The 72,089-nt window shown below is 37.4% G+C and overlaps 2 protein-coding genes across 2 annotated transcripts; both read left to right on the forward strand.

Moving 5' to 3' along the window:
• The first annotated feature begins 26,372 nt into the window (after window positions 1–26,372).
• On the forward strand, window positions 26,373–30,316 carry LOC113341710. Its single transcript, XM_026586472.1, has 5 exons — window positions 26,373–26,595; window positions 26,676–27,198; window positions 27,301–27,588; window positions 28,914–29,265; window positions 30,192–30,316. Exons 2-5 carry the CDS (start codon window positions 26,700–26,702, stop codon window positions 30,196–30,198), a joined length of 1,146 nt encoding a protein of 381 aa, XP_026442257.1. The 5' UTR covers window positions 26,373–26,595; window positions 26,676–26,699; the 3' UTR covers window positions 30,199–30,316.
• Window positions 30,317–30,372: 56 nt separating this feature from the next.
• Window positions 30,373–34,132, forward strand: LOC113341709. The gene is made up of 8 exons (XM_026586471.1): window positions 30,373–30,491; window positions 30,955–31,137; window positions 31,207–31,293; window positions 31,431–31,904; window positions 32,053–32,205; window positions 32,376–32,423; window positions 32,798–33,228; window positions 33,339–34,132. The coding sequence occupies exons 1-8, from the start codon at window positions 30,404–30,406 to the stop codon at window positions 34,095–34,097; spliced, it is 2,223 nt and encodes a 740-aa protein (XP_026442256.1). The 5' UTR covers window positions 30,373–30,403; the 3' UTR covers window positions 34,098–34,132.
• Window positions 34,133–72,089: the final 37,957 nt, after the last annotated feature.

Raw genomic sequence — 72,089 nt, forward strand, 5'->3', positions numbered from 1 at the left:
TGGTAGATACGAGTTTTGCGTCAGATGCTAAGTTTTCTGCTTTATCTAGAAGGATAGAAGCATTGGAAATGAGTCAATCTAAAAATAAGTCCCTTGTTGAACCTAATAGAGTCTCTCAAGTCTCTAGTTGTGGAATAGAGCCCGATAACTCATTCTGGGAAGGTCAGGGTAGTGAAGAGCAAGCTCATGTTGTCTATAACAATGCTAGGTTTGAAAAACGTCAGAAGTTTGACCCCTACTCAGAGACCTACAACCCTGGTTGGAGAAACCATCCTAATTTCTCTTGGTCTAAGGGCCAGAATCAAGGCCAGTCTAGTAATTCTCAGCCTCCCCCAGGTTTTGGTTATACTAAGAACTCTTCAGGTCAGACCCAAAACCCATCTGAGAATAAAATAACTAGCTTAGAGGAAACAAAACAGAATTTTAAGAATAGTGCCCAGTCTTTTGCTAAATTAGAGCTTCAAGTCGGCCAAATAGCTAAGTTTATCAATGAGAGAGAAAAAGGAAGGTTCCCTAGTCATACTGATCCTAACCCTAGAGGAGAGAAATCGTACAATCATGTGAACTCTGTTACAACTCTTAGGAGTGGAAAGAAAGTTGATAATAAGGTCGACATACCTGAAAGTGAACATGCTGTAGTTCACCCTTATGAGCCAGAAAATGAGGAGACTGATAGAGTCTCCAAAGAGACCAGTGAGGGTCCTGATGAGCCCGACTTTGTTCCCAGAGCCCCGTTCCCCCAGCTGCTAGTTCCGACTAAGAGGGAGTCCAACTTTAATGATATATTGGAGGTTTTTAAGCAAGTTAATATCAACCTTCCATTATTATATGCAATTAGGCAGATTCCCTCTTATGCCAAGTTCCTTAAGGACGTGTACACGAAAGCGTAAGCTCAGTGTCCAGAAGAAATCCGTCATAGCTAGTCATGTGAGTTCTATTATTTAGAATACCACTACTCCTAAGTATAAATACCCAGGGTCCCCTACCATTGCTTGTACAATAGGTAAGTACCGTGTTGAGAAAGCGTTGCTTGACTTAGGAGCCAGTGTGAACTTACTGCCATACCATGTGTACCTTAAGCTAGGACTTGGTGAGATGAAACCTACACAGATGACACTTCAGTTAGCTGATAGGTCCGTTAAAATTTCTCGTGATGTGATCGAGGATGTTCTCATAGAGGTCGACAAGTTTATATATCCGGTGGATTTTGTTATCCTAGATACCCAACATGTCCCTGACCCAGAGAACCAAATACCAGTGATTTTAGGTCGCCCGTTTTTAGCTACATCCAATGCGATCATTAACTGTCGAAATGGTATTATGAATTTTTCTTTTGGTAATATGACTATTGAGCTGAATATTTTTAATATTAGTAAGCTACCCTCTGAACTAGATGACTCAAATATAGAAGAGGTGAACATGATAGGAACATTAGTCGAGGAGTCATTACCAAATACTTTGTTAGAAGATCAATTAGAGAAATGCCTAGCTCACTTTGGGATTGATTTTGATGATGATAAGGTGATTAATGAGGTGAATGCTTTGTTAGATTCAACCCCTTTGTTAGATACTAGTAATGGATGGAAACCTAAGTTTGAACCACTACCAGTTTCTAAGTCTACCCTAGTTCCTTCTTTAGAATAGCCTCCTAAGTTGGATCTAAAACCATTGCCAGATACCCTGAAGTATGTGTTTTTAGGCCCGTCTGAGACTTTACCTGCGATTGTTTCTTCCAACTTGGATAGAGATCAGGAAAGTAGGCTAGTAACCGTCCTTCAAAACAACAAGAAAGCTTTAGGGTGGACCATAGCAGACATTAAGGGTATAAGTCCTACTTTTGTATGCATCAGATCTATTTAGAGGAAGACACCAAACCTTCTAGGGAGATGCAACGTCGACTAAACCCCAATATGAAAGAAGTAGTTCGAACTGAGGTTCTTAAGCTATTAGATGCAGGCATTATCTACCCTATTTCAGACAGTAAGTGGGTCAGCCCCGTTCAGGTTGTTCCCAAGAAATCTGGTATTACTGTAGTCCAGAATGATAACAATGAGTTAATCCCGACCCGAGTGACCACGGGTTGGCGTGTTTGTATTGACTATAGGAAATTGAACAAGGTCACTAGGAAGGACCACTTTCCCCTTCCCTTCATCGACCAGATGCTAGAGAGATTAGCTGGACATAGTCACTACTGCTTTTTAGATGGCTACTCTGGATATAATCAGATCGTTATTGCCCCAGAAGACCAGGAGAAAACCACTTTTACCTGTCCCTTTGGTACCTTTGCGTATAGACGCATGCCTTTCGGGCTATGTAATGCCCCTGCGACTTTTCAGCGTTGCATGATGAGCATATTTTCTGACATGGTAGAACGGTTCTTAGAGGTCTTTATGGATGATTTTTCAGTGTTTGGTTCGTCTTTCGATGAGTGCTTGCATCATTTGTCATTAGTTTTGACTAGGTGTAAGGAAAAGAATTTAGTGCTTAATTGGGAGAAATGTCACTTTATGGTTCGTTCAGGAATTGTTCTAGGGCATATTGTATCTTCAAAGGGTATAGAGGTAGATAGAGCCAAAGTTGACCTTATTAAAACTTTACCGGTCCCAAAAACCGTAAGAGATATTAGGTCATTCTTAGGGCATGCTGGTTTTTATCGTCGTTTCATTAAGGATTTTAGCTTGATGTCTAGACCTCTTTGCAATTTCTTGCAAAAGATGTTAAGTTTGTCTTTGATGATGCTTGTTTAGAGGCTTTTGAGAAGCTTAAGTCATTACTCACTACCCCCCCATAGTCCAGGCACCCAACTGGAACCTACCCTTTGAGATCATGTGTGATGCTTCAGATTATGCTATTGGTGTTGTGCTAGGTCATCGAGAAAATAAGTTACTTCATGTGATTTACTATGCTAGCAAAACTCTGAATGATGCCCAGTTGAACTATACCACTACCGAGACGGAACTATTAGCCATTGTGTTTGCCTTAGAAAAGTTTAGACCCTATCTCTTAGGTTCTAAGATCATCATATATACTGATCATGCTGCTTTAAAATATCTTTTGTCTAAGAAGGATACTAAACCTAGATTGATTAGGTGGATTCTGTTGTTGCAAGAGTTTTATCCATACATTAGAGACAAAAAGGGTGCCGAAAATGTTGTAGCAGCTCACTTGTCTAGGCTAGTTGTTAGTTCCCTTGATGATTCCCTTCCTATAATGGATAGCTTTCCTGATGAACAATTGTTCTTTGTTACCCAATTACCTTGGTATGCGAATATAGTGAACTATCTTGTTACTGGTCGAATGCCCTAACATTGGGGTAAACAAGATCGTTCTAGGTTTTTAGCTGAGGTTAAGCACTTCTTTTGGGATGATCCTTATTTGTTTAAGTATTGTCCAGACCAGATTATTAGGAGATGTATACCTGAGAGTGACCAGTACAGTATTATTTCCTTTTGTCATGATCATGCTTGTGGGGGTCACTTTAGTGCTAAGAAAACTGCTGCTAAGATATTGCACTGTGGATTCTATTGTCCTTCGTTGTTTAAAGACTCCCACAGTTACTGCGTTACTTGTGAACGATGCCAGAAATTAGGAACCATTTCCCGTAGGAACATGATGCCCTTGAACCCTATTTTAATTGTTGAGGTCTTTGATGTGTGGGGTATTGACTTTATGGGTCCATTTCCTAATTATTTTTGTAACCTATACATCCTTGTCGCCGTAGACTATCTCTCTAAGTGGATTGAGGCGGTTGCGTGTAAAACCAATGACCATAGGGTTGTGATTGAGTTCTTGAAAAATAATATACTTACACATTTTGGTACACCACGAGCTATAATTAGTGATGGAGGGTCGCACTTTTGTAATGGGCCTTTTAAGCTTCTGATGAAGAAATATGGTATTACACATAAGATATCTACCCCGTATCATCCACAGACTAGTGGTCAGGTAGAGGTTTCCAATAGGGAGATAAAAGTATATTAGAGAAAACAGTTAATCCTAATCGGAAAGACTGGTCGTTTAGGCTTACTGATGCCTTATGGGCTTACCGTACTGTGTTTAAGATCCCCATTGGAATGTCGCCTTATCGACTTTTTTATGGAAAGGCATGTCACTTACATGTTGAGTTAGAACATAGAGCTTATTGGGCTGTTAAGCAGCTAAATTTTTCACTTGACGAGGCAGGAGCCCATAGGAAACTCCAGCTCAATGAGTTGTACGAGATTCGTATAGATGCTTATGATTGTGCGAAGGAGTATAAGAACAAAATGAAACTAGTGAATGATAGAAAAATTTTACGGAAGTCATTTTCTCCAGGTCAAAAAGTTCTTCTGTATGATACCCGCTTGCATCTTTTCCCTGGGAAGTTACGTTCTCGGTGGACTGGTCCTTTTATTGTTGGCACTGTTTTTCCTCATGGAGCTGTTGAGATCGAGACACCGGATGGTAGTAGTTATTCTAAGGTTAACGGTCAGAGATTGAAACCCTTTTTAGAGCCCTTTCCTACAGGTGATGTTGAGGAGGTCCCTCTGGAGGACCCTTTTTACCCTTGATTGACCATCGAGGCAGTTGTATGTTGTATATTAGTTTTTGATTTTCTTCACCAGGTACTATCTTTTCAACTTCTCCTCGTGTTATTTTACTTATGGTACTGCTCTTTAATTAGAAACATTGAGGACAATGTTAGATTTAAGTTTGGGGGTGGGGAAGAAACTTTTTGTTAGCTTTTAGTTGCAATAAATAAACTCCAGAGCCTAGAAATTATGCGTATTCAGGATGGCACTAACTAATCTAAGTGGATGGAAGCATATTGGTTGTAGGAGTTGAGGAACCAATCTGATTAGATGGAAACATCTATAAAGTATATTCATAAAAGCACATAGCTCAGGTGTTAGTAATAACATGATAGTTTCACCATATCTCGTTGAGTCCTTTTCATTTTATTTTTTTTCATTTTAAACTATGTTTCTCTAAGTGATTAGGTGGGGCACACGATTCAAGTTGTTACCACTGTTAGAATGAATTAGAGTGACTGAGTTACTAAAATAAAAATAAAAATAAAAAAAGAGAGACCGGACCAGTTAGACCAATCGGAATAAGTATTAACACTTGGATAGAAATATGCGTGTGTTCTCCCTGTTTCCGTCGCCTAAGCAAGCGTGGAATGCAGGACCCGTGGGAACTATCGTGTAATCTGCTGACAAGAAGCATGCGCTTGGATCAAAAAGATCTATTCATGCCTTTAAGTTAAAAAAAAATGGTTATTGTTCTGTGTAGTCAACTGCTGGTTCCCTTGTATTTGCCAGTTTGTTGATATAGATTTAAGTTATTGATCAATGGTTCCCTTGTATATGCCAGTTGTTGATATTAGTCAGACCAGTATCTCAGTCCATTAGGATAGGTTCATTCTGGCAGTGGCCTTCAAACAGGTATGTGAAACATCGATCATTTGGTTAACATCAAAACCATCTACATTTTTCTATTTCCATCTCTTTTTTCTATCCATATGATTAGTTTGACTCCGAATATGATGTCCATAGTGCAACTATCTGAGTAGAACTCTGTCATTTTATATGAATTTTAGTATGCTTGAGTGTAAACTCGTGTACAACAATTGGAATTTTGCATCAGGGTACTTCCTCCTGTAGTCAGTGATTGTAAGCCAACCAAGGAGATTCTTTAGTGCCTTCCAAGGTTCGACATAGATAGCTAGGGTCTGGAGTAATGGTTTTGTGGTTACACCTCTGGTAAACCCTCCCTAGATTAACTCGGTTTTATTTTTTATTTTTGCTCGAGGACTAGCAAATAATAAGTTTGGGGGTATTTGATAGACGCGTTTATGTGTCTAATTTGTCCTCAATGTTTCGTATTGTTAGTACTTGTTTTCGTCCTTATTATGGAGTTTTGTGTGTTTGTAGGTATTTTTGGAAAATAATTATTGTTGGAAAATTCGACTCGAAAAGTTGCGCGGAGCACCCCCAGGACACCCCCAAGGAAGCTGATATTCGCACCCCAATTCTGGTTAGGGGGGAGGACATCTTCTTCCCAAATTCAAAAACCAAAAATTGGCGGGAAAAAAATACTATCAACTGGCAGATATTTTGTTGGAATTTTTGAACGTGTTCTAGGGCGATTCAATGGCTGATTTTTGGTATGAAGTTGTGATATGTCCTATCAAACACGTTTTGGGCTTTTGGTTCGATCAAATTTGGCCAGAATTAGCTGGATAATTCATGGAATGCAAAACAGGGAAACACGGGTTGGACACGGGATTGGAGAAGATTTGAGCGTGTTCTTCTCATGCATGAGGGATCTAGCAACATTATGGGTCGTGTGTAAACATTTCTAGAGTGACCAGGATGGAAATCTACGCGTGAGAAGCTAAATCAGGGAAGAAAATATTCCCAGAATATTTTTTCATCAAATCGAGTTAAGAGAGAATTATCTCTAGTTATAGCGAGACTTCTTGATCCTGTGGAGTATATATAGAGTGATAGGGACTCATAGAAGAGGAGAGAGAGAATTGGGAGAGGTTTAGAGCACCACAGAGCAAGAAAATTGAAGTTGCAGAGATTCTGGTTCTGCTGCTGTTGCTGCTCGAGGAGGAAGAAGAAGAGGAAGAACAGACTACCAAAGGAAGTCGTTTTCCAACTAAGACAACGACTGTCGTCTGTGGGTCATAGTTTTCCAACGACAACAACACTTCATCTCTATCGTTGATTCTTGACGCCTTCTGTGGGTCGCAGAATCCTGTTTTATATTATTTTCTTGTCTTTCTCTTCATTGTAAAACACTTTTGAGAATCAATGAAATATTTTGAGAGGTTTTTCATCATGAGTAGCTAAACCTAATCCCAGGGGTGACAGAGGAAGCCATTCTCACAACAATTATGTGGTAATCTCTATTTTTTTATGCAATATTTTTATGTGATTAATTTCATTGATAAAAAATGAATTAAATGATTTTTATTAATCAACTGTGTTTTTCCTTGATAATTCATGCTTAGTTTTAGACTCTTGATGCATTATACTTGTGATTAACATCTGATATTTTGGAAATCTGCTTTTGGCAATATTTTGAATCAAACCAATTATTTAAATGGGATAGTAAAAAAGAATATTAGATCATATAAGTATTGTTGAATGGTGGAATCTTAAACCCCTATTTGTCCATAAAATTTCACATCACTTTGATATTTAATTTTGCTACATTCTTAAGTTTTAAAAAAAAAATCTAAAATTTTTATTCCCTTCACAAATCTGAAAAGATCCCATTTTTACCACTATCACTACAACCATTTGAAAATACATCACCATGTCCCGATTGAGGTATCTCATCATTGGTGTTTTCAACCAATCGAAGTGTATTAGGTCTTGCCTAGGTTCTATAGCCCGAATATCCTGGGTGCCATCAAACGACTATCCCATATCAAGTGAGTTACTAAGTACTCATGCCTTAATAATCGATCCCACTTGCAATGGGAGCAATGTTGTATGCTTGACTATCAAGTACTCATGCCTTGATAATCGGTTGCTGGTTTCCAACCATCAGAACCCTTAGTCTACCTCGGCACTTGCACTCTTCCACCGCCCCGAGTATCGAATATCCAGTCGACTGTAAGTCACCTCGGCACTTGCACACCGCCACTGCCCCGAGTACGAATGACCATTCGAGTGTAAGTCACCTCGGCACTTCCACACTGGCGTTTCCCCGAGTACGAATGACCATTCAAGTGTAAGTCACCTCGGTACTTCCACACTGGCATCAACCCGAGTACGAATGACCATTACGATTATCTCCTGACTCGTTCAGGACTCTTAGAACACCTCGGATCATTCCGTTTGATGACCCGAGTACGAATGATCCGTGTGTTACAACACGCTAACAACCCAAGGCTTCCCCCAGGTTATTAGTCATCAAAATCTCGTGTATTGGTGACCTCGACTCGATAGTTTTGTTCGGGCCCAAAACTTTTCGAAATTCACGGGCCATTCCATTTTATGACCTGAGTACGAATAATCTGTCGCTGCATTTGCCACATCACCTTCTTAACGTTGTACGTTTGATCCAACACATATTGTGTTCTTCATATATTCAGTTTCAGTATCACTTGGCTGCCACAATTTTCAAGTTCTTTTCTATATGTTAGAGTTACCGATTATCTCGTGACTCACTGCAGACTTGTGACTTTACAAGTTGGCACAAATTTACTGTCAACCTCCGAACTCTGCCCCGTAGTGATTTCTATTCGAAGAATTTGTTCTTTCCACTGTTTGTCCTGGTTTCTTCCGTTTCAGGTTTCACCCCCGGCGATACGCTTCGACAAGGTGAGATAGCGTCTCACTGGTAATCATGCTTAGTGTCTTCGAAAGATTTCGATAAGCAGATAGTTTTGTTATTTCCCGAATTTGCAGTCGGCCGTTGCAGCGAGGTAATCGATTCCGTACTGATGATGCCCGAGATGATTTACTTTCCACTGATCGAGGGTATGCCCAAGTTGTTTCATGTTGGACCGGAATTACCTGCTCCCGATTTGTTAAAACGGAAAGGAAGTAGTCATGAGTTGGTTCTCTAGAGTAGCATTTGCTCCTTGTTCGTTCAGCGTCACACACTAGAGGGATGTCTCAGTCACACGTTGCTCCAAGTATCGCCGAATCTCCCACGCCTGTAGACTAATTGGGAAGAGAAGTTATTGCTGCTATTTCGGTTCATGACCATTCCAAGATCGATGCTCGCCATCATGTCACCGTCGTATCTCTCCCAATTAACCTCAAAGGTCCCTTTTATTCTTTCTATAAGAAAACCGATCGCGACATTCAGAAATAGAATTCTCAACTGAAGCTCTTTGCTGGACTCGTCATGTGGTTTCAATCAGCGCCTTCTCAAGAGTTTTTGCAGATGTTACTCAAACTATCAGCAATTAAAGATCTAGAGACAAGAGGAAAAGGATTCTCCCCTTTCTTAGGTGTCATTCGTAAGTTGATGAGCCTTGCAAGCTGGAATCGACAATATGATCAGTTCGAGTTGGCTGCTATCTCGATGATCATTCGCAACAAAGAAGTGTTCACTGCTAGGACCCGAAATATATTGGATATTCCCCGACACGAGTAGGCGCATCATCTTGGTATATTGTTTTATCCTGAGATGACTGATTGTTGTTCATAGTCCGACTGGCATATCCTAATGAACTTCGCAGACTTAAGCAAATTGAATCATCTGTCGTGCCTTCATTGTGCAGATTCTCTAAGCAATCAGGATCTCCATGTTTGGACTTTCGAGCTTCTGAGTTTCTTGCAGAATTCTTGAGTTCATTTTAATGAATTCCTATGGCCCGATGATGTTCCTTAGAGTATTCCATGTAAGTAATAAGCAAAGGGAGTCAACATATAAGAGAAGTAAAGTGTGATGTCCAATTTGTTGTTTCGAGACGAGCTTATCTGGGTAATCCTTGACTTGTCATATCTGGAGCTATCCTGAATTTTACTTCTGCATTGCGGAAAGCTTTTGTGTCTTGGGATGCAGCAGTTAGGAAAAGAGTTCTCAGTTGTCGCCCGAAGAGGATGATTGCCCGATACAGGCTGGTCACAGACGTTTCGGGTTCGAGATACTGGAGTCCGAGTGGATTGTATGTGCCCGACTGACCTGGCGTGAGTGGGTGCATCTTGAGATGCCTCGAGATACTGGAGGCCTCGGTTAATTACTATTGTCACAAGCGAGCTTATTGACCATCATCTTGTTGATTGGTGGTGCACAGTCTGATTTGTCTGATCTATGTAGAACACATCTTGACCAAAACTTTCCCTAAAATTTCGACAGCAGACACTGTACGTTAAGAATGATAACCACTAATATTAGGGAAAAATAAATGAGATTCTTGAATTCATAGCAGATAAGCATGGATCGATGTTCAAGGTTTATTTCCAAATTTATGGTGAGATTGAGACACCATCCTCGTCCTATGCCAACACATGTCCTGTAGTTATTATTTAGTGTCATTTTATCGTTGCTAGGCATTAAATCAAGCTTCAAAACTCAAAGCTGAGGGAGGTACAAGCAATTCATGTCTTACACATTAAACAAGAAGAATTTATTTTTTCAAATCTCAGATAAGTGCAGAAGTTTGTCATGTTTCCTATCGTTGGCCTAGTCTCGTTCGACTAAGCTAAATGCTATTTCTACCGAGGTGTGAGATAAATGTTTTTATTAAAGGTAACGACTATCAAAGATCAGAGTCGAGAGTATAAGAATCCTTCCCTTTTTATGAGTTGCTCGCAGTCTGTCTGGAATAATGATTCGGGATGAAGTGAACTGGATCATTTTGTTGTGCATTCATCGTACATATTCCTTAAGCGATCAGTCTTCTTGTTTGGATTTTCGAACTTCTTGTTGTCCCGGGAGGAGCTATCTAAAGCCGAGACCGCAGTTTAGAGAAGTGATCGAGGGTTTGATCCAAGGTGGTCAGATATGAGTAGAGTATGCGAGTCCGAGTTGATCGTGTGGGCAGTTCTCCTCCATATATTGAGTTGATCGGTTTGATCCAAGTTATCATTCTCGGGTTGTCACTTCTCGATCTGATATTTTTCGAGTTAAATTTTCCTTTGTGTTAAAGTTCTTACATCACCATGTATTTCTTTCATGGCCCAAGATATTAGTGACCATTTATAGTATACGAACATCTATATCGTCGGAACTTTTTTTTCAAAAAATCAAGTGATTTTTCTGTCATGTTTGGAGATATTTGTATGTATATCCATAGTGATTGGTGATAAACTCCAATTCACTATCTCATTATCACAGTGGAACTCTGTTCAGTCACCACATTGATCATTATTATGGTCCCAAATAATGGGTCTTATTTTTCTGATTATCACGACGGTAAGACATGCGAATGAGATTTGCTCCTTATCATAACGTGATTGTGTAGTCCTTTATGATCTCTAAAGAGTGGTTTCCTCTTCGTCCGTCATGGTTGAACGTGTACTCATTATAAACATTGGCTTAGATGGCACGAAATGACATACTCTGAGGTTGGGCGGATCCGAGATGGTTGATCAAAAGAGATCGTCTATAACAACATTCCTCTGAGATAGTTTCGTCGAAGGTTCAATAGATTCCATCCCCATCATCACTTTTATGCAACAAAAAGCTATTTTAAGTGAGCATCCACAAAAGAACTTTGCCCAGATTGTACATTCGACATCCCAATAATAATAGTACCACTAACGACATCGCCCGCTTTCCCGAAAGCCTGGCCAAAGACTTGGTAGTTAAAGTTTTCAAAATAACATGATCTACTTTAACAATTGCATGTGAAATCAGATTTGGGTTATTCAGTAGGATTTGAATGTTATAAACAAACAAATATTATTGTTACAAGCGATGTATTGAGTGGAGTAAGTGCTAGAGAAAGTTGGAACTTAGCTTTTATTTCCGATGGTTGATTCCATGGCCTGCGCTTTGGTAAGCGACACCCCTTGACACAAGACTTCAGCTGCGATCCTTACTCCTACTTCAGAGATACACTTGATGTCACCGTGAAACGTCCTTATGTTAGAATTCTACACCCTATGTTGTGTGGCTGTCCCATTTCGTCACATGATTCGAGCAGGTTCTACCAGTACAACTTCAAAGTTGAGTTGTCACGTCGGTTGTATTGGGCAAAATTATCACATCCGATATGGTGATTCAAGGTGATCAAATGTAGGAAGGATATGTCAGTCGTAGTTGATCGTCTATTCAGTTCTTCTCCTGGCGATGGGTAGTGACCGGAAGTTGGTGAGACAAGAGCTAAAGATTGCATTGAGGTGGCCAGAGGTTATTCTACTCCGAGTTAGTCCGATGTAGTCTGAGGTGACTGGGAACAATCCCCATCCGAGATGATCTTACACGATGCTACGAGGCTGATACTTCACGAATTCAGTGGGTAAGGTATGGTGGCTTGGTCATAGAGGATCATTTCATCACCCCTTGCAAATCTACCCATCCTTTGGAGTTTACGTCATTGCCTGCAGCTCATGTGTGCACTTCCTTCTCAATTGATACTCGGGATTGAATTTATGCACCTGCGACTTTCAATTCGGATAAGTGACAGTTGTAAATATTAAATGATCCCAATAAATTCATCGAATAATTAAGCCCGGTGACAATTTAAATGGTAAATGATTAAGGTGACAATTAAAGCAATCGGGTTGATGTGCCATTAAGAAGTCCAATGCAATTTCAAGTTCGATGGAGTGATAATGAGATTACTCAATTGAAAGGCTGGAATTCATAGCGAATATACTTGGATCGACAGTGGTATTTCACGATGACAAGATAGTAATCCAAGGTAGTAAAACTAATTCATATTTGCATGCCAAACGTCTCGGATTTACTTTCTCAAATATTGAAACCAAACTATTCGTGCTTTCCTAGGTGGGTTGAATTTGACTAAGACGATCTCTCTTGCACCAGGCTTATATGAAGAAGATTTTAAATAGCAATCATCAAAATAACTAGCATAACGAGGATTGAGGAGTTAAGAATGTTTCCCTGTTATAGATGAATGGCCCGATGAAAGTATGCTATTCTGGAACGAACCGACTTGATTCTCCCGAACTAAGTCCCGAAGCGAGTTAATTGCAATCTTCCCAAGTTAATCAGCCCGGGTCGATATGAAGTGACTTCCTTGTATGATATGATTCATCTCTCCGTATGTAAAATGACCTGACCCGAGCTAGGCGTTGCAGATGAAAAGGGAATGGCCGACATGGGTAGCTCCGATTTGTTACTTGGGTATCTGCTCGATTTGACCTGGGTATCTGAGTAAGTTAAGTGATTCGTCCGGTATGGAATCACGCTGATCCGAATTGGTTAACTGTGTTGTTGTAATTCTCATTGATACTACGAACAGATTTGGACGATTTGGTTATTGATTGGAGCTGCGCCGATTAACCCAGAGATGGCCAGACCCGAGATTGGTGAAATGAGTTGACATGGTAAGTTTGGTTGAGCTGTGACGTTTGGTCCCGATGATGATCTACCCCGAAGCTGAGTGCTGAGACCCGACTAACTTGATGCTGAATTCAAAGGTTTTCAGTCACTTGAAGATCAGTATTCGATGGTGCCCTGAATTTGACCCTTGCAAAGTTGCAAGCACTCCCATGATATATTCCACTTAAGCAACCGACCTGACACTGATTGCAGTTCACAATCTTCAATTTCCCCGACGTGGAAGTTAGATGAGATGACGATGATCCGAGCAAGTTAGTCAAAGCTTTGTTCAACTGTGGCAGTTTGTCCCGTGACTAGTTGATGTGGCCCGATTAAATTGATAGTGTTTTCATGAATTTCATCATCAACTCCTGATGATGCAGACAAGAGCTGATTCCCATCGCGTCTAATAAAATTAACTGTGAGGTTGTCCCTTTATTGTTACACCATTTCAATCATCACTGCAGCAATAAATAGATTGAGTGAATAGACAAGAAGAGTAATTATATCATTCAACATAGAAAAACCCTAGATGAAACAAATAGATAAATCCCCAAGTCAGCTGAAAACTTCGTCATTCAATATTTTCAAAATACCTTAATTGGGTTTGTAAAACAAGATATTTTGTTAGCGCATCTCCGATCAAAACTGAAATCGAGTTACGATTTCGAGAAAACATTCAATTTTTCCACCAGGAAAAAACCCCAATTTTCATAAGAAAGCGTTTTGGAAAATCTTTTAACATAAAACTTCCAAATCTCAATGTTTAAAACAAGATAGAAGAGAATATCAGGAAGAAGATTGGTCCTCTTTAGATTTGTTATTCGCCGAGCTTCAAAGTTGTTGAAGTTTTCTTCATGCTCGTATCTGTTTTTGCACACAGAACCTCCAACAGTTTCTCTCCTCAGTTTTGTCGCCTGTTTGTTGAAGATAACTCTCTCTGAATGAAGTCCCATATTTACCCTTTACACTTCAGTCTCCACAGCTGATAGATCAGTACTCACTTCACTAGAACTACTTCAAAACCAAAAGCTGTAAAAGAAATCCAGCTACTATCCGTTCCCTATTCTCCGATCTACTGCTCAGTTTGGAGTTGATCTGTCGAAACGGGTTTTGTGAAGTCTAAAATATTCAAGATATCGACACAAAACTTCAAGTGACTACAACCTAACATCAAATATCTTACTTGGGAGTTTTTAGAAGTTCACAAACTGCTCGAATCTAAAGGTGCAAATAAGTAAAGAAGACGAAAACCAACACTTAATATATCATAACTTTACTCGCTACTTCATGCAGCCAAGCGATTTGTTGACAGAGTTTCGCGGCGGCTACTACCAAACGCCGATGGACTTATTTGGGAGCTCTTAGAAATCTTCCTGTTAACTTGACTAACCAGACACAACCAGACTGAGAATCTTTCTTTCTATAAAAACGTTATAAATGAAGACCTAACTTTCTTAACTAAAGGCGGAAAAAAAACAATAATGGAAAGAGTCACACCAATAGAGTTTATCTCTTAGCATCGACCAGCACTCAAGGTATTCTTAGGAGTTTTAGATTATCTCATTTGGTGGACGAAATCAAGGTATCCGAAGATGTTAGACGGTTCCCTTAGTCGGCGCCAGAATGTAGTAGCATAAAATCGCACACTACATCCAAGGGTGAAACTAATAAACTAAACCAAAGTGAAGATGCATGAAAAAACATGAACACAAAGGTATATGTGGTTCGGCATGATTATCTACGTCCACGGGGTGAAAGGAATGATTAATATTACTTAAAATTTGGTTACAAGTGATGGTCTCTCCCAATAATGACTTCTTTTCTATCTAAGTGTGAACTTTCTCTCACTTACAACCTGCCTTTTACTCTCTTAAAGCCCTTATATTTATAGGCTAAGACTGGGATACAACGAAGTTATAATGTAAGTCACGGTGTATCTATCTTGTTGTTCCTCCTCGGGCCTACCTTGATGCTCCTCCGACTTATTGGTGGGTCGATGTGGTTCAGGTTCCTGATGGCGTTATACCCAAGGCCGATCCCTTGATGTTACTTGGTCCGATGTCTCCCTCTCCTTTCTCGTCCCTTTGTTTTGACTCGCTTCCTTTGCTTGACCGAGTACCTTCTGATCTTCTGTCAGTCTTGTCAGATGATTGGAGACTTGTCACATCCGACAGCTAGGTGGTTGTCACAGTCGGCTCACGTGATTTCTCTTTCTTTGTGCATGCTCGAGTTATTCGGTGCTTCTTTTCCTTTGTTTCCTGGTGAAACTTAGCTTAGGATCTTGCCACCTAGACCTGTGGATTATTTACACCTACAACTTGGATTTTATGCATATAGGATTCTAAGAATAACTCTGACAAGTGGGAAAATAACTTGACCGATTCCTTAAGGAGGTTATTGAACCAAATTAGGGCTTGTTCTTTTAAGCTGTCTGGGAAAAAATTTCACATCACGACGTCGTGTTGCCTCCATTGTGTTAACATCATACGATAGGATCAGAGATGTTCAATTGCATCGCCTGTGCCATTAAAAGGAGTTGTAAAGTTCTGGAGTGAACATTCCCTTGGAAATGATTTAGCAGGAAAACTTGCCGCTAAGGGAGATTTTCCTGCCTCCTGCGTAACTTCTTCCAACTTCTGTCCTCCTTGTATTCCTGTGGATTCTTTTTACAATGACTCGAGTTGGCATAGCCTCATTTGTAGTTGGTCGTCGATATTCCTCGTCCGAGCCTTCTTTTTTCGCCCGGAATCTCTCACAGGTGAGAAAGAAACCTATGAATAGAGATACCTTGATCATCATGAATCCTTATTGGATTGTTCTTCATGTGATGTATATTTTGTACGGGCCTACTTATCTTTGGAAGTTTCCCCTCGTCTAGAATTTCGACCCAATGGGTTCTTGGATATGTTATTTGTTCTAGTATCGCCCTCATTGTTCTTCCCTTCTTGTTTGTGCCTGGGGTTGATATCGGATGACTCCTCCGAGTGACCGTCAATGTCGTCTCAGACCGTCCTACTTCCTCATGGGAACTTGTCTTCCGTATCCTCGTTGGAGGTGTCTGGTATGTCAATATGAGCATCATCATGCAATAACTCAAAGGGATTCTCCTCCTCGGGGATCTCCTTCGTGGAGGTAAGTGTCATCTAGTCCTTTTCTCCTCTTATCCAATCTTTTGTTACATCGTTCTAATTTTTTGATTCGGTCTTCCTGTACTTTTTGTGCTTTTAGGATGGATGCTAAGACAAAATCATTATTTGCATGGCTAGAGGAGTCCTCTTTTCTCGTAGTGACATTCACTACTGAGTTCAGTAGTCCTCCGGGTTAAGTTAAATGAATATCTTCTCGCCCTTCATAGGGATTTCCCTCCTCATCGGAGTCAGAGTTATCGGTCAACCCTTATTTATACTGAATATCAGTTTGACCTTCTCATGTGATAACATCATTGTGGAGAATTTATCCAGGATCCATTGCATCAAGTCCTCCTGACGTTGCGCCACTAATTTATCCTAGTTTCGTACGAGAGGATCTTCACACCACCATCGTTTTACCTGCGAGATGTGCAATAATACTTAATTTTTCTTTTATTCTAGAAGTTGGGACCCTAATTTTCATGTCATGTGCAGTCTCTAATTCATAGTTCAGACAACAGTTTTTAGTTCAGAAAGATTTTTCAGTGAGTTTTGTAGACATGTGATGAAGTTAAAACATTCCCCAACTGGATTAAGTTTTGGTGTTAGGAAAAGGTGTTTTTCTTTTCTCTATTTTCGAGTAAACAACCTCTTCCTACACATCATGCTTTTAATCGGTAGAAAACAAAATTATGACGATTGAGCACATTTTCCTTGTTTCGAAGTGTTTCCTAATGCCATGAACTTTTGACAAATGAATGCCTGATGATGATTATGTACTCTTTAACCTCTCTTCCTTTCTTAGATTTGGGTTTCTAATAGAAAGATTTTAGGCTAGATGGAGTTTTAAGAGGTGAGAAATACGTCAAACTGCATTCGTCTTTGAGTTTTTTCAACTATTTTAGTGTACTTTGTCTCTACGAAGCTTACTTTCTTAGATTTCTTTTAAACTCGTCCATACATGAGGTTGTCTGAACTGTTACAAGAAGTTTATGACTCCTCTGATGTTCTAACCTTTTACTGTCCTGAGTTTCTTTTAGAAAGGTGATGAATCAATCATTGAAGGCATAAAACAAGAAGAATATATGGTAAAGATTTAAATTTGTTGCTTTTTGAGGATCTTCATGACTTTTACAACTGTGAACCCATGTACATCTGGTTGTGTCTGAGATCGACTCGCTAAGTCTTGAAAAAATCTTTTCAGTGAAGAAGGAAATACATTATTTCAGTGGGATTTTTTTTTCTGAAATTTTTTTTGACAGATCTTAGCACCCAAGTAAACCTAACGATTGAAAGACTACTAACATATGAGATACAAAGATAATCAAGACATGCAGAACATGAAAGTAAAGATGAATACAAGTATTAACGGGGTTCGGCCTTGTGGACCTACATCCACGGAGAAGAAATTTGTATCTTTATTGAAGGTCTTACCCTTAGATGAGTCACAAATATAACTTAGATTTCTCACTCTTTCTGTTTCTAAATACCTCTCTGGAATTCTCTGTAGAAATACCATCTAAATTACATGTTCATTTTCTTCTACATGAACTGGTATTTATCGATAAATTGAACTGGTAAAGAAATGATTTGATGTTGCTGGGCTAGTGATGCTATCGTACATCTTATCATCGCTCAAAAAGGTTCTCTATAATCTCATTCGAAGTGTATCATTCAACCCTTCTTCTCCGAGTTTCATCGCATCATTCATTCATCACACTTCTCCTTCTTAGGAAGCACCGTACTACACCTTCTTCGGGTCGTATTACTAGTCGTCCTGCGTCTTAGCCTCTGAAACGATGTACTTTCGTTCCCAGCTGTCTCGCACCTCTTCTAATTCCTCATTAAATGCCTGGTTTCTTTTTTAGACTTTACCACTGTGTGATTTGACTACTCCTTACACGCGTCCTTCATGTGTCTATGTAGCAGACATCTCGGTTTGAATACGATTACCTTTTGAGTCATGATTCAGAACATCCTTGTTGTTATATGATCATGATATCACCAATTGTGATGCTTACACGTGGCGATTGGATATTTAGGTTATCACAACATAGCCTATATAAATAGATGTATCCTAAACCCTAATGATATTAAATTCTAGGTTAGATAACAAGAAGAAAACTACTGTAATCCTGAATCAATAAAATATCTCTCGGTTCCTCTATGGTTGTAGGCACAACTTGCCGAACCACGTTAAATTCCTTGTCTTCTTTATTCACTTCTAATTTATTTTCATCCATAATTTTCATATCATCATCACCAATCAATCGTGTTTGGTGCCTAAATTAATTTTGGGTACAAACACAACCAAAACCTGTCTAGCAAAATTGCAATGAATCAGTAAGTGAGAATCTATTTTAGGAGCATTGCCGAATAAACAAGCTTTTGGCACCACAATTATTCTTCTTAGTAACATATCTCTTGTACGTAGGAAGCCTATCATGAGCTAAAATCCATATAAAAAACTGATTTTTGGGGGAAATTTCAATTCCCATATGAAGCTGAATATTGCACCATTATAAGTAGGGTTGTTATTCCAGAGAAAGTATGTCAAAAAAAGAACTTACAGAAAAGTACTTAGAGCTTGTTGATGACCACGCAGCTCGTCAGCAATATTAATAGGAAAAGTTAAAGAATATAAGTCAAGGTTAAGAATACCTAAATCATCTCTTGTAGATGGATTTAATCTTCCAGGTTGTTGAGATTATTAGTCCTACATTGTTTGGGAAATCTAAGATCCTGCGATTTATAATCCTTTGGGCCTCTCCACTCATTGCCAATTGGTTTTGAGTTGGATGCCCGTATTCTAACATGGTATCAGAGCAGGTTATTTGTGTCGAGTCATTTGACCGTACCTTTACTCTGCGACACCCGATTTATTGTCCACGTGTTAGACCCAACGAGGCTACACGTGAGGAAGCATGTTGAGATTATTAGTCCCACATTGATTGGGCAGTCTAAGATCCCGCGTTTTATAATCTTTTGGGACTCTCCACTCATTGCCAATTGGTTTTGAGTTGGATGCCCGTATTCTAACATAGGTACCTGCAGATTCCTAGTTATAGAATTTCCTATTCTCTCACCCATTTTTGCAACAGTCAGATGCTTAAATTTTTTATAAGCATACGGATTAGGATATCATGTTTTAATTGGAGAATCATAAATCTAATTGCATCCCAAAATCTAACCCTGAAGCAATTACTAATTTTTAATTTCACAAATTTCTTAAAAGTTGAGTTGAACTTCATGATAGCTTTCCAACTGACCTCCCATATGTACATTTTGTATTTTTGCGAATCCAAGCAACTTCTCCAGGTTTATTTTTTTCAATAACTATAGACTTCCAAAGAGGTTCATCTTCCACTCCAAGACCACTTAGTTAATAAGGCTTGATTTACAAGTTTCAAATTTTTGACGCCCAAGCCACCGTACTTCTTTCTTCTGCATAACGCTTTCTCAATTTCACACAATAAACCTTTTTCTTCCTTTATTATCATTCCCCCAAAAAACCCCTCATACTACTTTCAAGTTTTTTTATGACGGGCATTGGAATTTCATATAAAGACATATAATAGACAGGAAGGCTAGAAATAACACTGTTGATTAATGAAATCTTACCATCTCTTGAGAAAAGATGTTTCTTCCAACCTGAAACTCTAGCAATGAACTTATCAATGACTTTGTCCCATTTAGAAATGCCACCACATCTATCCCCAAGCGGTAAACTTAAATAAGTAGTAGGTAACATTCCGCTATAACTACCTAAAACGATAGAGAAAAACAGATAAGTCACCATCAAACCTAACTCCAAAAATGTTAAGAAACTAGATAATTGATTTGATTGACTGACAGTGATTGCATTTAGTTTGATTATTTTTGAGAGCCTTCTCTTCTGACATAAGGGTCCTCCAAACTAGATCAAAGTATCAACGGGATCTTTTGAACTATTGTTAGATCTAAAGACATATTGTGACAATCTAATGTTAACAGACTCTGTTCCGTGTGTGATTGATCACAAGATGATTCAAGTTTGAGTTGTGCAGGTTTTAAGAAGGGAATTGAAGATTTGAATACGAAGAATATTTTCTTATTAGATTTTGTATCTTTATGAATTTGTGCACACATCTGAGTCTAAATTACTGTTTCGGATTGATCTTACCCGACAAAGGAGTTTATTAGATTAAACAGAAGTGTCTTTGTCAACAACTCAAGACATTTTTACCTAATATTGATTAGAGTGGTTCAAACAACTTTTGTTCCTTTACTTTTTGGAATGCGACCAAAAGGACTGGTGATTCATGTGCATGAGTCTCAATGTCGAAGATGCAGGGATACTGCGGAAATTAAGTAGGTAGGGGAAGTCTGTTTGGTCTCAACTATATAAAGTTGACTTATGTTCTTTTTATGGTGGCTTAGTTCTGAGAGTATTCAAAACTGGATTAGGTCACTGAGTTTTTCTGCATTTGCAGTTTCCTGTTTCAAAAAATCTTGTGTCTTGAGTTAATTACTTTATTCCATTATAATTGTTTTATTATAATTACGTAAATAATACTTTGTGCGTTAATCATAATCACTTGATATTGATCCTATAGTAAATCGGTTTTGGACCGCAACTATTATCAAGTTAAATATCAAGTTTTTGTATTGTCTCGACTTTGTCTAGAGATGATCACAATTGGTATCGGACTTATAGGTTGATATGTAAAAGATCGTAATGTATTTGGATACCCTCTTCTTTTCAAAGAACAATAGTATGCAAGGTAAATGAAAGAAAAATAGTGAATACAAGCAGGGAATCGATACCAGAAGTATAATAAATTATTGAATTATCATATACTTTTTAAATTCCCAGGAATCTTAATGTTCTTTTCTCTGGCCTAATACTTTATTTTTTTTAGTATAATAACTATTATAACAGACTAAAATTCCCTTATCATCTTTTTGGCTCGTCAATTACGCCCGGATACATATAGAGTAACAATGGAATGGAATGGAATTTCCTTATCATCTTTAGGAAGAGTAATAATGGAATAGAGGACGAACAAATGTAATCCCTTGAATGGATCGTGTATACATATAGAGGTGTAAATTGGGACGGGCCAGCACGTTTATAGCACAACACGATCCAGCATGTGACCAGCACAGCACGAGCACATCACGTTTGTTTAAGCAGCGACACAACCAAGCATGCAGAACAGCACAACACATCACGCGAAGAAAGAATGACACGTCATGCGTAAAATACTACAAAATACATCATATTTGTAGCTAATTTCTGATATTTTATTTTCGTTATGCTAATTTGTTTATGTAATAATACATGTACTAACTAATATATCTCAAAAATATTTATTTTGGAGAACATAAAATAAGTGTGCTAGCACAAACACAACACGTTTATTTTTCTGGCACAACACAGCACGACACGCCATTTAGCACATCACGTGTGAATCTTTGGCACAGCCTAGCACAACACGCAGCACGCTAAGCACGTAACTTCATGGGATGGGATGTGTTGGGACGGCACGTTTTACACCTCTATATACATATATAACTTACCAAGTACAGTAATTATATATAATCCTAGTTAGAGAATTGAACCTAGATAAAATCAGTTTCATCGCATGCATAATCTGACAAATACAAATTTTTGTCAGGATATATCTGGTTTTCAATCTCATTGAGAAATGGAATTCCAATGTGTCGTGGGTGCAAATATTGATGTACTTAGAATGAGATCTATGGTATTATCGCAAAAGTGGTAAGCTTATGTACCATGTAAATTTACATAATGATAAAAACCTCTTTTTGTGAATGCCGGAAATTTTTCTTATTCTATTCCATACCATATGAGTCCTTGCTCCGACCCTGTCTGATCTCATCTTGTTTATCTTAATAATTAAACATGTTTTCTTCAAAATATATCTGTTTTTATTCCGTATATTTAGATATGTTTATATTGAAGGTGAACGGTGTTTGTTGTTTTTCTATTACTATTAGAGGTGATGGCGGCAACAATATGGTGTTTGTTGTATTTTTATTATTGTTGAAAGTGAAAGTGATGGTAGCAATAATGTGATATGTTATTGCGGTTGAAAATGCTGACGTGATAGTGATTGTGCTAGATTTTTTTTTTCACATTGAACGGATGGTAGTATAATTTATTTCTAAATTATTTTAAACAAGGATACTTGTTATTTTTCCGTCTCAATTGGGCAATCAACCCATTTTCTCAACACAATCTGAATTATCTACAATTGGTGGCATATAAATAGAAAAATTGTATTTTATTTATGGAAAATTTCTTGTTTGGTCCTAAGCCCATAAGGTCATTTATAATAGGGACCAACCGGAATTTTTTTTTATCTTGAGGTCCAAAATTAATTAAAACATGGAAATGACCATAATACCCATTGTTACCAAGCGTGTGTGTTTACGCGTTCATTATATCGAGTACATATCCATTACACTGATTATAAATTCGAGTACATATCTGTTACACTGCTTATTAATTCGAGTACATATCTAATACACTACTAATAAATATGAGTAAAAATATATGCCGCGCTGCTTACAAATAGAACATGTATCTGCTAAACTGCTTACAAATTCGAGTATATATTTGTTGCTTACAAATTCGAGTATGTATCTGCTGCACTGCTTACAGAAAAATTACATGTTTATTAGAATAAATGATAAATAAATTAGAAAATATTTTGCAATATATATATTGTAGGATCATCCCAATTAATCTCTAATATTTCTTTAATACTCCCTCTGTCCCTAATTAGTTGAGCCATTTGTAGTTTGCACAATTATTAAGGTAAGGAAAGAAGGGAGTATGTTTAAGTATTTTTTACAAGTATGCCCTTATGGATAATAATTGTAAAACTTTTAAATGATTTATCTCTTAAACTATACCACGGTTTTTCGCAAACTTTATACCGTTGAAAAGCATTTTAAAACACCTACGTAACGAATATAAACATGACTATCAAATTATACATGTTTCTTATGGTAACAATAATCAATTAAAAGGGTAGTTTTAGAAATATCCCCTTGATTAGTGAAATGGCTCATCTATTTGTGGGACAAAATTTAAAACGAAATAGCTCAACTAATTAGGGACGGAGGGAGTATAATATTAAATCATAGGAAAAATAAAGGAAAACCTTTATATGCACTGTAAACACAGAAAAAGCTATACAAAATTAGCACATATTTCAGTATTTCACATACGTACTCATGGATCAAAGAAATAAAAAAGTGGCAAAACTGAATAAAACAGAATCAGAAGAAATTTCTATCAGTACACCATATACGTACTGCGTATTCATGAGATAAAAATCAACTGCATGTAAAGAAGAATTGATGAATTCATGAATATAACACAATCAAAGCACATATTTCAGTATTACACATACGTGCTCATGGATCGAACCCAAAAATAATGGCAAAACTATAAATAAAACAAAATCAGAAGAAGTTTCTATCAGTACGTCATTTGCGTACTGCGTATTCATGAACTTAAAAATCAAACCACATGTAAATAATAAGTGATGAATCCATGAATATAACTGAATTAAAGCACATATTTTAGTATTACACATACGTACTCATCAATCGAACCAAAAAAAAAAATGGAAAAACTCTGAAAATATAACCGAATCAAAGCACATATTTCAGTATTACACATACGTACTCATGGATCGTATCCAAAAACAATGACAAAACTATGAATATAACCGAATCAAAGCAGATATTTCAGTATTACACATACGTACTCATGGATCGAACCCAAAAACAATGACAAAACTCTGAATATAACTGAATCAAAGCAGATATTTCAGTATTACATATACATACTCATGGATCGAACCCAAAAATCAATTAAAAAACGCGGTGCAACACAAATACACTCATGGATCGAATCCAAAACAATGACAAAACTCTAAATATAACCGAATCAAAGCAGATATTTCAGTATTACACATACGTACTCATGGATCGAACCCAAAAACAATGACAAAACTCTGAATATAACCGAATCAAAGCAGATATTTCAGTATTACATATACGTACTCATGGATCGAACCCAAGAATCAATTAAAAAACGCGGTGCAACACAAATAAACTCAGAGATCATACCAAATCGACGAAAGTAGACTCTTCCAGTTTACTATCAACATCAGATCTATTACCTGAACATTAGATTTTGCTATAAACATTAAAATTTCTCTAATCCGAGAAAAAAGAAAACCTAAATTAAAATAAGATTTTGAAGAAGGAAGGAAAAATGAAAACCTAAACTATACCAACAGTAAGGAAGTGAACCTACCGATTAATCTTAGTTTAAATTCACGAATTGATCAACACCTCAGAAGATCTTCATAGCCGGAGCTCTTCACCGAACCACAGATGAGAAAATGAAGAAGAAGAAGAAGAGATCGAGAAAATAAAGAAGAACTGGATTTGATTACTGCTTTTATATACTTGAGGGTGTTTTCGGTACTTAAAAATACGTCCTCATATGTTCCACGGGTAGGTGTGTACAACGGACGGACGGTTGCGGATTAGGGGTCACCCGCAACCAAACCGTCAAAGTTGCGGATTTGGAAAATTGAACCGTGACCGGCTCAATCACCCGCGGATTTGACCTCTGCGGATCAACAGATTGTACGGGTCGGTTGCGGATTAACCGCAGATTTAGTCAAAAAAAAATGTTAGTTATAACCACAAGCAACACCTGGGCTGACTAGCCATAAACGCTGAATGTTACTGACATTTTTTGATCATTTCAGTTCCTGCAAATCACAGCTTTAGCTTGTACAATATTAGAATCTGGACTCCAAAAGGTTTGATTTATGCATGGATTGTATAGAGGCATCAAAATGTATTGAAGTGCTAAGTTTACAAGAGTTGCTCGTTTGGCAACCTATTTGATAAAACCACTAACCACTACATAAAATTTAATCAACAGAGTTCAACCAGGAAAAAAATATAACTCTAGGAAGAACACCAAGAACAAAAGGTGGAATGAACAGAATAACAGAAGGATATAGGAAAATTCTGATGTTATTGTTATTTGGAGAATTAATGAAGATGCAACAACATCACATAGGCCCTAAAAATGATGTACTTTTATCTTTCCGACAACAACAAATAAATAAGCTGGTAGACTTCTTAAACACAATGGAAACCAGATTCTTCCTCAGTTTATCCTTAGAACATTTCGTGTTCGCCACGCGAAGTTAACTAACCATACCTATTTGGCTCATAGATTATGGTGCGGATAAATCCGCGGATTTAGAAAACAAACCGCAACCAGACCGCTAAACCTTGCGGATTTGAGAATTCACTCGTGACCGGCCCATAGACTCCTGCGGATTGGTTTTCACACGTAATTTTGCGGACGGTTGCGGATGAAGTCCGCGGTTCCGGATTGTATGCACACCCCTATCCACAGGTGTGCAGGACCAGGGCTTAAAAAATTGGGTCCATTTTTCTGTTTTCTTTTTATTATGGATCTCCAGTTACTGGGTTTTAGTGGGTGGACCTGCCACTAACTGAGAACACTATAATAAGATCTATAAGTAATTCCTACTTTATATATTTATTTTTGCTGATTAGACCTCAATGTATTCCAGTTGTCCTGTCCAAGTCATGCATGAGGGTCGTGAATTTCATTTTTACGAACATCGAGGTCAACTCTTAATGGACGGTTTTATGTTTATTTTTTAATGAACAATTATTTTGTATACAGGCTGGAGATTTAGGATTCCGGAATGTTGAAGTGACAAGTTGCTAATTGTAAGGTGAATCAAATTATGCGGCTTACTTTTAGTTTTGTTGCGAGAATAAAAGAAATGGCCAAGAGCCAAGCTAGTGAACTTCTTTGAAGACAATTCTACAAAATTAGTTGAGTTTTTTTGGTTTCGTTTTTTCGGAAAGACTAGTTAGAACTTAATAGTAGGAATATCAATTAAGAAAGTCTCCGCTGACATGAAGAAGTATACTATATTACTAGATAGACAAGTTGTAACCTACCAGGCTACCATATGATATCATGTTACTCTCGGACAGTGATGCATAACGTTCCACCAGCTAATTACATTAATTCAGATCCTTCTGGCAAGGTTGAATCTGTTAACCAATTTACAGATTAATTAAGGTCCGACAGAACATAATTAATTATGAGCCGGCAGTAATGCATGACGTGCAACCAATAACTTGCTCGGTTTCGTAGTCATCTTATATTCCAACTCCCAATGTGGTTCATCCTACCAAGTTGAATTAGTTTCAAACCAATCTTCGAATGTAATCTTAACATGAAACGAATCTGCTGCAAGTAAACTTCTTCTTGATTGGCATCAGCTTCAGGTATTCATATATACACTCACAAGTATTAACTATCTCCGGAACCAAACAGGTTTATCATCAGCACTCTTGTACTCATCAACTTCCGCTAATTACTTGGTACCTTCTCGATTTGGTGAGTTAGTTTCATTATACAGGAAATACTTTTGGTTTCGATTCTTGTTTTTCATTACTGTATCATCACGTGTCGAGCAGGGATATTGGATAAGAATATATAAGATGGTGGCAGCAAAAGCGGATTCGCATGAAATTCTAATTGATGATAATGATATAAGCAATGAGTATGCAGTATCAACAACAACGACGACAAACCCCAATGAAATTATAGTTGTTGATATCTGCGATGATGATGCAACGAAATCGTCAAGGACGGATTTAATTGAAATACAAATTGATTACCCAAACGATTTAAATGAAATTGACGAACTTGATAACCTATCTAGTTATGGTACATGGAAAGGGGAGATGGAGAATTACATGAAAAGCCAAGGTCTGTTGGGGGTTGTGGACGGAAGTGAGCCTAAACCTGGTGAAGGTGCTTATTTTCGTTCTAATAAATATCTTACTGATTGGAAAATTAAAGATAACAAGTCGCGTGAAGCGATAGAAATGAAACTTGGAGAGGACTTCCGAAAAGAATATGACTTGGTGAAACACAACTCCGCCAAAGAAGCTTGGGAAAAGTTATCTGTAACTGTTTCTTATAACAACCTTCCAGGTAATTAATTATATCGATATTGGTAAATTTTGATTTAGAAAATATCTACGAACTCTTTTGTTTTTTAAATTTGTTATTTGTCTTGGTAAATTAAAAATGCAGAATCAGAAAGGAGAGATGAGCTTCAAACTGATACACGTAATTACGATAGCTGGAAAGTATCCATGGAATTCAATCTAAGAAGTGAAGATCTGTGGAGCGTTATTGATGGAAGCGAAGAACCTCCACCATGTAAATGTTCTTTTGCTGGTGTAAACAGCAGTAAAGAGAAAAAAGCTCGTCAAATGTTGCACAAACAATGCTCCACCCCGTTGTATTACTGGGTAAAACATGCCCGCTCAGCGAAACTTGCTTGGGACATGTTATCAACAGCTACCATTTTAAACAAAGGTGAAATTCATTTTTTAAGATTTCTGTTAGAGGGATAACGAAAACGTATATGAGGAAAGCAAAAATGGTAATCAACTCGGTAATTAGGATTATTCAATGTGTTTTTCTAACTCTATTTGCGCACATTCATTTTACACGGTCACTACAAAAGTTTTTTTGTTTTCTTGACCTGTAAAGAATATGATGTAAACTAGTTGTGAGATTAGGTCATTTTTATCATTATCCAATAATTTTACCACTGCATTATACTGATATCGGCAGCTGAAAATCCGTTAGCACTATTCAACTCCCAACAGTAGGTTATGTCATCATTGGGTAATCTTTGGATATGTTAATTTATCATAGCTAAATACGGATTTAAGATTCATAAAATACATTAAAAAGAACTATCCACAAGTATGACTTGTCTGCACCTAGTGTTAGCGTGTTCAATATCCTCAAAAGTAACCTTGGGATTTGCTTAGTCTTTCATGGAAGCTTTAACCGTTGTTAGATCCGTCCCTATCAAAAACTAAGCCCTAAAAAGTTTCGTAATCAACACTCCTTCCTCCATTAAAAGTTTTGCTTTTCCTATTTCGCTTCCACCACTTATTTTGACTAAGAATTCATAGACCCAAACATCCCCTTTTTTCCCATTTGTATATCTATTCCAGTTCTAGAAAATCTCTGAGATTGGTGTGGTGAAATTGTCGGGATGCTTCACTACAAGAAACTTAACCTATTGCAGCACCCAACAGTTATGGCATAAACCTCACTAGTGTCGCTATAACTTATATAGCAAAAAGTCTATTATAGCACCTAATTTTTATTGCTGAAAGAGATTATATTTTTTGCCACACTCTTTTCATATTATTATTGCAGTGCGGCTGGAACTTTTATTTTGCAACACCTATATTGAAAGCGTGGTAACATATATTGGGGCATTAGGTAGATTTTCTTATAGTGTTTTCAGAGAACAAGTGTGAGTTTTACAAGTCGATATTCGGAGAACAAGTGTGAGTTTTACAAGTCGATAGTGCTGTATTTAGTAGATTAATTTAGTCTCAAGTAAAAAAATACAATGAAATTGGGACTTAGTGGGTTATGATTTTTGCTCCCCTCGAACTTGTTTTTGCGCCCCGGTAACAAAAATCATTCTTGATACAATAAATTAAAAAATATTGTCTACAAATCATAGCCGTTATATTTTCTAGTTGGCTCTGGTAAGTAGATTATATCACTAAATCAACAGGCTTCACGCATATACATTGTTATCTCGTGTAAACTCCCCCTGCAACTAAATTTTAATTTGTATGCCGTCTTTATCATTTTTGCACATTTATCAGGGATATATAATGCGACGGCAGCCAGAACGATCGATTTAAACAAAGCTTTAACTGGTGATATAAACGACCACGAAAGCTGGAAAGATTTAGATGAAATTATACTTGTTGACATAAGCAATTACGATAGCTGGATAATTTACATGGAGAACTATTTGAGAAGTCAAAATCTGTGGAACGTTGTACATGGAATTGAGTCTTCGCCAAGGAAAGATAAGAAGGCTCACAGGGCCATAAAAATGGCATTAGGACCACAATTGAACTATTTGGTGATCCCTTCATTTACTATATTTGATTCGTCCTCAGGCAAACTTGCTTGGAAACAGTTAAGAGATGCTTATGCTGCGCACAAAAGGTCAGTTCGATTTTCGCACTCACTTAAACATAAAAGATTTTTTTTTTGGTCCGGAATAGGACAAAGGTAAATTGAAAAGGTTCACTGTGACCAAAGAGTGACAAGAACAAAAAGTTACATGGATGTACGAACCACAGCACCCCGATTACAAATCAAAGTAGACAACGAAAAGCCCTCAAAAACATCAGAGTTTAACACCCAATTGAATAGCAAGCACTTAACAGATATACTGATTTGCTTAATGCTTCTTGATTTTTTTTAATAAAGCTCTGCATTCCTTTCTTTCCATAAACTCCACCATGTGGCGAACTGCAGTAAACTCCAAATCCTCTTTATCTTGCTTGACGTCTTCTTCTTAGCACCCTATTCCCACATAGTTCTTCTCACATCATTATTAAACACCCCGGAAATACCAAAACTGCCTAAGAAATAAGACCATACCTCGAAAGCCATTTTTCCATTGGGTTTGTATTGGAGATTGACAATCTATCCTGATACTAGGTATATTGGCTAACACTACAAGAAAATCTAGCTATTGCTACACCATATATTGCCACACCTTCAATATAGGTGTCGCAAAAGCAAATTTGGAGTCACAGTACTTTGCAACAATAAAAATTGGGTGCAGCAAGAAACTTCTTGTTGCATAGGTTATCACAACATTAGTATGGGTTTATGCCATTGCTATTGGATGATACAATATATTAAGTTTCTTGTACTGTAACCTGTCCGTCCAGTTTTTAAAACAGTGATTCCAATTTAGACAACGTCGCAGTCACACCCTCGAGTAATCGAGTACATATGAAAATTCTGGATTATACGGAACTAACATTTTGAATTTCTTTCTTAAAATTTTTGGAGCTTTTTTCTTTAGTAATATACGTTTATGGATTTATAATAAATCACGATATTTTTCTTTTCTGAAGCATGTAATCCAGAAGCATATCCAAATGAGAAAATCATTTTAACACCAACAAATTATGAAAGTTGGAAAGTACACACACGGTATATCTTGGATGGGAAGAACCTGTCGGACACTTTGTGGATGGATGCTGATGTATATAGCAATCGTAGGAGAGATTTTTAGCACGACTTTGCTACCGCCTATGACATCATAAAAAGTTCTTGTGGACGGGAAATGCTACCACACATTTTATACACGGAAGTTCCTGAAGAAGCTTGGGACCAATTAAAACACGCAGAAGCTTCATCTCCGGAAGAAAAAGGTTGGATCTGTTTCCAAAACAATTTTCGTTTTTCGTTTTTTCTTTTACAAGAGCCTGTTTAACGTATAAAACTCGGATATGCTTGGTGAAATTTTGGGACCCAGGTGAGACTTACGAGCCTCTTTATCTGATTTATTAGTATCCAATGTTATAACTTCTTCCATTTTTCCCCAGAGCCTAGCATCCTTCATCTGTTATACAATCTAAGAGTTTTTGGAGGTTTTATCCGTCATTAACCTGACTACTAGAGTACCAGGATCCTCAAACCATTAATCTCTTTTTAACCTTGTCACTTACCTGAGCATCGCCTAAGTATATCTTTGTCTCCTTTGCTATTTCTCAAGTTTGTTGACAACTAAGACATGCCTATTTAAAACCACGTAGACAATGTACCGTGTAGTCAAGCATACTTGCCTAGGGATTTACTGACGTAGTTATTTGTTTGCGTTGCCAAACTAAACAGAGAGATATAATAAGATGGTATCAGCCGCAGAAGCAGCACAAGTAAACATAGACGAAGTTAAAAAGGCTAATGATGAACTTCTAACGAAAAGCAATTATGGAAACTTCATAGTCTACCTAAAACAGTTGCTGATTAGTAGATATCTATGGGATATTGTGGACGGCAGCGAGCAACCAACCTATGGTAATTTTTGTATGTGGAAAATTAAAAACATAGCTGATTTAGAACTGATACAATTAAGTTGTGGACCAGACATGCTAGCTCACACTCGGGGCACAAATTTTGCTCAAGAAGCATGGTACAAGTTAGCACGAGCAGCTGATTCTGCAGAACAAAAAGGTTAGCATTTTCATGAAAAATCCTACATAAAACAAGTAAAATAGTAACCAACGGAAGAATATCTATAAGCATATTTTATGTTCAATTAAACATATTTTTATCTCTTCTGCGAAGTCATTAACAAATTTTTTCCGCAGATCCATACACAAGGTACCTTCCAATATACAAACTGTTGGAAAAAGATAAACTGATCCACGGTTTTGCTTACGAATTTTTGAGGGCCTTTCCAGAAGCAATCTCTGATAGAATAACAGGTGATGGATTAACACTTCTCCACTCTTCCATTGTGCAAGGAAGATTAGTTTTCGCAAAAGATCTAATAGGCGAGTTATCTCAGGAACAACTAGAAATAAAGACAGATAAAGGACAACTTGCCATCTCACTCGACATGGAATTGGTTAAACTCATGGTTGACAAGAACAGTAAATTGTTATTGCTGGAAAGTGGGAGTGGCCATATCCCATTTTTTACCTCGGCAATTAATGGTGACCAAGAAATGATGCGATATCTTTACTCAGAGACACCAATGGAAAAGATAGTTTCTAACAATCCACTTGCCGATAAAGATGGTGCTAATCTGATTACAGCTGCACTTAGAGTTGATTTATATGGTAAGATACACAGTGAAGTTTAATTGACTATACCTGTGTTTGATAATACCTAATTCCATAAAAAGAATAGGCCAAAATCATGTCTTATGTTTAATTCTAGGGATATTTTACAATTGATTTGACTTATGTACGCATCTACACTCCACAGATGTTGCTTTGGATCTACTAAGGCGACTCCCAAGATTAGCTACTATTGAAGACGACAGTGGAATGACTGTTTTCCATGTATTGGCTGGAAGGCCTTCAGCCTTTTTAAGCGGAAACCAATATGGATATTTCAAAAAACGCATATATGAGAGTGGTTAGTGATCCCTTCCTCTCAGTTATAAATAATTTAAGTGGTGGCAATGCTATTTGTTTCTGGCACATGGTTTTAATTTATATACACAATGGTAATTTGTGTTCGATGCGCAAAGAATAGGTATATGATGCAGTAACTGATGATCATTCGTCCTTTTTGTTTTATTGCAGCTGGAGTCAGTAGCAACAGACTATTTAGAAAAGTTCTCACAGTAATAGGTATGTGATCCTTCAAATTGGTCCCATATTGTGAGTTATCTAAGATCCTGCCTTAATACTTTCTAAGGGCCACTACACACATCGTCAATTAGTTTTGAGTTGAATACCAGCATTTCCATCATCCTTTTCTGATAAGTATTATCAGTGTTACTTTCGTTTTTTCAATTTAATTTGGCCTATTTAATTATTAAAACTCTTTATCATTTTTATTACTAAATCTTAATTTATGTTGTTACTTGAGTACTTAAGAAATCACTCGATGAAGCTATTATTTTTCTTGAAATCAATGCTAACTTTATAAAACTCTTATCACTTGAGAACTTTTGCTTTGATACATTCAACATTACATTGAGTATTACTCACCTATGTAACAGTTCCGTACATGAATCAACTGAGCGATGAGAAAGTGAAACATGGTCAAGCCGTTGAAATAGTGAAGCTTATTTGTCCTCAGCTTTCCGGCTTGGATCAAAATAACCTCACACGCGTAGGGGCATATGAAGCCATTTACTCCACAACTGTTCATGGGATTGTAGAGTTTTTCACGGTGCTTACAAATTCCAATCCTGATTTAATACATTATAAAGATGGAGACGGGAAAGGTCTATACCAACATGCTGTTATTTCTCGCCAAGTTAAAATCTTTATGTTAATATCTCAAATGGGAATACAAAAGCAAGGTAGAGATCTTTTCGATAATGATAAGAACAACATCCTGGATTGTGCTGCATTCTGGCAACCATCATCGTTGAGTAATGTTTCTGGAGCAGCTCTCCAAATGCAAAGGGAGATACAATGGTTTGAGGTATACTGAATACTAGTTAACCAATTCTTATATATGCAGTAACACATAATTAATTTATTTCTTACACTTACACTATTGTACTCTTTGTGATCACCTTCAAAAACGAGTAGGAGGTGGAGAAAGTGGTAAATTTGAAATACAGAGAGATGAAGAACAATGATGGTACAAAACCTAAAGCTCTGTTTACACTACAACATGCAACCTTAGTCAAAGAAGGCGAAAAGTGGATAAAAGAGGCGTCACAGGCATGTATGGTTGTCTCGACTCTGATTGCAACGGTTATGTTTGCAGCAGCATTTACCGTGCCTGGTGGAAATGATCAAACTACAGGCTACCCAGTGTTTTTGAGTTCAAAGCCCTTTCTCGTCTTTATAGTGTCAGATGCTGTTTCACTCTTCGCCTCTTGCACATCAATCTTGATGTTTTTCACACTATTAACGGCACGATATGCAGAGCATGATTTCTTAATGTCTTTACCCCGTAAACTGATACTTGGTCTTTTCTTCCTCTTTGTCTCTATAGCATTCATGATGGAAACTTTTGGAGCAACCCTTGTCATTGTTCTTCAACAAGAAGTTCCTTGGATTTACGCTCCCGTCATTTGCTCAGCAACTGTTCCGGTTGTCTTATTTGGTGCATTACAGTTTCCTCTCTTTTATGATATAGTTAGGTCCACCTTTGGGCGCCGTGGTATCTTTCATAAGAATCTGCCGTCTATCAGTGCAATAATTCTGAAGTTTTGCAGAGGATCACTTCGGAAACTGCGTCACATATTTTGGTTTGTAGTTAAATGGTTTCTTATTTGTTTATGCTACATATGTTGTGGCCTTTGTTATAGGAAGGCCAAAAGATTTATTAACAAGGCTTGAACTTTGAATTATGAATGTCATCACAAAGTTTTACTTGGGAAATACGAAGGATCAATCTATATAACGAATTAACGATGGTGACATTTTCATTCAGAGTGTATTATTATTATTATTTTTATTATTTCATATATAATAATCAACCATCCATATAATGGACCGACTTCTTCCTATTGCTAGACTTCTAAAAAAAGCTTAAGTATTAATAGGTGAGTTATTTGTATATTTTTATAAGTTTAGTCCAATAACAGATCTTGTTACCTAGTTCTTAGAAAATTAAGAGATAAGCTGGAACAAGGGATGACAAGGTAAATTAAGAACACTTCACTACAACACTTCCAGTATTAACCAAGAAAAACCAAAGTGCTTTTTTGCCTCAAAATCTTTCATCCTGATCAAAATTTTTCTAAGGTTATGGAATTTCTAAATGAATCAATAAAGAGATGAAAAAATTAAACCCAAAACACCTATCAATCATAACCTCTTTTGAAACTTTGCTAGCGCTGCACCTTCCTTAACTAATTCTTTTTTTTAACGATCCGCAAAGGTAAAAGATCTTATAGAAGGCCTACCAGAGATAAACGGAAGGAGGCTTGCAAAGAGATACAAGCAGCTCAAAAACATCCGCAAGAAAAAAACAGACGGGACAACCCCAAACCAAAAACAACTAAAAACACTAAGGCCGTGTTTGGCATCTTTGACAACATAAAACTTAACTGGGTTAAAGTTTTTTTTTAGTTAATTAGAATTATCATAAAACAGTTTAGCAAAGATGTTGTTTGTTTTTCCATCAGATCTCTTATGGGTGTATGTTGTATTTTGTTTGTCTAATAACTAATTTTACTACGGTTGATTTACCTATTATTAATTTTATTATAAAATAAGTTTGTAAAGAAAAAATATAGAAAAATTAAAAAATAAATGTGAAAATGGGTCAAGTGAAAAAAATTAGGATAATTACCAATTTTAAAGGAAAAATAACTGACTATTCCAGGTTAGGATTTTGGTGTCCTAGGTATTTGAGGGAATAGTGAAACCTTGCTTTTTTAGCCTACTAAAACTAAGGAGGGTTATGTTATCCCTATCCAAACTTAGAATAAAAAGAAGACAAACATGTTTTGACGGTTATTTTTGTGATAACCCAACCCAGGATGGGATATCAAAGGTGCCAAACGCGACCTAAGGAAAAAGGAATCCCAGTTGGAAAGGATATAATCTGGACCCGACCCCTTGAGCTCTACAGAATTGCAACGCCAAAAATATACTTGCACCTTAACGTTTTTGATGACAAAATCTGTAGAGCCTGGAACATGATGGAAAATTAAAGCATTCTTCGATTTCCAAATACTCCAGCAGATGGCAGCTGGGATCAAGGGACAAATCTACTTGCCGATGGAGTGCACCAATCTAAACTTCCATCTTATAATGATTGCATCAATGCAATTAGGCATAACTTGACTTGAAGGTAAATCTCCCTGATTTATCTAGGTGCCAGTTCATCTGATCGGGCACCGAAGACAAGCAAACGGGCTCTAGTATAGTTGTTAGAGTGCAAACTTCATTAATTTGGTCTTCAGTAAGTCTTCTTTCAAGACCCAAGTTCCAAGAACCTTCGCCACTAGTTGATTCAGCTGCTTTGCTTACAATCCAATGCTTTCAGGAGGAAGCTTCATAAAGAGAATGAAAAGACAGAGAAAGAGGACTCACCTCACTACACCAAATCAGGCATTTTGTGTCAAAAATATGTGTGACTTTTTATTTAGTGTCACACATATAATTACAATAAATATGGTGTTATTCTTTTGTTACACATTAGTGGTCACACTAATAAGTGTGCCTTTAATTAATTTAAATCACACTAAAAACTATGTCTAATCTCTTACATATATTAGTGTAATCTGGTAGTAATCAGGAAAAAAGAAATTCCTCCACGCTGCTTTGGATTCGTAGACCGACTTTCCCCATTAAAATCTTCATTCATATGTAAGTACTAAGTAGGAAAGAAATATTTGTATTTCATTAAAATTGCGTACAAGTTACATTTAAAATGTATATCCGCTACAAATATACAAGTAACCAAAAATTAAAAACCAATAAAGTGAAGATTGTGCAAATATACAATGACACCATATCAATTCAGTGGTCCAGCAACTGTACTTCCACATTCGATTTAGGATCTGGTGCAGTAGAGGGCTCTGTAGATGCAGGTACTTATGAAGGTTTTCCATCACATAGCAAAGCAAATCAATTATACTTCCATACACGATTTAGGATGTGGTGCAGTAGAGGTCTCTGTAGATGCAGGTATTAATGAAGGCCTTCCTGCATATAGGATACATGTATAAGGACGTAAGAAAACATACGAGTATAAACTGAGAACAGATCGTGATCAATGCTACGTCAGATGAGAATCGAGTTTCTTTCCACTAAACTAACATGAACGCCAGTCACATTTCATCCACACTTTTCACAAACTCAAATACTCCTACGGAAAATGGGATACGAGTAAAGTACCAAAAAATAAGTCCATGCTGCTAAACAGTTACAAATTAACCAATTGTTTGAGGGTGAAAACGGTTTCTGCTGATTTTGGTAATTTCGTGTATGGGTGAGAAACGAGTCTAAACCCTAAACAATGTACTGCACGGGAGTACTTTAGATTCGAGAGATCAATCTGTACAAATCCGGCTTAAACCAAGAAATGGCCGTTCCAGACTTGCTTCGGTCACAAAGTGAAGGGGAAGGGTTGGTCTTGGGGAGGGAAGCGAAGAGAGTGTTGAGACCAGAGTAGTTGATTCTGGAAGAGTGGTTGTTTTACAACTTGTATCAGAAACTGAAATGCTAGCAACGTGGAAAGCTAACAGGTGATTTCTGAGTGTTTGTATTCTTCTGACCAAACTTGTCTTTGGTGGAAATAGGTGAGACCTATTTATACAAGTGGCGTGGACACGGTGCTGACATGGCTTGCGCATGCTCTTGGCGTGACTAATTAGGGTTCGGTGCCGTGACCAAAGAATTGGCATAGCTAAGTATGTGCCGTGGACAATGAGTTGGTAGTGTAGCCAAAGGTTGCCACAAGTCGTTTGGTGGCAAGTTTGTACGGCTGAGATCTGCATCTCAGGAGGAAGGATAGTCGTTGATTGTTGCAAGCTTCCATTTGGCATCCAGCGGCATGGAGGCATGGCGTTGGCGTGGCCAAATTATGGCCTTGGCACTGTGGCCAAGATTTGGCACCGTAGTCAAGAGATTGCCATAAGTCGTTTGGTGGCAAGTTTGTACGGCTGAGATCTGCATCTCAGGAGGAAGGATAGTCGTTGATTGTTGCAACCCTTCGTTTGGAAGCCAGCGACATGGAGGCATGGCCGGCATGGCTTTGCATGGTTTAGGCGCGGCCAAGCTAGGATTTTGTCATAGTTTTAGGCGCGGCCAAAATTAGGGTTTTGGCATAGTTTAGGCGCGGCCAAAATTAGGGCTTGGCATTGGGCTAAAAGTTTCCACGCGTTTGGTGGCGAACTTGGAAGGCTGATATTTGCATCCCAGAAGGAAGGGTTACCGTTGATTGTTGCAACCCTTTGTTTGGAAGCCAACGGCATGGAGGCATGTCTGGCGTGGCTTTGGCATGGTTTAGGCGCGGCCAAGCTAGGATTTTGGCATAGTTTTAGGCATGGCCAAAACTAGGGTTTTGGCATAGTTTAGGCACGGCCAAAATTATGGATTGGAATTGGGCCAAAAGTTGCCACGCTTTTGGTGGCGAACTTGGACGCTGAGATTTGCATCTCAGAAGGAGCGGTGGTCGTTGATAGTTACAACCCTTCGTTTGGAAGCCAACGACATGGAGGCATGGCCGTCATGGATTTGGCGTGGTTTAGGCGCGGCCAAGCTAGGATTTTTGGAATAGTTTTAAGCGCGGCCAAAATTAGGGTTTTGGCATAGTTTAGGCGCGGCCAAAATTAGGGATCGGCATTGGGCCAAAAGTTATTTGCATCTCAGAAGGAAGGGTGGCCGTTGATTGTTGCAACCCTTCGTTTGGCAGCCAACGGCATGGAGGCATGGCCGTCATGGATTTGACGTGGTTTAGGCGCGGCCAAGCTAGGATTTGGGCATAGTTTTAAGCGCGGCCAAAATTAGGGTTTTGGCATAGTTTAGGCGTGGCCAAAATTAGAGCTCGGCATTGGGCCAAAATTTATTTGCATCTCAGAAGGAAGGATGGTCGTTGATTGTTGCAACCCTTCGTTTGGCAGCCAGCGGCAAGGAGGCATGGCCGGCATGGCTTGGGTGCGGAGGTGTGGCTGGCATGGCATGCCATTGGCACTGTGGTGCGGCTGGCATTGTTGGGATTCCTTTGGCACGGAGATGTGGCTGGCATGACATGGCATGCCATTGGCACGGTGGTGTGGATGGCATGGTTGGCATGTCATTGGCGCGGAGATGTGGCTGGCATGGCATGCCATTGGCACGGTGGTGCGGCTGGCATGGTTGGCATTCCTTTGGCGCAGAGATTTGGCTGGCATTGCATGTCATTGGCACGGTGGTGCGGCTGGCATGGTTAGCATGCCTTTGGTGCGGAGATGTGGCTAGCATGGAATGACATTGGCACGGTGGTGCGGCTGGCATGGTTGGCATGCCTTTGGCGCGGATATGTGGCTGGCATGGCATGCCATTGGCACGGTGGTGTGGCTGGCATGGTTGGCATGCCTTTGGCGCGGATATGTGGCTGGCATGGCATGCCATTGGCACGGTGGTGCGGCTGGCATGGTTGGCATGCCTTTGGTGCGGAGATGTGGCTGGCATAGCATGCCATTGGCACGGTGGTGCGGCTGGCATGGTTGGCATGCCTTTGGTGCGGAGATATGGCTATTAGGGTTTATCGTGTCGAAACCCTAGTTTAAAATATGTGGCACGCGTGATTGGCACGTTTGGCTAGCATGCGCGGCTGGCATGTGCAGAGATGATGCCAGTCAGTACCGAGGGCTCCGCTGTGGCGCATGGCATATAAAAAAGGTACCTCGGTAATTTTACGCAGACATGTTGAATGGTTCAATAAATGTGCTAGTGGCGACATAATTACTCAAATGTAACGTCACTGTCTGACTAAGGTTTTACGATTTTAACCCTAAGCTAAAAACCACCATCAACACCAATAGAAAGGGTCCTCTAAAATCGACAGAAATGAGTTCAAATTAATCAAAAATGGTGCTTGTAAACAGTAACAATTATGTTACACTAGTTACTCGATAAGTGAACTCAAACATGGAAGTAAAAGCCATATCAAGATACAATCAAATGCCAGCACACTAGTAGAGAAATTCTCCAGATATTGAAATTGCTAAGAAATATAAATTAATGAATTAGCAACGCCATGTTTTAGGATGTAATTGACATTACCTTAAACGCTATCGAGTCTCCAAAAATGCAAAGTGAACGAAAATACAACCATTGTAAGCCTGTTTTTATGGCAAACACTGAATCCATGGACGTTCACATGTGGAGGTTCCATCGGGAACCTTATTGTAGAAACTATTACACACTGTAGATGATCAACGAGATACACATTAATCATTTAAGAAGGATCAAACTCCACCCTTACCTGTATGCAGCAATAAGCTACATGTTGGAGGGGCAAAAAAAAGGATAAAATTCAAGAATGATACAAACCTCCGAGTTTGGACCTATTTAAAGTTTGTACAATATGAATTTAGGATGATATCATCGACAAATTGTGATGTTTAACAACTTGTCCATCCAGAATTATCTTGAAATGCTTAGTTACTCTCAAATATAAAATACTCCAAAGTTGTAACGGAAAAAAAAAAAAAAAACTAATTAAACCCAGAAGTTATGAATGTGATCAAGTAATGAACTATAAAACCCTAGACTCATGCACAGATTATAGAGGAGCTGGTTAGTGATATGTTGTTGGCCTATAGATTATGAACTGCTTTTTTTAGCCATTTTTCGGGCATCAAGTAAGACATCCCGCAAACACGGAGAAAATCAGTAATCAAACCAGGGAAAGAAAAACTAGAAGAGACATACATGATAAGAAATAACGAAGTTATGGCATCATCAACAAACCTTCACATCTGACTCAAAATCAAGTATCGTTTCCCCATCATCGATGGACCAAAGATTTTAGACAATAAATTTTATTCCATGTTGTACCTTGTCATCTAACTGATCAACAAAATCAACAGATAAGAAAGAAAAACAAAAGGGATTACAAAAATCAAGTTACAAGAGCATCTGAAAAAACAGAAACAATAAGCTTATGACAATTATGAGAACTAGGGCTCACTTGTTACATCAACTCGGTTTTCGTTTTATAAGGAGGCCCATGCAGGACCATTGAAATATTAAGCGAAAAGTGCTCATCGTAGAATGTCATAGGTTTCTAAATTTGAGAATTTATGTGTTAAACTCAAATTCCACTTATGCCCATGCAAGCATCTACAGTGAGATCCCAAGCAAATATTGTCAATCTAGAACAACGTTAGATATCAAAGGCAAACAACAACATGAGAAGCATAACTAATAATTATGATTTACGATTAACTTAAGACTGACAGGAAAAGTAACATGTATATGTTGGGGTATATATTTAAAAACATAGTTTTGTAATAATATGCCAAAGTTAGAGAGATAGTATGGTGGCATTGTTTTGAGCTCCCACACTATAGGCATGTGTTCAATTCCCACCCCACACAATTTCACTAGGGTATATACTATTTATACTATATATTATATTACATTAGTCCGGGAGCGGGGCCTTGGGAGGTCTGCTGATCCAGAAACAATTTTTTTTGCTGTTTTTAACTTAAATTTTCAAAACGTATTAAGATAATTATATCATGATTAATTACAGTTAATGTTGAAATTTTAATACGGCCGTTTTTTTGCTGTTACAAAGAAATTTAATTGGCATTTAATCGAAAATTAATTTTCCATTAATTCCATTGATTCTTTTTGATTATAAAAAAAAAAACTGGTTTCTGGAAGAGAAAATATAGAACGTTATTTTTATTTCGTCAAGTTTTCTGAGCAAGTGTTGTTGAAAGAGTTATTATTGATTCGATTTCTCAGTGCAGAGAAATCGAAAGAGATAAGCTGTTTTATCCCATAGGGTTTCGACAAAAAAACTGACTGCTAGCACAATCAAGAGGCAGAGTCGCGAAACACCTTAAAGATAGCGACCTAGTACGCGACTCAGCGGTTTCTTTGTGTGATTTGATTATAGTGCTTTGTTTCCAACAATTTTAAGGTGAACGTTTCTGCTATGGAGAATGAAAAGAAGCGCGTTGATGATACCAACAAGCCTTTCAAATTTGAAGGGTTGCATTTCAGAAGATGGAAGCTGAAGATGTTCTTTTATCTCAAACTGATGAAGCTGCATATGATTGTGTCGAGTGTTCATCCTGGAACCCTGGAACCTGCTGCTGATAAGACTGCTGCTGTTGCTGCTGGCGGTGGTGCTGCTACAGATCCACCTCCTACTGGTGGTGTTGAAGAAGTTGTTTCTCAAACTCCCGAGGAAAAACAAAAGGCCATCGACAAATGGATCGATAATGACTTTGATTGCAAAAACTACATTCTTAATGCATTATCTGACGATTTATATGAGTATTATTCAACTTTTGAAACTGCTAAAGATGTATGGGATGCATTACAGAAAAAATATGACACCGAGGAAGCGGGTTCAAAGAAATATGCTGTGAGCCGGTATGTGAGATACCAAATGGTGGATGATAGATCAGTTGTTGCACAGGCTCATGAACTTCAAAAAATTTACCACGAAATTGTGGCCGAAGGTATGAAAACTGATGAACAATTTCAAGTTTCTGTAATGATTGACAAGTTACCACCTAGCTGGAAAGATTTTCGTAATACTTTGCGTCACAAGACTAAAGAATTTTCTCTTGAAAGTTTGATTGTTAAGCTCAGGGTTGAGGAAGAAGCTCGGAAACAAGATAAGAAGGAAGAGATTCTCATTGTTTCTAACAATAAGACTCATCCGAATTTAAAACCTAAGAAAAGGGATATGAAACCTAACCCGAACCAGAAGAAAGGAGGAAGGCCTAATCAAAACAAGAACCAACACCCATCGAAAAATGGACAGAATTCCAATTCTGAATTTCTTTGTTATATCTGTAATAAACCAAACCACATGGCTAGGAATTGCAGATTTAACAAGGAAAAGAATAACGCACAAGCTAATGCTGTGGGTGACGTTATAATTGCCATGGTCTCTGATCCAAAGTTCTACATGGTTGGTGGATCTGATGGGTGGTGGATAGACAGTGGTGCTTCGCGTCATTGTTGTTTTGATAGGTCCATGTTTAAGACTTATGCTGAAACCAAGGACAAGAAAGTGTTATTGGGAGACTCCCACAGCACTATGGTGAAAGGTTCTGGTACGGTAGAGTTGAAGTTTACTTCTGGGAAGACACTCATGCTGAAAGATGTCCTTCACACTCCAGAAATGAGAAAGAACCTTGTTTCCGGCTATCTTCTCAACAAGGCTGGGTTGTATCAAACTATTGGGTCTGATATTTACACTATAACTAAGAATAAGAATTTTGTAGGAAAGGGTTATGCTACTGATGGAATGTTTAAGCTTAATGTTGATGCTATGAATAAAATTGATTCTTCTGCTTATATGGTTTGCAATTTTAATGTTTGGCATGGAAGGCTTTGTCATGTGGGTAAAAAGTTAGTAAATAACATGAGTAAGTTAGGTGTCCTCCCTGAATTTTCTGAAAATGATTTTGAAAAATGTGAATGCTGTAGTCAAGCAAAAATAACCAAGACTTCACATAAATCTGTTGTAAGAGAATCGAAACCACTAGACTTAATACATTCTGATTTGTGTGAATATGAAGGTATCCTAACTAGAAATGGCAAGAGGTATATCATGACGTTCATTGATGATTGTTCTAATTATACTTATGTTTATTTGTTGAGCCATAAGAACGAAGCTATTGAAAAGTTTAAGATTTTTATTGCTGAAATTGAAAATCAATTTGGTAGGAAAATTAAGAGATTTCGTAGTGATAGAGGCACTGAATATGATTCTTCTCCTTTTACTGAAATTTATCAAACTAATGGCATTATACATGAAAGAACTGCACCATATAATCCTCAAATGAATGGGAAAGCTGAAAGAAAGAATCGTACTCTTACTGAATTGACTGTTGCTTGTTTGCTTAGCTCTGGTGCTGCTTCTCATTGGTGGGGTGAATGTTTGCTGACTGTTTGCCATGTTTTGAACCGCATTCATAATAATAAAACCATGATATCTCCTTATGAACTTTGGAGAAATAGAAAACCTAATGTCTCTTATTTTAGAGTTTGGGGTTGCTTAGCTTTTGTTAGAAAACCTGATCCTAAAAGACATAAGTTAGAAAGTAGAGCTTATGAATGTGTTTTTATTGGTTATGCTCAAAACAGTAAAGCTTATAGGTTCTTTGATATTAATAATAAGGTTATTATTGAATCTATTGATGTTGATTTCTTTGAAGAGAGATTTCCTTTTAAATCTAGAAATAGTGGGGGTTCTTTAGGCAACGAGAGAACGTAGACTTCTTTGATACTTATTCTCCTGTTACTAGATTAACATCTATACGTGTTTTGATTGCTGCTGCCGCTGCTCATAATCTTGTTATTCACCAAATGGATGTTAAAACTGCCTTTTTGAATGGTGAACTAGAAGAGGAAATTTATATGGAACAACCTGAAGGTTTTGTAATTCCTGGACAAGAACAGAAAGTATGTAAGCTAGAAAAATCCCTTTATGGTTTAAAACAAGCTCCTAAACAGTGGCATGAGAAATTTGATAATTTAATGATTTCACATAACTTCAGAATAAACGAGGGTGACAAATGCATCTATTATAAATTTGAGAATGATGTGTGTGTGATTGTTTGCTTGTATGTGGATGATTTGCTGATATTTGGTTCCAATTTATCTGTTGTCAATGAAACTAAAGGTATGCTTAGTTCGAATTTTGACATGAAAGATTTGGGTGAAGCTAGTGTAATCTTGGGAATCAAAATAACTAGAACTAGTAGTGGTATTTGTTTGGATCAATCTAACTACATTGAAAAAATTCTGAGAAGGTATGAATATTTTGATTGTAAGCCTGCTTGTACTCCGTTTGATCCTAATGTGAAATTGTTTAAGAACACTGGAGAAAGTGTTAGACAATCTGAATATGCTAGTATAATTGGAAGTCTGCGTTATGCAACTGATTGTACAAGACCAGACATTGCATATGCAGTGGGAGTTCTGTGCAGGTTTACCAGTAATCCTAGTTTGGAACACTGGGATGCTATTGAGAGGGTTATGCGGTATCTGAAAAGAACCACAAACCTAGGATTACACTATAAGAGGCATCCCGCAGTCCTTGAAGGATTTAGCGATGCTAATTGGAATACTCTTTCAGATGATTCCAAGGCCACCAGTGGATATGTTTTTACTATTGCTGGGGGCGCTGTATCTTGGAGATCAAAGAAACAGACAATTATAGCCCAATCTACGATGGAGGCTGAATTAATGGCACTAGCAGCAGCTAGTGAAGAAGCAGGATGGCTGAAGAGTCTGTTATCAGACATTCCAGTATGGGAAAAACCGATACCAGCCACTTTGATCCACTGCGATAGTACCGCGGCTATCGGAGTAGTAGAGAACTGTTATAATAACAGTAAGAATCGACAGATACGTCGAAAGCACGACACAGTTAGAGAATTTCTCACAACTGGTGTTGTTAGAGTAGATCATGTAAGGTCTGAAGGAAATATAGCTGATACTTTGATGAAAGGATTAGCAAGAGAAAAGGTATGGAATATCTCTAAAAGTATGGGACTTTTGCCCGTGAGAAGTTGAGTCATTTGTAATGGATACCCAACCTAGAAATAGGTTCAAAGGGACTAGACGAAGCTACAAATAATATGATAGAGTCATGCATTCCCATAGAATGATATCCTGAAGTGGGAAACAGGTTGAGTGTTTAAACTCTTAATGATGTCTATAGCTTTTAAGTTAAGAGTGGGATATACAGGAGTATCCTTGATAGACTCACCTATACGAATGTGAAGGTGTGGCCGCCTTCTATGAGAACTTGGGCATTTCTCTAGATCGTTCGTTAAGAAAGGGATAAGCACATGGCCCTAATGTGCAAAATTAAGAACTTTACTCTAAGATATAGTTGTGTGTGTTGTATAATCTATTATTAGTTAGAGTTCAAGACGAGAGTCACTCTAGTTACCTGATACTTAGAAAGTTCAACACTATGTAGAGGTTCAAGTCGAAAGGCACCTTTGCTTATGCACAACTGTATAGCACTTGCTCAATGTTTTAAAATATAAGTGGGGGATTGTTGGGGTATATATTTAAAAACATAGTTTTGTAATAATATGCTAAAGTTAGAGAGATAGTATGGTGGCATTGTTTTGAGCTCCCACACTATAGGCATGGGTTCAATTCCCACCCCACACAATTTCACTAGGGTATATACTATTTATACTATATATTATATTACATTAGTCCGGGAGCGGGGCCTTGGGGGTCTTGGGGGTCTTGGGAGGTCTGCTGATCCAGAAACAATTTTTTTGCTGTTTTTAACTTAAATTTTCAAAACGTATTAAGATAATTATATCATGATTAATTACAGTTAATGTTGAAATTTTAATACGGCCGTTTTTTTGCTGTTACAAAGAAATTTAATTGGCATTTAATCGAAAATTAATTTTCCATTAATTCCATTGATTCTTTTTGATTATAAAAAAAAAAACTGGTTTCTGGAAGAAAAAATATAGAACGTTATTTTTATTTCGTCAAGTTCTCTGAGCAAGTGTTGTTGAAAGAGTTACTATTGATTCGATTTCTCAGTGCAGAGAAATCGAAAGAGATAAGCTGTTTTATCCCATAGGGTTTCGACAAAAAACTGACTGCTAGCACAATCAAGAGGCAGAGTCGCGAAACACCTTAAAGATAGCGACCTAGTACGCGACTCAGCGGTTTCTTTGTGTGATTTGATTATAGTGCTTTGTTTCCAACAATTTTAAGGTGGTTCGTTTCTGCTATGGAGAATGAAAAGAAGCGCGTTGATGATACCAACAAGCCTTTCAAATTTGAAGGGTTGCATTTCAGAAGATGGAAGCTGAAGATGTTCTTTTATCTCAAACTGATGAAGCTGCATATGATTGTGTCGAGTGTTCATCCTGGAACCCTGGAACCTGCTGCTGATAAGACTGCTGCTGTTGCTGCTGGCGGTGGTGCTGCTACAGATCCACCTCCTACCGGTGGTGTTGAAGAAGTTGTTTCTCAAACTCCCGAGGAAAAAAAAAAGGCCATCGACAAATGGATCGATAATGACTTTGATTGCAAAAACTACATTCTTAATGCATTATCTGACGATTTATATGAGTATTATTCAACTTTTGAAACTGCTAAAGATGTATGGGATGCATTACAGAAAAAATATGACACCGAGGAAGCGGGTTCAAAGAAATATGTTGTGATCCGGTATGTGAGATACCAAATGGTGGATGATAGATCAGTTGTTGCACAGGCTCATGAACTTCAAAAAATTTACCACGAAATTGTGGCCGAAGGTATGAAAACTGATGAACAATTTCAAGTTTCTGTAATGATTGACAAGTTACCACCTAGCTGGAAAGATTTTCGTAATACTTTGCGTCACAAGACTAAAGAATTTTCTCTTGAAAGTTTGATTGTTAAGCTCAGGGTTGAGGAAGAAGCTCGGAAACAAGATAAGAAGGAAGAGATTCTCATTGTTTCTAACAATAAGACTCATCCGAATTTAAAACCTAAGAAAAGGGATATGAAACCTAACCCGAACCAGAAGAAAGGAGGAAGGCCTAATCAAAACAAGAACCAACACCCATCGAAAAATGGACAGAATTCCAATTCTGAATTTCTTTGTTCTATCTGTAATAAACCAAACCACATGGCTAGGAATTGCAGATTTAACAAGGAAAAGAATAACGCACAAGCTAATGCTGTGGGTGACGTTATAATTGCCATGGTCTCTGATCCAGAGTTCTACATGGTTGGTGGATCTGATGGGTGGTGGATAGACAGTGGTGCTTCGCGTCATTGTTGTTTTGATAGGTCCATGTTTAAGACTTATGCTGAAACCAAGGACAAGAAAGTGTTATTGGGAGACTCCCACAGCACTATGGTGAAAGGTTCTGGTACGGTAGAGTTGAAGTTTACTTCTGGGAAGACACTCATGCTGAAAGATGTCCTTCACACTCCAGAAATGAGAAAGAACCTTGTTTCCGGCTATCTTCTCAACAAGGCTGGGTTGTATCAAACTATTGGGTCTGATATTTACACTATAACTAAGAATAAGAATTTTGTAGGAAAGGGTTATGCTACTGATGGAATGTTTAAGCTTAATGTTGATGCTATGAATAAAATTGATTCTTCTGCTTATATGGTTTGCAATTTTAATGTTTGGCATGGTAGGCTTTGTCATGTGGGTAAAAAGTTATTAAATAACATGAGTAAGTTAGGTGTCCTCCCTGAATTTTCTGAAAATGATTTTGAAAAATGTGAATACTGTAGTCAAGCAAAAATAACCAAGACTTCACATAAATCTGTTGTAAGAGAATCGAAACCACTAGACTTAATACATTCTGATTTGTGTGAATATGAAGGTATCCTAACTAGAAATGGCAAGAGGTATATCATGACGTTCATTGATGATTGTTCTAATTATACTTATGTTTATTTGTTGAGCCATAAGAACGAAGCTATTGAAAAGTTTAAGATTTTTATTGCTGAAATTGAAAATCAATTTGGTAGGAAAATTAAGAGATTTCGTAGTGATAGAGGCACTGAATATGATTCTTCTCCTTTTACTGAAATTTATCAAACTAATGGCATTATACATGAAAGAACTGCACCATATAATCCTCAAATGAATGGGAAAGCTGAAAGAAAGAATCGTACTCTTACTGAATTGACTGTTGCTTGTTTGCTTAGCTCTGGTGCTGCTTCTCATTGGTGGGGTGAATGTTTGCTGACTGTTTGCCATGTTTTGAACCGCATTCCTAATAATAAAACCATGATATCTCCTTATGAACTTTGGAGAAATAGAAAACCTAATGTCTCTTATTTTAGAGTTTGGGGTTGCTTAGCTTTTGTTAGAAAACCTGATCCTAAAAGACATAAGTTAGAAAGTAGAGCTTATGAATGTATTTTTATTGGTTATGCTCAAAACAGTAAAGCTTATAGGTTCTTTAATATTAATAATAAGGTTATTATTGAATCTATTGATGTTGATTTCTTTGAAGAGAGATTTCCTTTTAAATCTAGAAATAGTGGGGGTAATAGTGGGGGTTCTTTATCTAGTGTTTTACCTAGAGCTGATTCTGAACATAGATTAGAAGAACCTAGAAGTGCAGAAACTAGGATCACTGAAGTTGAACCTAGAAGAAGTAAAAGAGCTAGGACTGACACAAGAGATCCTGATTTTGAATTTTATGCCGTAGAGGAAGAACCTTCTAATTTACAAGAGGCGTTCAGTTCTGCAGAGTCTAGTTTCTGGCAAGAAGCTGTAGATAATGAATGGGATTCTCATATGTCTAATGGAACTTGGCGTATAGTAGATTTACCTCCTGGTTGTAAGCCTATAGGTTGTAAATGGGTTTTGAAAAGGAAACTAAAGCCTGATGGAACAATAGAGAAGCACAAAGCCAGACTGGTTGCTAAAGGATTTAGGCAACGAGAGAACGTAGACTTCTTTGATACTTATTCTCCTGTTACTAGATTAACATCTATACGTGTTTTGATTGCTGTTGCCGCTGCTCATAATCTTGTTATTCACCAAATGGATGTTAAAACTGCCTTTTTGAATGGTGAACTAGAAGAGGAAATTTATATGGAACAACCTGAAGGTTTTGTAATTCCTGGACAAGAACAGAAAGTATGTAAGCTAGAAAAATCCCTTTATGGTTTAAAACAAGCTCCTAAACATTGGCATGAGAAATTTGATAATTTAATGATTTCACATAACTTCAGAATAAACGAGGGTGACAAATGCATCTATTATAAATTTGAGAATGATGTGTGTGTGATTGTTTGCTTGTATGTGGATGATTTGCTGATATTTGGTTCCAATTTATCTGTTGTCAATGAAACTAAAGGTATGCTTAGTTCGAATTTTGACATGAAAGATTTGGGTGAAGCTAGTGTAATCTTGGGAATCAAAATAACTAGAACTAGTAGTGGTATTTGTTTGGATCAATCTCACTACATTGAAAAAATTCTGATAAAGTATGAATATTTTGATTGTAAGCCTGCTTGTACTCCGTTTGATCCTAATGTGAAATTGTTTAAGAACACTGGAGAAAGTGTTAGACAATCTGAATATGCTAGTATAATTGGAAGTCTGCGTTATGCAACTGATTGTACAAGACCAGACATTGCATATGCAGTGGGAGTTCTGTGCAGGTTTACCAGTAATCCTAGTTTGGAACACTGGGATGCTATTGAGAGGGTTATGCGGTATCTGAAAAGAACCACAAACCTAGGATTACACTATAAGAGGCATCCCGCAGTCCTTGAAGGATTTAGCGATGCTAATTGGAATACTCTTTCAGATGATTCCAAGGCCACCAGTGGATATGTTTTTACTATTGCTGGGGGCGCTGTATCTTGGAGATCAAAGAAACAGACAATTATAGCCCAATCTACGATGGAGGCTGAATTGATGGCACTAGCAGCAGCTAGTGAAGAAGCAGGATGGCTGAAAAGTCTTTTATCAGACATTCCAGTATGGGAAAAACCGATACCAGCCACTTTGATCCACTGCGATAGTACCGCGGCTATCGGAGTAGTAGAGATCTGTTATAATAACAGTAAGAATCGAAGGAAATATAGCTGAAGGAAATATAGCTGAAAGCACGACACAGTTAGAGAATTTCTCACAACTGGTGTTGTTAGAGTAGATCATGTAAGGTCTAAAGGAAATATAGCTGATACTTTGACGAAAGGATTAGCAAGAGAAAAGGTATGGAATATCTCTAAAAGTATGGGACTTTTGCCCGTGAGAAGTTGAGTCATTTGTAATGGATACCCAACCTAGAAATAGGTTCAAAGGGACTAGACGAAGTTACAAATAATATGATAGAGTCATGCATTCCCATAGCATGATATCCTGAAGTGGGAAACAGGTTGAGTGTTTAAACTCTTAATGATGTCTATAGCTCTTAAGTTAAGAGTGGGATATACAGGAGTATCCTTGATAGACTCACCTATACAAATGTGAAGGTGTGGCCGCCTTCTATGAGAACTTGGGCATTTCTCTAGATCGTTCGTTAAGAAAGGGATAAGCACATGGCCCTAATGTGCAAAATTAAGAACTTTACTCTAAGATATAGTTGTGTGTGTTGTATAATCTATTATTAGTTAGAGTTCAAGACGAGAGTCACTCTAGTTACCTGATACTTATAAAGTTCAACACTATGTAGAGGTTCAAGTCGAAAGGCACCTTTGCTTATGCACAACTGTATAGCACTTGCTCAATGTTTTAAAATATAAGTGGGGGATTGTTGGGGTATATATTTAAAAACATAGTTTTGTAATAATATGCCAAAGTTAGAGAGATAGTATGGTGGCATTGTTTTGAGCTCCCACACTATAGGCATGGGTTCAATTCCCACCCCACACAATTTCACTAGGGTATATACTATTTATACTATATATTATATTACATTAGTCCGGGAGCGGGGCCTTGGGGGTCTTGGGAGGTCTGCTGATCCAGAAACAATTTTTTTTGCTGTTTTTAACTTAAATTTTCAAAACGTATTAAGATAATTATATCATGATTAATTACAGTTAATGTTGAAATTTTAATACGGCCGTTTTTTTTGCTGTTACAAAGAAATTTATTGGCATTTAATCGAAAATTAATTTTCCATTAATTCCATTGATTCTTTTTGATTATAAAAAGAAAAAAACTGGTTTCTGAAAAAAAAAAAGGATATAGAACGTTATTTTTATTTCGTCAAGTTTTTCTGAGCAAGTGTTGTTGAAAGAGTTATTATTGATTCGATTTCTCAGTGCAGAGAAATCGAAAGAGATAAGCTGTTTTATCCCATAGGGTTTCGACAAAAAAACTGACTGCTAGCACAATCAAGAGGCAAAGTCGCGAAACACCTTAAAGATAGCGACCTAGTACGCGACTCAGCGGTTTCTTTGTGTAATTTGATTATAGTGCTTTGTTTCCAACAATTTTTAAGGTGAACGTTTCTGCTATGGAGAATGAAAAGAAGCGCGTTGATGATACCAACAAGCCTTTCAAATTTGAAGGGTTGCATTTCAGAAGATGGAAGCTGAAGATGTTCTTTTATCTCAAACTGATGAAGCTGCATATGATTGTGTCGAGTGTTCATCCTGGAACCCTGGAACCTGCTGCTGATAAGACTGCTGCTGTTGCTGCTGTTGGCGGTGGTGCTGCTACAGATCCACCTCATACCGGTGGTGTTGAAGAAGTTGTTTCTCAAACTCCCGAGGAAAAACAAAAGGCCATCGACAAATGGATCGATAATGACTTTGATTGCAAAAACTACATTCTTAATGCATTATCTGACGATTTATACGAGTATTATTCAACTTTTGAAACTGCTAAAGATGTATGGGATGCATTACAGAAAAAATATGACACCGAGGAAGCGGGTTCAAAGAAATATGCTGTGAGCCGGTATGTGAGATACCAAATGGTGGATGATAGATCAGTTGTTGCACAGGCTCATGAACTTCAAAAAATTTACCACGAAATTGTGGCCGAAGGTATGAAAACTGATGAACAATTTCAAGTTTCTGTAATGATTGACAAGTTACCACCTAGCTGGAAAGATTTTCGTAATACTTTGCGTCACAAGACTAAAGAATTTTCTCTTGAAAGTTTGATTGTTAAGCTCAGGGTTGAGGAAGAAGCTCGGAAACAAGATAAGAAGGAAGAGATTCTCATTGTTTCTAACAATAAGACTCATCCGAATTTAAAACCTAAGAAAAGGGATATGAAACCTAACCCGAACCAGAAGAAAGGAGGAAGGCCTAATCAAAACAAGAACCAACACCCATCGAAAAATGGACAGAATTCCCATTCTGAATTTCTTTGTTATATCTGTAATAAACCAAACCACATGGCTAGGAATTGCAGATTTAACAAGGAAAAGAATAACGCACAAGCTAATGCTGTGGGTGACGTTATAATTGCCATGGTCTCTGATCCAGAGTTCTACATGGTTGGTGGATCTGATGGGTGGTGGATAGACAGTGGTGCTTCGCGTCATTGTTGTTTTGATAGGTCCATGTTTAAGACTTATGCTGAAACCAAGGACAAGAAAGTGTTATTGGGAGACTCCCACAGCACTATGGTGAAAGGTTCTGGTACGGTAGAGTTGAAGTTTACTTCTGGGAAGACACTCATGCTGAAAGATGTCCTTCACACTCCAGAAATGAGAAAGAACCTTGTTTCCGGCTATCTTCTCAACAAGGCTGGGTTGTATCAAACTATTGGGTCTGATATTTACACTATAACTAAGAATAAGAATTTTGTAGGAAAGGGTTATGCTACTGATGGAATGTTTAAGCTTAATGTTGATGCTATGAATAAAATTGATTCTTCTGCTTATATGGTTTGCAATTTTAATGTTTGGCATGGTAGGCTTTGTCATGTGGGTAAAAAGTTAGTAAATAACATGAGTAAGTTAGGTGTCCTCCCTGAATTTTCTGAAAATGATTTTGAAAAATGTGAATACTGTAGTCAAGCAAAAATAACCAAGACTTCACATAAATCTGTTGTAAGAGAATCGAAACCACTAGACTTAATACATTCTGATTTGTGTGAACATGAAGGTATCATAACTAGAAATGGCAAGAGGTATATCATGACGTTCATTGATGATTGTTCTAATTATACTTATGTTTATTTGTTGAGCCATAAGAACGAAGCTATTGAAAAGTTTAAGATTTTTATTGCTGAAATTGAAAATCAATTTGGTAGGAAAATTAAGAGATTTCGTAGTGATAGAGGCACTGAATATGATTCTTCTCCTTTTACTGAAATTTATCAAACTAATGGCATTATACATGAAAGAACTGCACCATATAATCCTCAAATGAATGGGAAAGCTAAAAGAAAGAATCGTACTCTTACTGAATTGACTGTTGCTTGTTTGCTTAGCTCTGGTGCTGCTTCTCATTGGTGGGGTGAATGTTTGCTGACTGTTTGCCATGTTTTGAACCGCATTCCTAATAATAAAACCATGATATCTCCTTATGAACTTTGGAGAAATAGAAAACCTAATGTCTCTTATTTTAGAGTTTGGGGTTGCTTAGCTTTTGTTAGAAAACCTGATCCTAAAAGACATAAGTTAGAAAGTAGAGCTTATGAATGTGTTTTTATTGGTTATGCTCAAAACAGTAAAGCTTATAGGTTCTTTGATATTAATAATAAGGTTATTATTGAATCTATTGATGTTGATTTCTTTGAAGAGAGATTTCCTTTTAAATCTAGAACTAGTGGGGGTAATAGTGGGGGTTCTTTATCTAGTGTTTTACCTAGAGTTGATTCTGAACATAGATTAGAAGAACCTAGAAGTGCAGAAACTAGGATCACTGAAGTTGAACCTAGAAGAAGTAAAAGAGCTAGGACTGACACAAGAGATCCTGATTTTGAATTTTATGCCGTAGAGGAAGAACCTTCTAACTTACAAGAGGCGTTCAGTTCTGCAGAGTCTAGTTTCTGGCAAGAAGCTGTAGATAATGAATGGGATTCTCATATGTCTAATGGAACTTGGCGTATAGTAGATTTACCTCCTGGTTGTAAGCCTATAGGTTGTAAATGGGTTTTGAAAAGGAAACTAAAGCCTGATGGAACAATAGAGAAGCACAAAGCTAGACTGGTTGCTAAAGGATTTAGGCAACGAGAGAACGTAGACTTCTTTGATACTTATTCTCCTGTTACTAGATTAACATCTATACGTGTTTTGATTGCTGTTGCCGCTGCTCATAATCTTGTTATTCACCAAATGGATGTTAAAACTGCCTTTTTGAATGGTGAACTAGAAGAGGAAATTTATATGGAACAACCTGAAGGTTTTGTAATTCCTGGACAAGAACAGAAAGTATGTAAGCTAGAAAAATCCCTTTATGGTTTAAAACAAGCTCCTAAACAGTGGCATGAGAAATTTGATAATTTAATGATTTCACATAACTTCAGAATAAACGAGGGTGACAAATGCATCTATTATAAATTTGAGAATGATGTGTGTGTGATTGTTTGCTTGCATGTGGATGATTTGCTGATATTTGGTTCCAATTTATCTGTTGTCAATGAAACTAAAGGTATGCTTAGTTCGAATTTTGACATGAAAGATTTGGGTGAAGCTAGTGTAATCTTGGGAATCAAAATAACTAGAACTAGTAGTGGTATTTGTTTGGATCAATCTCACTACATTGAAAAAATTCTGAGAAAGTATGAATATTTTGATTGTAAGCCTGTTTGTACTCCGTTTGATCCTAATGTGAAATTGTTTAAGAACACTGGAGAAAGTGTTAGACAATCTGAATATGCTAGTATAATTGGAAGTCTGCGTTATGCAACTGATTGTACAAGACCAGACATTGCATATGCAGTGGGAGTTCTGTGCAGGTTTACCAGTAATCCTAGTTTGGAACACTGGGATGCTATTGAGAGGGTTATGCGGTATCTGAAAAGAACCACAAACCTAGGATTACACTATAAGAGGCATCCCGCATTCCTTGAAGGATTTAGCGATGCTAATTGGAATACTCTTTCAGATGATTCCAAGGCCACCAGTGGATATGTTTTTACTATTGCTGGGGGCGCTGTATCTTGGAGATCAAAGAAACAGACAATTATAGCCCAATCTACGATGGAGGCTGAATTGATGGCACTAGCAGCAGCTAGTGAAGAAGCAGGATGGCTGAAGAGTCTGTTATCAGACATTCCAGTACGGGAAAAACCGATACCAGCCACTTTGATCCACTGCGATAGTACCGTGGCTATCGGAGTAGTAGAGAACTGTTATAATAACAGTAAGAATCGACAGATACGTCGAAAGCACGACACAGTTAGAGAATTTCTCACAACTGGTGTTGTTAGAGTAGATCATGTAAGGTCTGAAGGAAATATAGCTGATACTTTGACGAAAGGATTAGCAAGAGAAAAGGTATGGAATATCTCTAAAAGTATGGGACTTTTTCCCGTGAGAAGTTGAGTCATTTGTAATGGATACCCAACCTAGAAATAGGTTCAAAGGGACTAGACGAAGTTACAAATAATATGATAGAGTCATGCATTCCCATAGCATGATATCCTGAAGTGGGAAACAGGTTGAGTGTTTAAACTCTTAATGATGTCTATAGCTCTTAAGTTAAGAGTGGGATATACAGGAGTATCCTTGATAGACTCACCTATACGAATGTGAAGGTGTGGCCGCCTTCTATGAGAACTTGGGCATTTCTCTAGATCGTTCGTTAAGAAAGGGATAAGCACATGGCCCTAATGTGCAAAATTAAGAACTTTACTCTAAGATATAGTTGTGTGTGTTGTATAATCTATTATTAGTTAGAGTTCAAGACGAGAGTCACTCTAGTTACCTGATAATTAGAAAGTTCAACACTATGTAGAGGTTCAAGTCGAAAGGCACCTTTGCTTATGCACAACTATATAGCACTTGCTCAATGTTTTAAAATATAAGTGGGGGATTGTTGGGGTATATATTTAAAAACATAGTTTTGTAATAATATGCCAAAGTTAGAGAGATAGTATGGTGGCATTGTTTTGAGCTCCCACACTATAGGCATGGGTTCAATTCCCACCCCACACAATTTCACTAGGGTATATACTATTTATACTATATATTATATTACATTAGTCCGGGAGCGGGGCCTTGGGAGGTCTGCTGATCCAGAAACAATTTTTTTTGCTGTTTTTAACTTAAATTTTCAAAACGTATTAAGATAATTATATCATGATTAATTACAGTTAATGTTGAAATTTTAATACGGCCGTTTTTTTGCTGTTACAAAGAAATTTAATTGGCATTTAATCGAAAATTAATTTTCCATTAATTCCATTGATTCTTTTTGATTATAAAAAAAAAAACTGGTTTCTGGAAGAGAAAATATAGAACGTTATTTTTATTTCGTCAAGTTTTCTGAGCAAGTGTTGTTGAAAGAGTTATTATTGATTCGATTTCTCAGTGCAGAGAAATCGAAAGAGATAAGCTGTTTTATCCCATAGGGTTTCGACAAAAAAACTGACTGCTAGCACAATCAAGAGGCAGAGTCGCGAAACACCTTAAAGATAGCGACCTAGTACGCGACTCAGCGGTTTCTTTGTGTGATTTGATTATAGTGCTTTGTTTCCAACAATTTTAAGGTGAACGTTTCTGCTATGGAGAATGAAAAGAAGCGCGTTGATGATACCAACAAGCCTTTCAAATTTGAAGGGTTGCATTTCAGAAGATGGAAGCTGAAGATGTTCTTTTATCTCAAACTGATGAAGCTGCATATGATTGTGTCGAGTGTTCATCCTGGAACCCTGGAACCTGCTGCTGATAAGACTGCTGCTGTTGCTGCTGGCGGTGGTGCTGCTACAGATCCACCTCCTACTGGTGGTGTTGAAGAAGTTGTTTCTCAAACTCCCGAGGAAAAACAAAAGGCCATCGACAAATGGATCGATAATGACTTTGATTGCAAAAACTACATTCTTAATGCATTATCTGACGATTTATATGAGTATTATTCAACTTTTGAAACTGCTAAAGATGTATGGGATGCATTACAGAAAAAATATGACACCGAGGAAGCGGGTTCAAAGAAATATGCTGTGAGCCGGTATGTGAGATACCAAATGGTGGATGATAGATCAGTTGTTGCACAGGCTCATGAACTTCAAAAAATTTACCACGAAATTGTGGCCGAAGGTATGAAAACTGATGAACAATTTCAAGTTTCTGTAATGATTGACAAGTTACCACCTAGCTGGAAAGATTTTCGTAATACTTTGCGTCACAAGACTAAAGAATTTTCTCTTGAAAGTTTGATTGTTAAGCTCAGGGTTGAGGAAGAAGCTCGGAAACAAGATAAGAAGGAAGAGATTCTCATTGTTTCTAACAATAAGACTCATCCGAATTTAAAACCTAAGAAAAGGGATATGAAACCTAACCCGAACCAGAAGAAAGGAGGAAGGCCTAATCAAAACAAGAACCAACACCCATCGAAAAATGGACAGAATTCCAATTCTGAATTTCTTTGTTATATCTGTAATAAACCAAACCACATGGCTAGGAATTGCAGATTTAACAAGGAAAAGAATAACGCACAAGCTAATGCTTTGGGTGACGTTATAATTGCCATGGTCTCTGATCCAGAGTTCTACATGGTTGGTGGATCTGATGGGTGGTGGATAGACAGTGGTGCTTCGCGTCATTGTTGTTTTGATAGGTCCATGTTTAAGACTTATGCTGAAACCAAGGACAAGAAAGTGTTATTGGGAGACTCCCACAGCACTATGGTGAAAGGTTCTGGTACGGTAGAGTTGAAGTTTACTTCTGGGAAGACACTCATGCTGAAAGATGTCCTTCACACTCCAGAAATGAGAAAGAACCTTGTTTCCGGCTATCTTCTCAACAAGGCTGGGTTGTATCAAACTATTGGGTCTGATATTTACACTATAACTAAGAATAAGAATTTTGTAGGAAAGGGTTATGCTACTGATGGAATGTTTAAGCTTAATGTTGATGCTATGAATAAAATTGATTCTTCTGCTTATATGGTTTGCAATTTTAATGTTTGGCATGGTAGGCTTTGTCATGTGGGTAAAAAGTTAGTAAATAACATGAGTAAGTTAGGTGTCCTCCCTGAATTTTCTGAAAATGATTTTGAAAAATGTGAATACTGTAGTCAAGCAAAAATAACCAAGACTTCACATAAATCTGTTGTAAGAGAATCGAAACCACTAGACTTAATACATTCTGATTTGTGTGAATATGAAGGTATCCTAACTAGAAATGGCAAGAGGTATATCATGACGTTCATTGATGATTGTTCTAATTATACTTATGTTTATTTGTTGAGCCATAAGAACGAAGCTATTGAAAATTTTAAGATTTTTATTGCTGAAATTGAAAATCAATTTGGTAGGAAAATTAAGAGATTTCGTAGTGATAGAGGCACTGAATATGATTCTTCTCCTTTTACTGAAATTTATCAAACTAATGGCATTATACATGAAAGAACTGCACCATATAATCCTCAAATGAATGGGAAAGCTGAAAGAAAGAATCGTACTCTTACTGAATTGACTGTTGCTTGTTTGCTTAGCTCTGGTGCTGCTTCTCATTGGTGGGGTGAATGTTTGCTGACTGTTTGCCATGTTTTGAACCGCATTCCTAATAATAAAACCATGATATCTCCTTATGAACTTTGGAGAAATAGAAAACCTAATGTCTCTTATTTTAGAGTTTGGGGTTGCTTAGCTTTTGTTAGAAAACCTGATCCTAAAAGACATAAGTTAGAAAGTAGAGCTTATGAATGTGTTTTTATTGGTTATGCTCAAAACAGTAAAGCTTATAGGTTCTTTGATATTAATAATAAGGTTATTATTGAATCTATTGATGTTGATTTCTTTGAAGAGAGATTTCCTTTTAAATCTAGAAATAGTGGGGGTAATAGTGGGGGTTCTTTATCTAGTGTTTTACCTAGTGCTGATTCTGAACATAGATTAGAAGAACCTAGAAGTGCAGAAACTAGGATCACTGAAGTTGAACCTAGAAGAAGTAAAAGAGCTAGGACTGACACAAGAGATCCTGATTTTGAATTTTATGCCGTAGAGGAAGAACCTTCTAATTTACAAGAGGCGTTCAATTCTGCAGAGTCTAGTTTCTGGCAAGAAGCTGTAGATAATGAATGGGATTCTCATATGTCTAATGGAACTTGGCGTATAGTAGATTTACCTCCTGGTTGTAAGCCTATAGGTTGTAAATGGGTTTTGAAAAGGAAACTCAAACCTGATGGAACAATAGAGAAGCACAAATCTAGACTGGTTGCTAAAGGATTTAGGCAACGAGAGAACGTAGACTTCTTTGATACTTATTCTCCTGTTACTAGATTAACATCTATACGTGTTTTGATTGCTGTTGCCGCTGCTCATAATCTTGTTATTCACCAAATGGATGTTAAAACTGCCTTTTTGAATGGTGAACTAGAAGAGGAAATTTATATGGAACAACCTGAAGGTTTTGTAATTCCTGGACAAGAACAGAAAGTATGTAAGCTAGAAAAATCCCTTTATGGTTTAAAACAAGCTCCTAAACAGTGGCATGAGAAATTTGATAATTTAATGATTTCACATAACTTCAGAATAAACGAGGGTGACAAATGCATCTATTATAAATTTGAGAATGATGTGTGTGTGATTGTTTGCTTGTATGTGGATGATTTGCTGATATTTGGTTCCAATTTATCTGTTGTCAATGAAACTAATGGTATGCTTAGTTCGAATTTTGACATGAAAGATTTGGGTGAAGCTAGTGTAATCTTGGGAATCAAAATAACTAGAACTAGTAGTGGTATTTGTTTGGATCAATCTCACTACATTGAAAAAATTCTGAGAAAGTATGAATATTTTGATTGTAAGCCTGCTTGTACTCCGTTTGATCCTAATGTGAAATTGTTTAAGAACACTGGAGAAAGTGTTAGACAATCTGAATATGCTAGTATAATTGGAAGTCTGCGTTATGCAACTGATTGTACAAGACCAGACATTGCATATGCAGTGGGAGTTCTGTGCAGGTTTACCAGTAATCCTAGTTTGGAACACTGGGATGCTATTGAGAGGGTTATGCGGTATCTGAAAAGAACCACAAACCTAGGATTACACTATAAGAGGCATCCCGCAGTCCTTGAAGGATTTAGCGATGCTAATTGGAATACTCTTTCAGATGATTCCAAGGCCACCAGTGGATATGTTTTTACTATTGCTGGGGGCGCTGTATCTTGGAGATCAAAGAAACAGACAATTATAGCCCAATCTACGATGGAGGCTGAATTGATGGCACTAGCAGCAGCTAGTGAAGAAGCAGGATGGCTGAAGAGTCTGTTATCAGACATTCCAGTATGGGAAAAACCGATACCAGCCACTTTGATCCACTGCGATAGTACCGCGGCTATCGGAGTAGTAGAGAACTGTTATAATAAAGAATCGATAGATACGTCGAAAGCACGACACAGTTAGAGAATTTCTCACAACTGGTGTTGTTAGAGTAGATCATGTAAGGTCTGAAGGAAATATAGCTGATACTTTGACGAAAGGATTAGCAAGAGAAAAGGTATGGAATATCTCTAAAAGTATGGGACTTTTGCCCGTGAGAAGTTGAGTCATTTGTAATGGATACCCAACCTAGAAATAGGTTCAAAGGGACTAGACGAAGTTACAAATAATATGATAGAGTCATGCATTCCCATAGCATGATATCCTGAAGTGGGAAACAGGTTGAGTGTTTAAACTCTTAATGATGTCTATAGCTCTTAAGTTAAGAGTGGGATATACAGGAGTATCCTTGATAGACTCACCTATACGAATGTGAAGGTGTGGCCGCCTTCTATGAGAACTTGGGCATTTCTCTAGATCGTTCGTTAAGAAAGGGATAAGCACATGGCCCTAATGTGCAAAATTAAGAACTTTACTCTAAGATATAGTTGTGTGTGTTGTATAATCTATTATTAGTTAGAGTTCAAGACGAGAGTCACTCTAGTTACCTGATACTTAGAAAGTTCAACACTATGTAGAAGTTCAAGTCGAAAGGCACCTTTGCTTATGCACAACTGTATAGCACTTGCTCAATGTTTTAAAATATAAGTGGGGGATTGTTGGGGTATATATTTAAAAACATAGTTTTGTAATAATATGCCAAAGTTAGAGAGATAGTATGGTGGCATTGTTTTGAGCTCCCACACTATAGGCATGGGTTCAATTCCCACCCCACACAATTTCACTAGGGTATATACTATTTATACTATATATTATATTACATTAGTCCGGGAGCGGGGCCTTGGGGCCTTGGAGGTCTGCTGATCCAGAAACAATTTTTTTGCTGTTTTTAACTTAAATTTTCAAAACGTATTAAGATAATTATATCATGATTAATTACAGTTAATGTTGAAATTTTAATACGGCCGTTTTTTTTGCTGTTACAAAGAAATTTAATTGGCATTTAATCGAAAATTAATTTTCCATTAATTCCATTGATTCTTTTTGATTATAAAAAAAAAAAAACTGGTTTCTGGAAGAAAAGATATAGAACGTTATTTTTATTTCGTCAAGTTTTTCTGAGCAAGTGTTGTTGAAAGAGTTATTATTGATTCGATTTCTCAGTGCAGAGAAATCGAAAGAGATAAGCTGTTTTATCCCATAGGGTTTCGACAAAAAACTGACTGCTAGCACAATCAAGAGGCAGAGTCGCGAAACACCTTAAAGATAGCGACCTAGTACGCGACTCAGCGGTTTCTTTGTGTAATTTGATTATAGTGCTTTGTTTCCAATAGTATCCATCTATGATTTGCTATCTCCCTTGCTGCATGAACTTTGAATGTAGCGCTCCTTTCTCTCCCTCTTTCGCTTCAGTAATTATAGTCTTTATCCCTTTCATTCTATTATCAAGTTATTCTCGTCTCATTCTCTGCTCATTTCAAGATTCATAAAAGGGATACCAGTCATATTAAATGTTGATATCATTTTATCAGGGTTGATAGAGAAGCACAAAGCTAGACTGGTTGCTAAAGGATTTAGGCAACGAGAGAACGTAGACTTCTTTGATACTTATTCTCCTGTTACTAGATTAACATCTATACGTGTTTTGATTGCTGTTGCCGCTGCTCATAATCTTGTTATTCACCAAATGGATGTTAAAACTGCCTTTTTGAATGGTGAACTAGAAGAGGAAATTTATATGGAACAACCTGAAGGTTTTGTAATTCCTGGACAAGAACAGAAAGTATGTAAGCTAGAAAAATCCCTTTATGGTTTAAAACAAGCTCCTAAACAGTGGCATGAGAAATTTGATAATTTAATGATTTCACATAACTTCAGAATAAACGAGGGTGACAAATGCATCTATTATAAATTTGAGAATGATGTGTGTGTGATTGTTTGCTTGTATGTGGATGATTTGCTGATATTTGGTTCCAATTTATCTGTTGTCAATGAAACTAAAGGTATGCTTAGTTCGAATTTTGACATGAAAGATTTGGGAGAAGCTAGTGTAATCTTGGGAATCAAAATAACTAGAACTAGTAGTGGTATTTGTTTGGATCAATCTCACTACATTGAAAAAATTCTGAGAAAGTATGAATATTTTGATTGTAAGCCTGCTTGTACTCCGTTTGATCCTAATGTGAAATTGTTTAAGAACACTGGAGAAAGTGTTAGACAATCTGAATATGCTAGTATAATTGGAAGTCTGCTTTATGCAACTGATTGTACAAGACCAGACATTGCATATGCAGTGGGAGTTCTGTGCAGGTTTACCAGTAATCCTAGTTTGGAACACTGGGATGCTATTGAGAGGGTTATGCGGTATCTGAAAAGAACCACAAACCTAGGATTACAGTATAAGAGGCATCCCGCAGTCCTTGAAGGATTTAGCGATGCTAATTGGAATACTCTTTCAGATGATTCCAAGGCCACCAGTGGATATGTTTTTACTATTGCTGGGGGCGCTGTATCTTGGAGATCAAAGAAACAGACAATTATAGCCCAATCTACGATGGAGGCTGAATTGATGGCACTAGCAGCAGCTAGTGAAGAAGCAGGATGGCTGAAGAGTCTGTTATCAGACATTCCAGTATGGGAAAAACCGATACCAGCCACTTTGATCCACTGCGATAGTACCGCGGCTATCAGAGTAGTAGAGAACTGTTATAATAACAGCAAGAATCGACAGATACGTCGAAAGCACGACACAGTTAGAGAATTTCTCACAACTGGTGTTGTTAGAGTAGATCATGTAAGGTCTGAAGGAAATATAGCTGATACTTTGACGAAAGGATTAGCAAGAGAAAAGGTATGGAATATCTCTAAAAGTATGGGACTTTTGCCCGTGAGAAGTTGAGTCATTTGTAATGGATACCCAACCTAGAAATAGGTTCAAAGGGACTAGACGAAGTTACAAATAATATGATAGAGTCATGCATTCCCATAGCATGATATCCTGAAGTGGGAAACAGGTTGAGTGTTTAAACTCTTAATGATGTCTATAGCTCTTAAGTTAAGAGTGGGATATACAGGAGTATCCTTGATAGACTCACCTATACGAATGTGAAGGTGTGGCCGCCTTCTATGAAAACTTGGGCATTTCTCTAGATCGTTCGTTAAGAAAGGGATAAGCACATGGCCCTAATGTGCAAAATTAAGAACTTTACTCTAAGATATAGTTGTGTGTGTTGTATAATCTATTATTAGTTAGAGTTCAAGACGAGAGTCACTCTAGTTACCTGATACTTAGAAAGTTCAACACTATGTAGAGGTTCAAGTCGAAAGGCACATTTGCTTATGCACAACTGTATAGCACTTGCTCAATGTTTTAAAATATAAGTGGGGGATTGTTGGGGTATATATTTAAAAACATAGTTTTGTAATAATATGCCAAAGTTAGAGAGATAGTATGGTGGCATTGTTTTGAGCTCCCACACTATAGGCATGGGTTCAATTCCCACCCCACACAATTTCACTAGGGTATATACTATTTATACTATATATTATATTACATTAGTCCGGGAGCGGGGCCTTGGGGCCTTATACTGAAATTTATCAAACTAATGGCATTATACATGAAAGAACTGCACCATATAATCCTCAAATGAATGGGAAAGCTGAAAGAAAGAATCGTACTCTTACTGAATTGACTGTTGCTTGTTTGCTTAGCTCTGGTGCTGCTTCTCATTGGTGGGGTGAATGTTTGCTGACTGTTTGCCATGTTTTGAACCGCATTCCTAATAATAAAACCATGATATCTCCTTATGAACTTTGGAGAAATAGAAAACCTAATGTCTCTTATTTTAGAGTTTGGGGTTGCTTAGCTTTTGTTAGAAAAACTGATCCTAAAAGACATAAGTTAGAAAGTAGAGCTTATGAATGTGTTTTTATTGGTTATGCTCAAAACAGTAAAGCTTATAGGTTCTTTGATATTAATAATAAGGTTATTATTGAATCTATTGATGTTGATTTCTTTGAAGAGAGATTTCCTTTTAAATCTAGAAATAGTGGGGGTAATAGTGGGGGTTCTTTATCTAGTGTTTTACCTAGAGCTGATTCTGAACATAGATTAGAAGAACCTAGAAGTGCAGAAACTAGGATCACTGAAGTTGAACCTAGAAGAAGTAAAAGAGCTAGGACTGACACAAGAGATCCTGATTTTGAATTTTATGCCGTAGAGGTAGAACCTTCTAATTTACAAGAGGCGTTCAGTTCTGCAGAGTCTAGTTTCTGGCAAGAAGCTGTAGATAATGAATGGGATTCTCATATGTCTAATGGAACTTGGCGTATAGTAGATTTACCTCCTGGTTGTAAGCCTATAGGTTGTAAATGGGTTTTGAAAAGGAAACTAAAGCCTGATGGAACAATAGAGAAGCACAAAGCTAGACTGGTTGCTAAAGGATTTAGGCAACGAGAGAACGTAGACTTCTTTGATACTTATTCTCCTGTTACTAGATTAACATCTATACGTGTTTTGATTGCTGTTGCCGCTGCTCATAATCTTGTTATTCACCAAATGGATGTTAAAACTGCCTTTTTGAATGGTGAACTAGAAGAGGAAATTTATATGGAACAACCTGAAGGTTTTGTAATTCCTGGACAAGAACAGAAAGTATGTAAGCTAGAAAAATCCCTTTATGGTTTAAAACAAGCTCCTAAACAGTGGCATGAGAAATTTGATAATTTAATGATTTCACATAACTTCAGAATAAACGAGGGTGACAAATGCATCTATTATAAATTTGAGAATGATGTGTGTGTGATTGTTTGCTTGTATGTGGATGATTTGCTGATATTTGGTTCCAATTTATCTGTTTTCAATGAAACTAAAGGTATGCTTAGTTCGAATTTTGACATGAAAGATTTGGGTGAAGCTAGTGTAATCTTGGGAATCAAAATAACTAGAACTAGTAGTGGTATTTGTTTGGATCAATCTCACTACATTGAAAAAATTCTGAGAAAGTATGAATATTTTGATTGTAAGCCTGCTTGTACTCCGTTTGATCCTAATGTGAAATTGTTTAAGAACACTGGAGAAAGTGTTAGAAAATCTGAATATGCTAGTATAATTGGAAGTCTGCGTTATGCAACTGATTGTACAAGACCAGACATTGCATATGCAGTGGGAGTTCTGTGCAGGTTTACCAGTAATCCTAGTTTGGAACACTGGGATGCTATTGAGAGGGTTATGCGGTATCTGAAAAGAACCACAAACCTAGGATTACACTATAAGAGGCATCCCGCAGTCCTTGAAGGATTTAGCGATGCTAATTGGAATACTCTTTCAGATGATTCCAAGGCCACCAGTGGATATGTTTTTACTATTGCTGGGGGCGCTGTATCTTGGAGATCAAAGAAACAGACAATTATAGCCCAATCTACGATGGAGGCTGAATTGATGGCACTAGCAGCATCTAGTGAAGAAGCAGGATGGCTGAAGAGTCTGTTATCAGACATTCCAGTATGGGAAAAACCGATACCAGCCACTTTGATCCACTGCGATAGTACCGCGGCTATCGGAGTAGTAGAGAACTGTTATAATAACAGTAAGAATCGACAGATACGTCGAAAGCACGACACAGTTAGAGAATTTCTCACAACTGGTGTTGTTAGAGTAGATCATGTAAGGTCTGGAGGAAATATAGCTGATACTTTGACGAAAGGATTAGCAAGAGAAAAGGTATGGAATATCTCTAAAAGTATGGGACTTTTGCCCGTGAGAAGTTGAGTCATTTGTAATGGATACCCAACCTAGAAATAGGTTCAAAGGGACTAGACGAAGTTACAAATAATATGATAGAGTCATGCATTCCCATAGCATGATATCCTGAAGTGGGAAACAGGTTGAGTGTTTAAACTCTTAATGATGTCTATAGCTCTTAAGTTAAGAGTGGGATATACAGGAGTATCCTTGATAGACTCACCTATACGAATGTGAAGGTGTGGCCGCCTTCTATGAGAACTTGGGCATTTCTCTAGATCGTTCGTTAAGAAAGGGATAAGCACATGGCCCTAATGTGCAAAATTAAGAACTTTACTCTAAGATATAGTTGTGTGTGTTGTATAATCTATTATTAGTTAGAGTTCAAGACGAGAGTCACTCTAGTTACCTGATAATTAGAAAGTTCAACACTATGTAGAGGTTCAAGTCGAAAGGCACCTTTGCTTATGCACAACTGTATAGCACTTGCTCAATGTTTTAAAATATAAGTGGGGGATTGTTGGGGTATATATTTAAAAACATAGTTTTGTAATAATATGCCAAAGTTAGAGAGATAGTATGATGGCATTGTTTTGAGCTCCCACACTATAGGCATGGGTTCAATTCCCACCCCACACAATTTCACTAGGGTATATACTATTTATACTATATATTATATTACATTAGTCCGGGAGCGGGGCCTTGGGGCCTTGGGGGTCTTGGGAGGTCTGCTGATCCAGAAACAATTTTTTTTGCTGTTTTTAACTTAAATTTTCAAAACGTATTAAGATAATTATATCATGATTAATTACAGTTAATGTTGAAATTTTAATACGGCCGTTTTTTTGCTGTTACAAAGAAATTTAATTGGCATTTAATCGAAAATTAATTTTCCATTAATTCCATTGATTCTTTTTGATTATAAAAAAAAAACTGGTTTCTGGAAGAGAAAATATAGAACGTTATTTTTATTTCGTCAAGTTTTCTGAGCAAGTGTTGTTGAAAGAGTTATTATTGATTCGATTTCTCAGTGCAGAGAAATCGAAAGAGATAAGCTGTTTTATCCCATAGGGTTTCGACAAAAAAACTGACTGCTAGCACAATCAAGAGGCAGAGTCGCGAAACACCTTAAAGATAGCGACCTAGTACGCGACTCAGCGGTTTCTTTGTGTGATTTGATTATAGTGCTTTGTTTCCAACAATTTTAAGGTGGTTCGTTTCTGCTATGGAGAATGAAAAGAAGCGCGTTGATGATACCAACAAGCCTTTCAAATTTGAAGGGTTGCATTTCAGAAGATGGAAGCTGAAGATGTTCTTTTATCTCAAACTGATGAAGCTGCATATGATTGTGTCGAGTGTTCATCCTGGAACCCTGGAACCTGCTGCTGATAAGACTGCTGCTGTTGCTGCTGGCGGTGGTGCTGCTACAGATCCACCTCCTACCGGTGGTGTTGAAGAAGTTGTTTCTCAAACTCCCGAGGAAAAACAAAAGGCCATCGACAAATGGATCGATAATGACTTTGATTGCAAAAACTACATTCTTAATGCATTATCTGACGATTTATATGAGTATTATTCAACTTTTGAAACTGCTAAAGATGTATGGGATGCATTACAGAAAAAATATGACACCGAGGAAGCGGGTTCAAAGAAATATGCTGTGAGCCGGTATGTGAGATACCAAATGGTGGATGATAGATCAATTGTTGCACAGGCTCATGAACTTCAAAAAATTTACCACGAAATTGTGGCCGAAGGTATGAAAACTGATGAACAATTTCAAGTTTCTGTAATGATTGACAAGTTACCACCTAGCTGGAAAGATTTTCGTAATACTTTGCGTCACAAGACTAAAGAATTTTCTCTTGAAAGTTTGATTGTTAAGCTCAGGGTTGAGGAAGAAGCTCGGAAACAAGATAAGAAGGAAGAGATTCTCATTGTTTCTAACAATAAGACTCATCCGAATTTAAAACCTAAGAAAAGGGATATGAAACCTAACCCGAACCAGAAGAAAGGAGGAAGGCCTAATCAAAACAAGAACCAACACCCATCGAAAAATGGACAGAATTCCAATTCTGAATTTCTTTGTTATATCTGTAATAAACCAAACCACATGGCTAGGAATTGCAGATTTAACAAGGAAAAGAATAACGCACAAGCTAATGCTGTGGGTGACGTTATAATTGCCATGGTCTCTGATCCAGAGTTCTACATGGTTGGTGGATCTGATGGGTGGTGGATAGACAGTGGTGCTTCGCGTCATTGTTGTTTTGATAGGTCCATGTTTAAGACTTATGTTAAAACCAAGGACAAGAAAGTGTTATTGGGAGACTCCCACAGCACTATGGTGAAAGGTTCTGGTACGGTAGAGTTGAAGTTTACTTCTGGGAAGACACTCATGCTGAAAGATGTCCTTCACACTCCAGAAATGAGAAAGAACCTTGTTTCCGGCTATCTTCTCAACAAGGCTGGGTTGTATCAAACTATTGGGTCTGATATTTACACTATAACTAAGAATAAGAATTTTGTAGGAAAGGGTTATGCTACTGATGGAATGTTTAAGCTTAATGTTGATGCTATGAATAAAATTGATTCTTCTGCTTATATGGTTTGCAATTTTAATGTTTGGCATGGTAGGCTTTGTCATGTGGGTAAAAAGTTAGTAAATAACATGAGTAAGTTAGGTGTCCTCCCTGAATTTTCTGAAAATGATTTTGAAAAATGTGAATACTGTAGTCAAGCAAAAATAACCAAGACTTCACATAAATCTGTTGTAAGAGAATCGAAACCACTAGACTTAATACATTCTGATTTGTGTGAATATGAAGGTATCCTAACTAGAAATGGCAAGAGGTATATCATGACGTTCATTGATGATTGTTCTAATTATACTTATGTTTATTTGTTGAGCCATAAGAACGAAGCTATTGAAAAATTTAAGATTTTTATTGCTGAAATCGAAAATCAATTTGGTAGGAAAATTAAGAGATTTCGTAGTGATAGAGGCACTGAATATGATTCTTCTCCTTTTACTGAAATTTATCAAACTAATGGCATTATACATGAAAGAACTGCACCATATAATCCTCAAATAAATGGGAAAGCTGAAAGAAAGAATCGTACTCTTACTGAATTGACTGTTGCTTGTTTGCTTAGCTCTGGTGCTGCTTCTCATTGGTGGGGTGAATGTTTGCTGACTGTTTGCCATGTTTTGAACCGCATTCCTAATAATAAAACCATGATATCTCCTTATGAACTTTGGAGAAATAGAAAACCTAATGTCTCTTATTTTAGAGTTTGGGGTTGCTTAGCTTTTGTTAGAAAACCTGATCCTAAAAGACATAAGTTAGAAAGTAGAGCTTATGAATGTGTTTTTATTGGTTATGCTCAAAACAGTAAAGCTTATAGGTTCTTTGATATTAATAATAAGGTTATTATTGAATCTATTGATGTTGATTTCTTTGAAGAGAGATTTCCTTTTAAATCTAGAAATAGTGGGGGTAATAGTGGGGGTTCTTTATCTAGTGTTTTACCTAGTGCTGATTCTGAACATAGATTAGAAGAACCTAGAAGTGCAGAAACTAGGATCACTGAAGTTGAACCTAGAAGAAGTAAAAGAGCTAGGACTGACACAAGAGATCCTGATTTTGAATTTTATGCCGTAGAGGAAGAACCTTCTAATTTACAAGAGGCATTCAGTTCTGCAGAGTCTAGTTTCTGGCAAGAAGCTGTAGATAATGAATGGGATTCTCATATGTCTAATGGAACTTGGCGTATAGTAGATTTACCTCCTGGTTGTAAGCCTATAGGTTGTAAATGGGTTTTGAAAAGGAAACTAAAACCTGATGGAACAATAGAGAAGCACAAAGCTAGACTGGTTGCTAAAGGATTTAGGCAACGAGAGAACGTAGACTTCTTTGATACTTATTCTCCTGTTACTAGATTAACATCTATACGTGTTTTGATTGCTGTTGCCGCTGCTCATAATCTTGTTATTCACCAAATGGATGTTAAAACTGCCTTTTTGAATGGTGAACTAGAAGAGGAAATTTATATGGAACAACCTGAAGGTTTTGTAATTCCTGGACAAGAACAGAAAGTATGTAAGCTAGAAAAATCCCTTTATGGTTTAAAACAAGCTCCTAAACAGTGGCATGAGAAATTTGATAATTTAATGATTTCACATAACTTCAGAATAAACGAGGGTGACAAATGCATCTATTATAAATTTGAGAATGATGTGTGTGTGATTGTGTGCTTGTATGTGGATGATTTGTTGATATTTGGTTCCAATTTATCAGTTGTCAATGAAACTAAAGGTATGCTTAGTTCGAATTTTGACATGAAAGATTTGGGTGAAGCTAGTGTAATCTTGGGAATCAAAATAACTAGAACTAGTAGTGGTATTTGTTTGGATCAATCTCACTACATTGAAAAAATTCTGAGAAAGTATGAATATTTTGATTGTAAGCCTGCTTGTACTCTGTTTGATCCTAATGTGAAATTGTTTAAGAACACTGGAGAAAGTGTTAGACAATCTGAATATGCTAGTATAATTGGAAGTCTGCGTTATGCAACTGATTGTACAAGACCAGACATTGCATATGCAGTGGGAGTTCTGTGCAGGTTTACCAGTAATCCTAGTTTGGAACACTGGGATGCTATTGAGAGGGTTATGCGGTATCTGAAAAGAACCACAAACCTAGGATTACAGTATAAGAGGCATCCCGCAGTCCTTGAAGGATTTAGCGATGCTAATTGGAATACTCTTTCAGATGATTCCAAGGCCACCAGTGGATATGTTTTTACTATTGCTGGGGGCGCTGTATCTTGGAGATCAAAGAAACAGACAATTATAGCCCAATCTACGATGGAGGCTGAATTGATGGCACTAGCAGCAGCTAGTGAAGAAGCAGGATGGCTGAAGAGTCTGTTATCAGACATTCCAGTATGGGAAAAACCGATACCAGCCACTTTGATCCACTGCGATAGTACCGCGGCTATCGGAGTAGTAGAGAACTGTTATAATAACAGTAAGAATCGACAGATACGTCGAAAGCACGACACAGTTAGAGAATTTGTCACAACTGGTGTTGTTAGAGTAGATCATGTAAGGTCTGAAGGAAATATAGCTGATACTTTGACGAAAGGATTAACAAGAGAAAAGGTATGGAATATCTCTAAAAGTATGGGACTTTTGCCCGTGAGAAGTTGAGTCATTTGTAATGGATACCCAACCTAGAAATAGGTTCAAAGGGACTAGACGAAGTTACAAATAATATGATAGAGTCATGCATTCCCATAGCATGATATCCTGAAGTGGGAAACAGGTTGAGTGTTTAAACTCTTAATGATGTCTATAGCTCTTAAGTTAAGAGTGGGATATACAGGAGTATCCTTGATAGACTCACCTATACGAATGTGAAGGTGTGGCCGCCTTCTATGAGAACTTGGGCATTTCTCTAGATCGTTCGTTAAGAAAGGGATAAGCACATGGCCATAATGTGCAAAATTAAGAACTTTACTCTAAGATATAGTTGTGTGTGTTGTATAATCTATTATTAGTTAGAGTTCAAGACGAGAGTCACTCTAGTTACCTGATACTTAGAAAGTTCAACACTATGTAGAGGTTCAAGTCGAAAGGCACCTTTGCTTATGCACAACTGTATAGCACTTGCTCAATGTTTTAAAATATAAGTGGGGGATTGTTGGGGTATATATTTAAAAACATAGTTTTGTAATAATATGCCAAAGTTAGAGAGATAGTATGGTGGCATTGTTTTGAGCTCCCACACTATAGGCATGGGTTCAATTCCCACCCCACACAATTTCACTAGGGTATATACTATATATTATATTACATTAGTCCGGGAGCGGGGCCTTGGGGGTCTTGGGAGGTCTGCTGATCCATAAACAATTTTTTTTGCTGTTTTTAACTTAAATTTTCAAAACGTATTAAGATAATTATATCATGATT

Source organism: Papaver somniferum, unplaced genomic scaffold, assembly GCF_003573695.1.
Source record: "Papaver somniferum cultivar HN1 unplaced genomic scaffold, ASM357369v1 unplaced-scaffold_31, whole genome shotgun sequence".
NCBI classification, from domain to species: Eukaryota; Viridiplantae; Streptophyta; class Magnoliopsida; order Ranunculales; family Papaveraceae; genus Papaver; species Papaver somniferum.

What these genes read in the sequence shown, in the direction of transcription:
- LOC113341709 (XM_026586471.1), top strand. Translation starts at nt 30,404, where the DNA reads ATGCTACCACACATTTTATACACGGAAGTTCCTGAAGAAGCTTGGGAC. An exon ending in CAGCGAGCAACCAACCTATG is followed by an intron (nt 31,138 to 31,206) that starts GTAATTTTTGTA and finishes GTTGTGGACCAG; the next exon opens with ACATGCTAGCTCACACTCGG. An exon ending in AAAAGTTCTCACAGTAATAG is followed by an intron (nt 32,424 to 32,797) that starts GTATGTGATCCT and finishes CCTATGTAACAG; the next exon opens with TTCCGTACATGAATCAACTG.
- LOC113341710 (XM_026586472.1), top strand. Translation starts at nt 26,700, where the DNA reads ATGGTGGCAGCAAAAGCGGATTCGCATGAAATTCTAATTGATGATAAT. An exon ending in TTCTTATAACAACCTTCCAG is followed by an intron (nt 27,199 to 27,300) that starts GTAATTAATTAT and finishes TTAAAAATGCAG; the next exon opens with AATCAGAAAGGAGAGATGAG. An exon ending in AGCTACCATTTTAAACAAAG is followed by an intron (nt 27,589 to 28,913) that starts GTGAAATTCATT and finishes CACATTTATCAG; the next exon opens with GGATATATAATGCGACGGCA.